The 72,089-nt window shown below is 36.4% G+C and overlaps 4 protein-coding genes, 1 long non-coding RNA gene, 1 other non-coding gene and 1 pseudogene across 6 annotated transcripts; 5 read left to right on the top strand and 2 right to left on the bottom strand.

The window, feature by feature from the left end:
• Positions 1-20,169: 20,169 nt before the first annotated feature.
• On the bottom strand, positions 20,170-21,423 carry LOC125476246. Its single transcript, XR_007257552.1, has 2 exons — positions 20,791-21,423; positions 20,170-20,408 (listed from the first exon to the last, which is right to left on the bottom strand). It is a non-coding gene; the product is annotated as an uncharacterized LOC125476246 (long non-coding RNA).
• Positions 21,424-23,143: 1,720 nt separating this feature from the next.
• Positions 23,144-27,050, top strand: LOC103967756 (probable 2-oxoglutarate-dependent dioxygenase AOP1). Its single transcript, XM_009381056.3, has 3 exons — positions 23,144-23,670; positions 24,602-24,923; positions 26,609-27,050. The coding sequence occupies exons 1-3, from the start codon at positions 23,159-23,161 to the stop codon at positions 26,849-26,851; spliced, it is 1,077 nt and encodes a 358-aa protein (XP_009379331.2). The 5' UTR covers positions 23,144-23,158; the 3' UTR covers positions 26,852-27,050.
• Positions 27,051-35,041: 7,991 nt separating this feature from the next.
• Positions 35,042-38,314, top strand: LOC103967757 (ruvB-like 2). Its single transcript, XM_009381057.3, has 2 exons — positions 35,042-35,805; positions 37,428-38,314. The coding sequence occupies exons 1-2, from the start codon at positions 35,057-35,059 to the stop codon at positions 38,068-38,070; spliced, it is 1,392 nt and encodes a 463-aa protein (XP_009379332.2). The 5' UTR covers positions 35,042-35,056; the 3' UTR covers positions 38,071-38,314.
• On the top strand, positions 36,411-36,505 carry LOC125476260. Its single transcript, XR_007257561.1, has one exon. It is a non-coding gene; the product is annotated as a small nucleolar RNA snoR109 (small nucleolar RNA).
• A 206-nt stretch (positions 38,315-38,520) lies between the features above and the next one.
• On the bottom strand, positions 38,521-43,027 carry LOC103967758 (calcium-transporting ATPase 2, plasma membrane-type). The gene is given in 8 exon segments (XM_009381058.3): positions 38,521-39,048; positions 39,134-39,432; positions 39,548-39,719; positions 39,838-39,996; positions 40,105-42,053; positions 42,150-42,204; positions 42,492-42,565; positions 42,568-43,027. Coding segments are annotated over 8 exon segments (3,045 nt in total). The 5' UTR covers positions 42,665-43,027; the 3' UTR covers positions 38,521-38,808.
• A 5,740-nt stretch (positions 43,028-48,767) lies between these two features.
• LOC103945751 (mitochondrial outer membrane protein porin 2-like) lies at positions 48,768-52,326 on the top strand. The gene is made up of 6 exons (XM_009356339.3): positions 48,768-48,928; positions 49,059-49,126; positions 50,901-51,011; positions 51,092-51,178; positions 51,271-51,479; positions 51,605-52,326. Exons 1-6 carry the CDS (start codon positions 48,880-48,882, stop codon positions 51,909-51,911), a joined length of 831 nt encoding a protein of 276 aa, XP_009354614.2. The 5' UTR covers positions 48,768-48,879; the 3' UTR covers positions 51,912-52,326.
• Positions 52,327-68,347: 16,021 nt separating this feature from the next.
• Positions 68,348-69,527, top strand: LOC125476234 (annotated as a pseudogene).
• The last annotated feature ends 2,562 nt before the right edge of the window (positions 69,528-72,089 follow it).

Below are 72,089 nucleotides of genomic sequence, written 5' to 3'. Positions count from 1 at the left end.
ACGACAATCCATGAAGATTATGCCACATGTATCAACCAGACCAAGCCATGATACATCAACAAAGTCAACACCAAGATATATTGCGTCTACATCGACATCAGCAAAGCATCAGGAGATTGAAGTCATGCAAGTGGATCCTAGACAACCTTGCCGACCTCTACACGATGTCACTACCGAAGTCTACCTTTCAGAAGCTTGTCCGAGGAATTGGTATGCTTAACTATTCATATGCAATGCTTGTAGTTCTCATTTTGGAAGTTATGTCAAACTCAGGGGGAGTATCGAGAAGTATACTCACTTGATCTTAATGTACTATTTTTCCCTACGATTAGGAGCATTTTTCCCACTTGGTTTTTGCTACCTAACTAGGTTTTAACGAGGCACCCATCATGGGCTGATCATACCCTTGTGAACTCTTCTACTTGTGTCCAAAAAACGTATAGTTTTTACTTAATGCAACTTCTCACTTTTCTCCTTAGTCTATGGATTTTTCTCCCACCCTGGGTTTTACCATAGTGAAGTTTTGTGAGTTTTTCGTTTTTATGCATTCTTCCGTTGATTTGAGATTCGCATTCGCTCATTGTGCTGACGACTTCATCAACTGTACTTGCTTCATCACTGAAGACTTGATGCGCCATTTACTTGAGTATTTACACACTCAAGGGAGAGTGTTGCAGTCCTATTAGATTAGAAATGTGATTGTGTAAATCCTAGTTTATCTTGGAATATCTCTTATATTCCTATTAGGAGTAGATTACCTATTAAATGTTGTAATCCTAAAGGGAAAGGTTTTACCTATCCTACTACTATAAATAAAGGCACAATGGGGTGGAATAGAACACACCCACAACTACACATCTCTCTCTCTACTATTGCCGCACCTTCTCTCTCTATGGCCTCCATAATTGTTCAGTAAATTATACCTATAACAAAAACAACTATTGTTTACACAGTTTATTTAATCAGTTTTTGAGTATAAACAGTGTTGTCCTTGATTAAATAATAATGTCAAACAAAATTAAGAGAAAAATATAACCGCCCAATAAGAATGACTTACCGAATTACATCACAATAACAAAAGGTAAAGAATAAATAAAAAGGCAAGTAAATGACATTATATAAATTGATTGAGCGCCTAATTTGACTAAATCCAAAATCTCAACTGTATACAAAGGGCAACAATGCAAAAAACAAAAATCATCATTTCCCCAAAATCAGAAGACAACCGAATTATCCAACTACACTTACGATCCAACCACATAAAAGAAATCTTCTAAATAGGAAAAAACTCTCCTTTTTCTTACACACACATATAATATATATATATATATATATATATCTCTTTCTCTCTCTCTCTCTCTCTCTCTCTCTCTCTCTCTCTCTCTCTCTCTCTACTAATTAATAAAACCCTCTTTGTTAACGAAAAGATGGTGAAAAGATAAATTAGTCTTCTATCACAAAAAAAAAAAAAAATGACGGGCAATAATGTAATTTCATAGGTTCAAATTTTACTGTTTTTTATTGAAACCTCACCTACATGTGATGTTAAAATACCTCTAATATTAAAAAAAAAAAACTAAAAACAAAAACCTTCCACTCCTCTCACGTTCTCTCTCTCTCCCTCTCTCCTTCTCATTTTCTAAAAAAATGTGTTCATACACACAAAGTGTGTAGGCAAATGCTAGTATATATTTATAAAATCATTCTCCTTTTAGCTTCTTCAGTAATATGCAAAGTTATGAACCTCAAGCTAACCTTCCAATCCACTATTTCATTATGCAAGTTTGACCCTAGTGTTTTAAAATTGCAAAAATTAGTCCAAATCACAACCCAAAACCCAAACAAAACTCCAACTCAACTTGAAAAAAAATTAGTCCAAATGAGCTGAGCCTATCCCTCTCTCACATTCTTCTTTCCTTCCTTTGTTTTTGTACCCCTAATTCCCCAAACTGCCATTTTCACCCACCCACCACATCTAGAACCCACGTCTCCACAGAAATCAAACCCTCCATTTTCACCCACCCACCACACCCAAACTCCCCAATGAACCCAAATCCAAGAAGACCGAGATCAGCAACGGCTCCACTAGCAGCACCTCCCTCCGCCGAGAACCCAGGTCCCCCTCCTTCGTCTCTATCCCACCTTCTGCGACTCCTCCCCTTACAAAATTCACTTCGCCAACAATAAGAAACGACACCGACCTCAACTTGTAAATAAATAACTTACAAAATTCACACAAATCCGCTTAGAAATTTGGACTTAACAATTTGATTATCTCATCTGATCGAAAACACAATTCAATGTTCTGGAAGGCAAAGATGTTTTCCTGTCTTTATATTTTTCTTGAACAAAATTATTGGCCTTTTTTTTTTTAATAATATTCAAAGTTTTCCATTTTTAATCTCTTATCCTTCGAATTTTTTTTTATTCCAAACTTGGTTTGTGAAATGATTAGGTTTTGATTACCCAGAAATATGAATTGCTAGGTCCGAATTAATAATTCTCTAGAGGCGAAAACAACAATTTCTTGTAAAGGACATATCAAAAGAGCAGAAAAATATTTCGAACCCAACCAAATAGAAGCAGAAATTAACAATTCTAACAGATAATCGAAGAACAGCAAAGCAAAAGCCTCAAGATTTTGAACAAAAAAAACCTACAAAGAAAGAGGGCAACAAATTTTAACACTTAAAATTGAATAAAACCAAATCCACAAATTTGGAAAAACAATTGGCAGATGCAAGAATCGAATAGCTTACCGGAAAATGATGAAGTTTCAAAACCACTGAGATCGACATAGAAGACAGCGAGAGAGAGCAAACGACGGCAAAGGTCGAGAACCAAAAAGAGTGAAAGAATAACTGGACTTGATCGTTTTCTGGAAGAAAGCAACACAGAGCGAGAAGTGGAGGTCGGAGAGCAAGGCAAACCAATTGGAGGCGGGAGGACGAAACTGAAAATTCAATGTTCAAAATAGAAAAAAAAAGCCTCAGAATCAGCAGCAGCGAAGGGCTTTTTTGCCATTTTACTGTCCATGAACAGTACGCCTGAGTTTGGGTTTTAGTATAAGAATAATATATTATGCTTAACTAATATTTCTTTGATTAGTGAGAAAGTTTATAACTTCTCAAATAAACGAGTTTTAAATTTTAAATTTTATTTTTAGGTTTCATTTTTTTTTTTTTAAAGAAGACCAGCTGGTAGCTTCGGCATGGCTAAGGATGAGCATAAAAACCGTGTAACCTAAAATCGAATCTAACTGCGACATAAATAGACCATAAAAAATGTTGACCTAAAAAAGTCAACTCAAATTCAATAACCTAACCGTTTAGACCAATTCCAGTCCAGGAATTCCTACATTGTAAAAATTGTATGAACTTTGCTGCACAAGAATTATAAATAATTAATTAAGTTTATTACTTTTATACATGTCATTTAATTGTTATTTAAAATCATTCAGTTTTCACCTAATGCAAATACACCCACGGCTCCACCATTCTAGGGGCTCGAAGACCCACAAAGGCATTTCAGCCTTATTAGCACCACAAAAGGAACTTAGGACATGTTGTGTCGAATACGGATCTGAATGGACATGAAATATGTAGAGTTTTACTTCGCATCTGTTTTTTAAAGAACTTTATCTTTGCAGGCATGGAGCAATGGTAGGCCGTCTTGTTTTCACCAAATGATCGTGAAACAGAACAAAAACAGATTATCCATGAGACTCTTCTCATTCCCTAATGGAAGTGTACAAGTACCGGAAGAGCTAATCGACGACAGACACCCCTTATCCTATAAGCCATTTGATCATTTCAGTTACTTTCATTTCACTGTAACACCAGAGGGAAAGCAATCCGAGTGTGCCATGGAAACCTACTGTGGAGTTTGACTTCTCTTTTGGTTTAGTGGAGTCAAATAGCTATCTTACTTTAAATTGCATAACAATTCTCTGAAACGACTGCGGGCTATCTAGTATGATCTTTAATAGTGTACCAAAGTGTTGGTTTCTTATAATTTTCTTGTGCATGTAATATGGCTCTTTTGAGGGTTGAGGGTGGTTTGATCTTAGTTTATTCTTGGCTGCCCCTTAATAATTAAAGTTTATGGTTTACTTTCTTTATAATGTGTGTGTGTGTGTGTGTTTTTTTTTTTGTCGAGTACTAGTTTCAGATTTGATACATTTTTTTTGCAATAATAATATGAAAGGGAAAGCTCAAAAAACAAAATGGTTCAAATCGTTAAAATACAATGTGGTGTAAGATCCTACAAAAATATCGATTAAATATACTTAATTGAGGAATCCCTCAAATGAAGCTGAGCTCTCAACAATGTGCGCAAGGCCTTTGATAATTTTTTTGGTAGAAGGCGGCAAGGCCTTTGATATTTCAAAAACTAAGAGCATCTCCAATTTGTCTCTAAATTTGTCCTTATCATAGTGGTGGAGTCAGGATTTCGGGTTAGAAGTGGCTTATTACAGATGTAAAGAAAACACTGCAACACCACCAACAACCCCTGCTCTGCAACAACGCTACAACTGATCGTAATGTACTGATGAAATGGAGTGAAAATGTTTAAACTCCAAGAGAAGTAGCACCATGTGAAAAGGTTTAAACTTAGGAGAACCAGCTCTCTCGCCTACTTCCTTTCTCTCCCTTTGGTTGGGCCCTAATCTCATGAAAAATCTACAAAAAGCAAAAGGATAACTCTAATTTCTTTTCCAATGAAAATAATGTTAAGGTAGACCCAGAACCATTCTAGTCCCTTCATAGCTCCGCCCCTGCCTTACTATCGTATAAAACTTATATATAAGGTCAAGCATTCTCTAATGGATAGGAAATGGAGTCTCTAAAATACCCAAACAAAACCCCAAATGTAGGGATGCATCGAGGCTCTCAATGGGGTGGGGTCCATGTTCCTCTTGTCTTGATTAATTAATAAGGAAAACTAATAAAAAGAGTTAGAAAACTTTGAGTTTTAACGATAAAGACAAAATAAAAGGTAATGTAAATAGTATCAGAATTGACTTTTTAGTGTAAAAATGTGGTTTTTCGTTAAAGTAAACAGTACCAAGAACTTTTCATTAAAATTCCCTAATTAATATTAATTATATTAGGGTATTAGTTTAGGCAAGCCCAAACCACACAATCATCAAGCCCAAGCGCTTGACCCTTATTTCAACAACCCAATCCTAAATTTACTAATCTAAAGGACAAATTCCTTATAAGCCCCATTGGAGAAGGGGATTTCGCAGACGTGGGACAAACCTTCACTCAAAACTCTAACATGCATAAGCTACTGGTTTGATTTTTCTGGTCACCCGTTTTTCGTTAGAACAAAATAAACTTTTAATTTCTTAATCTGCACATATATTAAAATAAATAATTAAATAGGTACACGTTTATTACCACCGGTAATACTCATTACTAATCATTTAAATTACCCATAACCGTAATAGTGAATTTGAAGTGAATGGGTAACCGTGGTTATTTATACTTGTAAATATTTTATCATTCCTAGTGACAAGGGAAATGGATCCACTCCGGATCCCTTCCACCTAATCCTCCTTGTCAAACAGTTTGGACTCTTGAAATTTGATCCAATGACTAAAATTATAACTTTTAGAGTAGGCTCCTGTTTATAACCATTGGATCAAATTTCAAAGGTCTAGATTGTTTGATGAGAATGATTAGATGGAAAGTATCCGGAGATGATCCCTTTCCAGTGACAAGCCTTACCACAGCTACATTGGCCAACATTCTTTCCATCCACTTTACGAATCCTTGGGAGTCGATCATGCGACAACTCCTGAAGGAGTAAAAAAATTCACAAATATGATGTGGATATTGGTTTAATGACTCGCTAATCTAAAAAATTTCTATAACTTTTTTCAGGAGAGAATTAGTATACTCACCATTTTTAGTACATATATATTATGCTTAACTTATATTTCTTTGATTCGTGAGGAAGTTTATAATTTCTCAAACCTGGTGGCTGAGTAGACTAAACCGGTGACAAAAATGGCATTTATGGGGTACAGTGTACGAATTTCACATGGCATCGACAATTTACGTGTTGAGATAGTTTGAGTATAGAGAACAAAAGGAGAATGAAACCAACGTAGGACTACCCCCTCACACACAGACAAGGCCTTCATATCCATTCTTCAACAAAAGGAGGTGAATGGTTTGGAAGCGAAAAGAAAGGATGGTCATTGGTTAGTGGTTTGTTGCTGAGCCTCACCCACATCATTTGTAATCATGGCATGCGACGCTTTCATGGTATGTAAATCGCTCACTTTTTTAATTTCAATTTGTTACTAAAAGGAAAAGGGTGCGTGATTAATTAATCATCGAGTTTTAATTTTTATATTTTATTTTTAGAGAACTTTATTCTAATCCTTAGTAAATATGATTCTTAGACTAAAACCATGAGTAAAATCAAAATATAATTTTAGTCCCTTAATACATTAATAACCTCATTTATTAATTACATTTGCATTTTTTAATTATTTCTCTTTTTCTTCATAATTTTAAGGAAAAATTACATAAAAAGTATACTTTTATTAGTTAATTTTATGTTGAGATAATATTTTTCAATGAGAGACAAAAGTTAATACGTCATATGTGACATCATTAGCTTTTCTTTTCTCTGCAATTTAAGTTACCAAAATACCCTTCATTCTATCTCTTCATTTGTTGCTTACCTTATCTTCTTTGTCTCGTAGCTGGCATCACCGGCCATATAGCTGTCGCCTCCTCCACAACTACCACGACTGTTTTGCCAGACTGTACCACAAACACAGCCCCTCCAAGAAGTCATAGCCCTTTCCCTATAAATTACTCGCCGATCGCCCCCAATTGCAAATCCTGATTACTTGTCCAAGCCTGATTCCTTGCTCAATGGCCCTGGCCCATCATCTATCTCAATTTCCTCACGGCTGCGCTTTCGAAGACTAAAGCCAGTTGAACCAACCATTGATTTCGGTTTACTGGTTAAACAGTATTTCTCGTACTGTCAATCGTTTAATATTGTTTTTTACGAAGCTTCTGCAGATAATTGTTTGATTGTCAAAGCAATGGTTGCAAAGACTTTGAATAAACACTATTGGGTATAGACATTATTGTTGGGACAACGATTGTCTGCTCTCTTATTTTCGATGCCCTTATGTACTTTTCTGTTTTGTGTGGTCACGATTAAGTTATATTAATATTTTATATTATTTTTTATAAAGATAATAAGATAAAAATAAATAGTAATATAAAATGTTAACGTTCATGATCATACAAACAGAAAGGCACAGAAAGACATCAAAAGTAGGAGGGCAGACAATCCATGTCCTTATTGGTGGATGCAGGTACAGTATGGTACAGGATTGTAGAGACTTTGTTCCAGAAAATCCTAAAAGAAAAGTTAGAATATGGGATGCATTATTTGTATTATGTTTACAATTAGAGAACCTGTTATAAAATATGGAAATACACTTGTGGCTCTCTCTATGGACACACATACACACATCCCTGCACGCCTTGACACATACATTTAATTGATTTCGTGTCTTTGGGATGGATTTTATGTATTTTTTTTTTGTTTTGTCGCTTCTTGAAATATTTAAAATAGTGGAGTTCTTTAAAATGTGATATATATTCTTGTTATCATTCATGTGGGTTTATAGTTACTTTTAAGAAAAATGACCCAATGTATCATAGATTTGATAGGATCACAATGTGAAGCAATGAACTAATTCTACTAACAACATATTTCCTCTTCAAATCATATCTGTATTATGTTGTTATAAACTAATTCTACTAAAAATATCCAAATTCATTATACTACAAAAGTATACAAAATTGATTCTACATGCATTTGAAACTGATCCTGCAAAAATAGTGGAAGATGGGTAGAACTGATTCTGAAAAAAATGGTCCAAGCCAGGTTAAATTGATTATGCAAAAATGGTCGAGGATAGGTTAAACTGATTCTAAAAAAATAGTTAATGACTGACTGAACTGATTAAAAAAAAAAAGGTCGAAGACGAGTTGAACTAATTCTGCAAAAATTGTTGAGGACGGGTTGAACTAATTCTGCAAAAATAGTTGATGACTGATTGAATTGATTGCAAAAAAGGTTGAAGACGGGTTGAACTGATTTTGCAAAAGTGGTCGAATAAGGGTTGCACTGATTCTTAAAAAATGGTCGAAGAATGGTTGAACAAATTTTGCAAAAATGATCGAATATGCGTGGAACTGATTCTGCAAAAAATGGTCGAAGATGGGTTGAAATGATTCTGCAAAATGGTCAAAGATGAGTGGAACTGATTCTGCAAAAATGGACAAAGACGGGTTGAACTGATTCTGAAAAAAATGATCGATGACTGATTGAACTGATCTTACAAAAAAGGTCGAAGATGGGTTGAACTGATTCTACAAAAATGGTTGAAGACGGGTTGAACTGATTCTGCAAAATGGTCGAGGAAGGGTTGAGCTGATTCTGCAGAAATATTTGAGAATGAGTTGAGCTTATTGTACACAAGGTTCTAAAAAACGTTAGGCGCTAGTCGGGCGGAGGGCTGGCGCCTAGCACTTAGGAGGGGTCTAGGTGGGCACCTAGGCGGATTTAAGTAAATTTCTTGTATATCTTGTAAATTAGTGCATATTGACACTTACAAAAAATTATATTTGCATGAAATTCATGGATAATATAATAAAAAAAATGATAAAATACAAAAAGAGTATCCAACAAGTCCAAAATTTAAAAACAAATTAAGTATATATGCCATATAACTTAAGACATTTTGAATTATTATATCTATTTTTTTTTAAAAATAAAAGTAAAAATGTGACGTAGTGGGTTGGGTGGTTCATAATGAAGAGAAAATTCTGATGTCAACATGGGTGGTTCATAATAATTTACAAAATATTTTTTAGAGATTATATTAATTTATGTTGAATTTAAAGAGAAATAAAGGTGTCAAATATGTGGATGTGGAAAGGGCATACTAGGAGGACGCATAAAGATGGGACTTTGCACCAATACTTAATGGTAATGACATTTTCAGCCTGACACCCTATCATTTTTTATGAGAAAAATCAACATGCTAGGACTGACATCCTATGACTTTTTACAAAAAGCAAGCAATTTGATGCTAGATGTCCAAATTTGATTGGAGAGAAACTAATAAAAAAATTAAATAAAAAAAGTATGTAAAGTGGTCACATGGTGTGAAAGAAAGAGAGAGAAAGTCATCGTCTTCGTCTTTTCCTATTTGCCAAACTGAGAACCAAAAACCCAAAAAGGCAAGAATGCAGTTGATCTGCATTCTTGAAAACATAACAAAACTAAAATTCCTGGACCGCCTAGGCTGCCCAAGGGCCGCCCAAGCCGTCTCGGCGGCCACCTAATCCCTGTCCCGATTTTGTTCTCGATTATGAGTTAATCCTTGCGGCCAGCCATCGCACAGCGCCTAGGCGGCCATCTAGGCCAATTTTTAGAACACTGATTGTACATATTAATTTTGTTGGAGTTATGAGGGCTAGATTTATTAACAACCCTAAAGCATTAGAGGTATGGTTGGTATTTTAAAACATTGTTTCCATATTTTCGGGCTAGGGTTTAGTTATTTTTATGTTTTTGTCTCTTTTTGACATGTTTAAAAACTAGTGGAGTTCTTCAAATATAGTGAAAGTTTTTGTCTCTATATATAAAGCTCCCTAATTTTAATGTATTAATTTTATTTCATTATAATTATAATTTTCTTTTCATTTATCGTAATATATTTTGTTGTAAACATTTAGATAAAAACAATATATTTTGATATACTTTGTCTTCTTCATTTAGGTATATTAAATTCATTATAATACATTTCGGTGCACATTTAGGTACACACATTTTGGTACGTACATTTCGATACAAACATTTAGGTACATTACTTCAATATAGTACATTTCGGTACTAGCATTTTGGTGCATACATTTCGGTACACATATTTAGGTACATTAATTTAATATAATACATTTCGGTGCATATATTTCAATACATACATTTCAGTACTAACATTTAAATACATTAGTTCAATATAATATATTTCGATACATACATTTAGGTATATTAATTGAATTTTTCAAATTTGAAGAATGTTAAATAAAATTAATAAATTAAAAAAAAAAACTTTTTTTTGTTCGAAAAAAAATTAAAATTTGTATATTAATAAATTTAAATATTTAATGAGAGACATTAAATAAAATGTACATTAATTATTTTAAATTAAGGACACATCAAGGGACCAGCTGGTGGCTTCGGCACGGCTAAGGATGGGCATAAAAACCATGGAATTGTGAAACCGAATCTAACCGCGACATAAATAAACCGTAAAAAATCATGTTAACCTAAAATACTCAACTCAAATTCAAGAACCGAACCGTTTAGACTAGTTTCAGTCCAGGTTCCTACATTGTAAAAATTGCATGAACCGAACCACACAAGAATTATAAATAATTAATTCAGTTTATTACTTTTATACATGTCATTTAATTGTTAGTTAAAATCACTCAGGTTTCAGCTAATGCAAATACACCCACGGTCCACCATTCTAGGGGCTTGTAGGGGCCGGAAAGACCCATAAAAGCATTTCAGCCTCATCAGCACCACAAAAAGAATTCAGGACGTGCTGCGTAGAATACGAATCTAGAATTCGATCATTTTACCACCCCGTGGTGGTTATTTTTGGGTTTGATTGAATGGACATGAAATATATAGAGTTTTAATTCGCATCTGTTTTTTAAAGAACTTTATCTTTGCAGGCACGGAACAATGGTAGGCCGTCTTGTTTTCACCAAATGATCGTGAAACAGAACAAAAACAGATTATCCATGAGATTCTTCTCATTCCCTAATGGAACTGTACAAGTACCGGAAGAGCTAATCGACGAAAGACACCCCTTATCCTATAAGCCATTTGATTATTTCAGTTACTTTCATTTCACTGTAACACCAGAGGGAAAGCAATCCGAGTGTGCTATCGAAACCTACTGTGGAGTTTGACTTCTCTTTTGGTTTAGTGGAGGCAAATGGCTATCTTACTTTAAATTGCATAATAATTCTCTGAAACGACTGCGGGCTAGCTAGTATGATCTTTAATAGTGTACCAAAGTGTAGGTTTCTTATAATTTTCTTGTGCACGTAATATGGCTCTTTTGAGGGTTAAGGGTGGTTTGATCTTAGTTTATTCTTGGCTCCCACTGAATAAGTAACGTTTATGGTTTACTTTCTTTATAATGTGTTTTTTTATTTATTGTCCAGTACTAGTTTTAGTTATGATACATTTTTTGCAATGGAAAGCCCAAAAAAACAAAATGGTTCAAAACGTTAAAATACAATGTGGTGTATGACCCAACAAAAATGTCGATTAAATATACTTAATTGAGGAATCCCTCAAATGAAGCTGAGCTCTCAACAATGTGTGCAAGGCCTTTGATAATTCTTTTGGTAGAAGGCGGCAAGGCCTTTGATATTTCAAAAACTAAGAGCGTCTCCAAGTTGTCTCTAAACTTGTCCTTATCATAGTGGTGGAACCAGTATTTTGGGTTAGGAGGGGCTTCTTACATATGTAAAGAAAACGCTGCAACACCACCAACAACCCCTGCTCTGCAACAATGGTACAACTGATTGTAACGTACTTATAAATTGGAGTGAAAATGTTTAAACTTAGAAGAACTAGCTCTCTCGCCTACTTCCTCTCTCTCCCGTTGGTTGGGGCCCTAATCTCATGAAAAATCTATGGAAAGCAGAAGGATAACTCTAAGTTCTTTTCTAATGAAAAAAAATGTTAAGGTAGGCCCTGAACCATTCTCGTCCCTTCATGGTTCCACTCCTACCTTGTCATCGTATAAACCTTATATATGGGGTCAAGCATTCTCTAATGGACTGGAAATGGAGTCCCTAGATACCCAAACAAAACCCCAAATGTAGGGATGCATAGGGACTGTCAATTGGGGTGGGGTCCATGTTCTTTTTGGGAGTTCGGTGATGTGAGCGACGTCCACACCACAAGAGGGAAGTGTGAAGCTGATGTTCAACCACCTTTAGACCATCTTCAACCCTTAAGTTAAAACTTAAAATTTTTATTCCAAAAAATTTAGGTTTTAATCCAGAAATAACTTTTTTACTCTAACTCTTCTAGGTTAAAATATTAGCTCCAAATTATTAAAGAATGAATTTAGGCTAATTTTTTTTTCTTAAAGTAACTTTTTAAAAGAAAAAAAATTCTGTAGATTATGCTAATTTAATTTTATGAACATTTTAACCTAAAAATATTTAGATTCCGACAATATTGAAAAATCACTAACCGAGATCATGAAACATGTAAAACACTATGAAAGAATATGAAACACATAAAAGATGGGAGAAGAATTGAAGCACTGAAGCAGATGAGCCACTATGTGTCAGTGCCGCCGCCAACAAAACCCAAAAGCAGACCATTGGCATTCTCTCTTTCGAGGTTGCCAATGTCGTGTCCAAGACCATCCACCTCCACAAGTCCCTCACCGACTTTGAGATCTCGAAGCTCTAAAATGAGATCTTGAAGTTTAGGAAGAAGATTGCAGGAAATGGAGGGGGCGACGACAGCAAGGAGTCTGGAGGAAAGGAACACAAGGTTAGAGAACATGTGTTGGCGGATTTGGAATTTCCTGTGGGTTTGGTGGAATGTGAGGGTATTGATGTGGGATTAAGCTTCTTTAATTGATATTCTTGGTGGAATTAGAGGTGGATTTTGGTTTGGTCCTTGGAAGAAGACGGATTGAGTTTATGGAGAAAAGGAAAATTTCTTTTTTCTTATTATTATTATTTTTTATTTTTTTATTTTTTAATATTCACGTGGGCTCATATTGACACGTGGCGTCCAATCATTGTCCACGTGGATGCCACTTCATCAATTAACGGAGGTTCTAACGGAAAACTTAATAGATATATGAAAGTGTCCCATAATTATAACTTTAGGTACCAAATTGGGATGAAAAAAACTTCATGTACCAAATGTTGAAAACCAAGAAACTTTAAGGTTGTAAATTGAGATGAACCATTTTTTTAATTACTTTAGCCGTTGGATTTAAATTTGAACTGTTAGATATTTTTTTTTTTTACCGCTGGATTTCATCAAATTAGATTTTAATCGTTGGATTCAATGAATTTATAAATATAAAACTAAAAAAATTATACAAATATGGTGGGCTAGCCCCACCAACACAGGGAATCTTGGGCTAAATTTGGCACAGAAATGAGTTTTGAGTTTTAACTCATATTTGCCCAAGAGTTGGAGCAAGTTGGGGTAAGTTTAGAAGCTAAAATTTGAGTTTTACTTCAAGGGTTGAAGTAGGTTTTAACACAGCCAACACGAGCGAATTATTGGTACTCGCCTGACGCGATGTAAGATGCGGGGCATGCTTCATTTTTTCTTCTTATTTATTGATGAGAAATCAACGAATGTGATAACTTTTGCTATTTGTTTTTGTTTTTTACTATTTAGATCAACGGCTAAGAAGTTAACAATAATTTTTAATCTTTTAGCCTCTAAATTTAAGGATTATACTATAAGCACACACCCAATAAAGCTAATATTCTTTAGGAACATGTATATTCCTTTTGAGTCCCTAGAGAAGTCTTCAAAAGTGGTAGTGTGAGTTTTTAGGGATTCTCATTGGAGATGCTCCAAGAAACTAAGTAATGAGACATCAACATATAAGTGAAAAAAAAATGCAAGCAACATGTTTATTCAAGAGGAACAATCTCACAGCTAAACAAGCATGGCCGTCTCTGATATTTCGGGGTCCTGTGCGAAATTTATGAAGAGGCCCTCCTTAAGATAGTCTACTAAAAAAATGAAGATGTATTAGAAAGCAATTTTCAATTTGAACAATTGATTATAAGTTTTCAATGAGATAAAATATACCTAAACTTGCCAATTCCAACTTAATATATTTTAACATGTAAATACCTTACTTGTTTAACTCCCTTGTAGAGACATGGTATCACAATCCTTTTCCTCTCGTCTTTCTTGCCTGTTTAACTCCCTTGCAAAGGTTGTCGACCACTAGCTATGTGTCATGCGTGTAAAAAGACGGATGGTAGTAACAACGTCATGCTAATGTCAGCTTGTCTGCTGGCGTAAGGCTTAGCTTCAGATGCTCGGGCATTTAGGCGGGCTTTAGACCATTTCCAAATGAGATGTTAAATCCTAAGTAGAATGTCATGTAATCAAATTTGTAGGTAGGAGCAAACTCCAACCCCTATGTCAATCATATGTGTTGACATATGAGAAAATGTGATGTCAAATAATTTTTAATTAATTTATTGTGTGGGTCCCATTAATGCACCAATTATAGATCTTGAAAATTTATTTTAATTGAATTCTTTTTAAAATGGGTCCCATAAATATCATTTATAAACATAGCGGTTGGAAAAAGAAAAAAAATTTGACATTGTCACGTCAGCCATTTGAAGATGCTCTTGAAAAAAAAATTTACATTTGACATTTATCTTTTGAAAACTCATTTAAAAATGCTCTTACTTGACCAACCACTTGCCCTTGCGTCCTTGGACCGGTGGAGAAGGGATGCTATTTGATTTGCATGGCATTATAATCTTCCTTTTCTTTTGGTTATGTTTTATGAACAAAGTTCATTTTATTAACCATTAATTATTCGTGTTTCGTTGACCATTAATCAACTCTGTGATATAAACGTAAGCATTCTAGGAATAAGTCTTCCAACAGTCGTGAGAAAAGAAAGAGAGAACCGCAGACTGATGACTGAAGTCCAAGTGATAGTGGCGAGTACTTGTGGTTTATGGAAAGCGCAAAACGGCCCTATCACACAAATTGAAGATATAACTAACAACGCATGTCCAAAGGAGTGAAAAGCACCATTTCTCTCACATATATCGCTAAGAAAATGTGGTTGTGGACAATTTTACTAATATGGACTTGTCTTCTCCATTTTTAGTATGACATGATTCTCCTCCGTTGGCGGTTCGAGCTGCTTTGTTTTTAGATTATGTTGGCTTTCCTAGCTCTTGCTTCTCAAATTAATGTGCATCTTGGCTTATATGTTTGTCTCATTTTCCTGTTTTTCTTTTCTTAACCTTGTGATGTTGCTTGTTCTGTTTTGCAGGTTTAAACCTTTAGGTTTTCCTTTAGAGGGGTTATATTTCATGTCCTCCCTCTTTTTCTTGTATCTTTGTTTTTGTTTCTAAAGGAGTAAGGTTTATTTTCCCTTCTTTTCCATGTATTTTTAATCATTTTTTCTTGTATTATGAGGGGTTAGGTTTATATCTCCCTGACTAGTTGTGCCTTTTTTTTTTTTTTTTTTTTCCCTTCTCTCCTTTCCCTCCTTGCTCTCCCATCTCATTGGGCACTCTCCCCCTTTTCTCTCCCGCAACTCTCTTTTTTCCCCTCTCTCCTGCTGCCATCTGGCAGATTCTATTTTTTATTTTTTATTTTTTTACAACTAAAACATCTATAATTTCTTCGTTTCAACTCCGATTTTCGCCTACGTGTTCGTATCGACACGTACTATCTAGATATGCAAAGAAATCTGAAAAATTATGAAAATATCAAGTATGTCCATAAAGAATCTCGTTTAACACAATAGGGGCAATTTCATCCTTTTACTTATCAAATAAAATTTTATACGCCATAAATATAAACAAGTCGAAACTACGAATATGAATACGAAATACAAGATATGTATTTTTAAATAGTGAAATCCAGGGACGGGATTTCACATCCTTCCCCTCTTATAAAAATTTCGTCCTTGAAATTTCCATTGTCATCTCCACTTACTCAACATTGCAATAATTCAACTAATAGCGATACATTGAATGGAGTCCACATTTCATTTATTTTCATATTAAGCTAACCTCAAGTTCGATAGTTTCGAACTTCAATTCACCACACAAAACCATCACAAACATTGCCATGTCATCAATAACAACACTAATTCCATCATACAATTTTTAACATCCACAAGTAAAGGTACTTAGACCTAATACCTAAGCTCTGGTACCATTAAAAGTTGTCACGCCCCGATCCTAACATATGTCTAGGATTGACATGCGACATCACCAATTACATGTATATCTAACATACCCTGCCTCCAAGATATGTGCAAAGCACAACTCACGATCTAACTGCGTAGTAATTTTTCGTACACTTTATGGCTGCATCTAATGTCGTTGTTAGACTGCCTACGTACCCTACATAGGGATCTAGCCATTCGTAACTTCCCATGGATTTCTAATCCGTAACTTTCTAAGGGTCTCATTCATCTTCTAGAACAACATTCTAAAATTTCGGAATGATCCTACAGTCGAATCTCCGCCAATTGCAAGAATTAAGTAACGGTCAACATTTCATTTTACAAACTTAGAAATCCAATTTGGGAAGATCCATACGTCGGATCCCCATTCTATAAGCTCCTAAGGTCCTCAAATATTATGCAAAATAACATACCAAAGTTTGGTGACTATCCAACGGTCGGATCATCGATTCATATAATGTCCAAGTGGCGATCTATATCAAAACTTTAGTTATACAATGAGATTCCATCAATCGAACATCACATATGGAATCAAGGTATCCAAATTAGTCTAGGAAGGGCAGGTGGGGTCTTGGCCCATGCGCCGCCACACGCGGCGGCCAGCTATCCCGACTTGCCGGAAAATTCAACTAGTTCCAAAAATTACCAAATGTTATAGCCAAGTAGATCTCAGTGAGGGGATAAATTTTCATACCTAGGCCAGAGTCCAATTTGGCCGAGAAACTCCTGGAATCACCCACAAACCGCCGGAACCCTAAAATTGGGTGTGCTTCGATTTGACCTCCATACTCGCTCTGACGCCTCCACCACTGCTTGGGCTTTGTTCCTGAGGTTAGGGGGAGCCTATTAGTGGTGGTAATTGGCCAAGTTGGCTTCCCGATTTGCGGATCGCCGCCGTACACCCACATGCACCACCTTTCGTTTCCCCCCAAAACTACCACCAAATTCCTTCTAGTTTTGGGTGGAAATAGAAAATAGAAGGCTAGGGAGTTGTTTCCAAGTGGCGATTTGCCTCGATTAGCCGTGAATGGCGTCAGGTTTGCTTGTCGTCGAGTCAGGTCAGGAAGAATACCCGTTTCCTTTTTTTTTTTTTTTTCCTTTCTTTCTGTCCTTTCCCTCCTTGCTCTCCCCTCTCATTGGGCACTCTCCCCCTTTCTTTTTTCCCCTCTCATTGAGCAACTCTCTATTTTCCCCTCTCTCCTGCTGCCATTGGGCAACTTCTAATTTTTTATTTTTTATTTAATTTTTTTTTTACAACTAAAACGTCTATAATTTCTTCGTTTCAACTCCGATTCACGAACGGTTTTTGCCTACACGTTCGTATCGACACGTTTTATCTAGATATGCAAAGAAATCTGAAAAATTATGAAAATATCAAACATCCAAAAATACGTTGAAACTACAAATATGAATACAAAATACGAGATACGTATTTTTAAACAGTGCAATCCGGGGATGGGATTTCACAATAGAGATGCATTCACTAGCTGTCCAAGGAATGCTTTTGGTGTAGACTGTAGTAGCTGATTACACTTGAAAAACAATTGTTTTGGGATGTGGTAGAGACCTCCACTACTCTTTCCTCTCATGAGAATTATCTTTGTTATTAATTCCTGCACCCAAAATCCAAATTCATCAAGAATGACATAACAATTATTGTCTTTGCATAAAGTATAAACCAATATAAGGCTTGCAGCTAAATCAGGTACATGTAATACTATATATAGGTTTAAAGGTTTAGAGAGAGCGTTGATAGAAGATGAACCAGTGTTCTTGACAGGAAGACATTATCCACTGCCAACAGTGATATTTTGATCTCTCTCAAATGGTGTAATCATGTTTAACTCCCCAACATCACCAGTCATGTGATGTGTTGCCCCAGTTTCTATAATCCAAGATTGATTATGATTGAAGTCATCAAAGGACTTAGCAATCATGGCATTAAGTGATGAAGGTGGTTGTGCACCTTGAAAGGCATAGTTAGCCTTATGGAAACAATTAAAAGTTGTATGGCCTCTCTTGTCACAAATCTGGCATTCTGGGATGACATGGTTAGAAGGAGTTGACTGCTTATTTTTGTAATAGCAATTAGGCATAGTATGGCCTCGCTTTCTGCAAATTTGGCACTCAGGGATTATATTTGACTTCTGGCCACTATTTCCATTCCAAGTTCCCTAGTTTGATCATCCTTTATTGTTGCCAGAATAGCTTCCATTGTTTCTGTTGTTATAACCACCAGAATGACCTTCATTATACCTTGGTCGATTGTTAAACCGAGGACCATTATAGCCATTGTTATGCCTCTGAGATTGAAATTGTTAAGGTAGATTCCCCTGAGAAAAATGACCACCAATGGGACCATTGCCATTAGACCGCTGAATTTGACTAACAAAACTTGTGCCCCTAGTAAAATTCTGACCATTAGAACCACCAAATGAATTATCCACTTGATAATATTGTTGACCAACTGTTGTTCCAGATGATTCTCCGTGAGAAAACATTCATGTCATAGGAAACTGCATAGTAGACTGATACTCTGCTGCAATCCCTTCTGCACTCAAAAGCTGTGCACGGAATGCCTTCAAAGTGATAGATGTCTCTCTGGCTACAATAACAGTTCGTATCATATTATACTCAGATGGCAACCCAGCCAATGCAGCAACAATGAAATCATTGTCTAAGATGGTTTCTCATGCAGCAACTAGTTTGTCCTTCAAGTGTTTAAGTCGTAGTAAGTTCTTCTCAATGGAATCAGTTTCTTTATTAATAGTATGGAGTTCAATCTTTATATGATTGATCCTTGCTCGAGACACTATTGCATAATGATTAGTAAGTTGAGTCCATGCCTCATGTGCAGTTTTGCTGCCAACAACATATCAATAGCTTCATCTCCAAGAGTACCAATGAGAAGACTAAGTAAAGCCTGTCTGCCTTGATCCATTCACAATAAGCTGCTGTAATCTCTTTAGTAACACCATTCTCCAAGGAAACAACATACTTCGGCGACACGCATTTGTACCATCAAAGAAGTCAAACAAATCATAGCCTTCCAAAACATATTGAAATTGGAAAGACCATTTGGCATAGTTATCATCCAACAATCAAATTGTAAGCATCCCTAGCAACCTATCAATCTTGAGTGGTGTAGATCCCATTTTCGCAAAAAATACCCAATGTAATACTAAGAAATTCACAAAACAACACAACAAGAAAGCTTAGTGCTTGTAATTGTCACAACCTGTGGAATCAATGAGCTTTGTGCCCTAATTTCACCAAAATATAGGCTTCGTGGCACAAATCTTGTTTGTAAAACTCAATACACGGAGCAGAGCTTCGTGCTCAAACAATCTTTCACAGAATCAGAGGAATCGCAACAAAATTTTGTCAAAGAAACAGATATGGCTTCGTGCCTTCAAAAATTTTCCAAGATTTATCTTTATTCATCTATCAATAGTTTACATATGGCATCCTGCCTCAACAAATTTCAAGAAATTGCAAGTAAAAGCCCTCAATTTAGAACAACACCTGATTCATTCGATCGCCATAGTTAGATCTGACATTTTCAACCCAACCCGTTAAAATTAGTATTCGGATGAGTGATAAACGGCATTACTACAAAATTACCTATAACTGGCGGTCCAAAAACCAACAAAAACATAATTTTTGTCAGATATTTGATAAAAATTCAACATAAACTCATGCAATGTCGAATAACAGAACCAACAACATTGCTAGCGTCACAAAAAGGTTTTGATGTCAGTTAATCCCTTTAATCCTCCACAAAGAAGGAAAGCAATATAAAATAAAATAAAAGATAGTAACGTCGGTTAAAAGTGACATCGAGGCTCACGTTGGATACAGGCGACATTAACTACTAACAATGATTGTCGGATGGACTAGACTGGTGTCGGTCCTAGCCGACACCACCTAATAATTTGAAAAATAAAATAACCACTATAATGTCACCCATAAGCGACACCACAAACAATTAATAATAAACAAGTTTGTCTCAATCAATCCCTTTACCTAATAGTACTATGCAATGCACTTCTATTATAAAGGTAAGAAGTCATTCAGATTTAAGCATAAGATCTCCCAAGTTAAATGCTTTTCAACTTTTATAAAGTTAATGTATACACAAAATAATCAAACTGCTAAAAAAAAAAAAAAACTCTTGTAAGCAGATATTGGACTGAGGACTGAAAAAAATTAACTTCCTTCCATTTCCATCTCAAGTACAAAAATTAACATCCTTCCATTTCCATCTCAAGGACACTGATCCAGCCACTGGCTTTCATCCCTATACCCCAGTATCCATTCCCTGTGAGCAAACAATAGTTAAGAACCTCAAAATTAAACCATATGAGTTATCTCAGCTCAGCTCATAATTATAAGAGTAAAAAAGTAAACCCAAGTTCTGAACTATTACACTTGGAATTTAATACAAACTAAACTCAAGTTTTGAACTTTAATTAAAACCCAACAAATATCGGTAAAAAAAAATTTAAATAAAAAATAAATAAAAAGAGGTTCACTTTACAGAATCTAATGCAGCAATTTTGCCTAATACTACTTTACACAACGAAAAAGACTCGAAATTTCGCTTTCTTTTCCTACATTTTCTCAGTAACCAATCAGGCCAAAAACCCCAAAAAATCACAATGAAAAACCAGTAACAAGCTAAAAAATTCAAGAAAACTAACTCAATCTGCAAAAGAATTTTCTAGTAATCTGGATGGAGATCCGCCCACTTGGTACAATAACTCGCCGGAGTCTTGTCATTAGCAAACAAATACAGTTGATGTTGCTACTGCTGCTGCTGAAATTGCAGCTGTTGAAACAGCTGCTGCTGCTGGTGGAATTGCAGCTGTTGAAACAGCGACATCTGCTGATGCTACGGTGGTTGTTGGGAGAAGAAGGAGCTGCTTTGTTTAAAGGGTTGTGAGGCTGTTGAATTTGAAACGGCAATTGTTGCTGCTACTACTATTGTGGCTGTGGCGTAGAGAATAACGATGTGAACGCCATTGTTGTGGTTACTGTGGACTGGTCGAGTGGTGTGAAACAATTTGGATTTCTCTTCCCTTATATTTAGAGTTTTGTGCGGAAGTCTGCTCCAGTGGTGTGAAAATTTCAAATTTCAAAATGTTTGAAATTTTGCAAAAGTTTAGTGACTCACCTATTAAATTTTTTTTTTTAAACTTAAGTATATATGAATTTATCACACATTATGTCCATAGTAGATAATAAAACAACGCGGGATTTTAAAATATTTAAAAACAATTATTAGTGTCGGCTACAACTGACATCGGATTTTAAAATATTTAAAAATAATTATTAGTGTCTGGTAGAAGTGACACGATTCTTTTTTAAACCAACACTAACTTTATATCGGTTGAAAGTGACACATTTTTCTTTTTGTACGACACCACCATTTAAAAAAATTAAAAGTTATGTCGGTTATAAGTGACATAGACACTTTATGTCGGTTATATAAAATCGACATCAACTACCAACACAATAAGCCACTTTTGTAGTAATACGGGTCGAGTGGTTAACAGGTCAGCCCATTAATCACGTGTCAAATAACGGATCATTTTGGATAGACCAACGAAACTCGTTAACCACCGTTATTGTAATTTTAATAGTCCTAATAGAAACTCTCATGCCCCTCACGATTTACAGGCTCTCTCTCTCCTCTTTGTGGGGGGATTGTACAGCAGGATGGGGTCTCTCTCTCTCCTCACGGACGGAGAGACAGATCTTCGTATTATTCAATTGAATTCAAAACCCCCAATAGTGTTCTCCTTCTCCTTCTCTCTCTCTCTCTCTCTCTCTCTCTCTCTCTCTCAAAGGTGATTATGTTGGACTGTTTTGGTGGCGAGGATCTATAACTGGATAAGTTTAAAAATAAATAAAAATTAAAACTTGAAAATGGTAAGAAATAAGGAGAAGAGGATTGTACTGGGATTTCCGAAGAAAATTTTCAGGCAATGATCCTCTCTTCCGGGTTGTTATTGATTTGATGAAATGTAAAAATAAAAAATAAAAATAAAGTTAACGGGTGAAATGGGTAATCCGTTAGTTTAACGGATTGTATTTGGATGACCTGTTAGCTTAATGGGTTAGGTTTAGGATACAAAGCTCCAAAACTTCCGCAAAAACGGCCATAAAAAACTTCAGTCGCCTTCAAGAAACCCCAATTAGTGCTCCGACCGCCTTCGAGAAACCCCAATTAGCGCTCCGATTAGCACCAACAAGAGCACAAAATCGTCAACCGCCTTCAAGTAACACTGATTAGCGCTCCGATAAGCACCGCACCCAGAAAAAACCTAGGCTTGATACCATCATAACAGTTTGACAATGGAAGCTAGAAAGATTAAGATTGGAAACGTAGAGAGAGAAAGTGAAAGCTTTAGAGCATCACCGAAGGAGATGTCAAAATGTCCAAATTAACAATAATGATAACAAAAGACAACATTAATGTTTTCCAACTGAAAAGTCGAATCTGATGTGGCATGACATGGATTGACATCTCTCCCCCTTGCTGCCAGATTTGACAGCACTTTCAGATTTTTTTAATTAATTATTAAATGTTTTTTATTAATTTTTTATTGGTTTAAACCATTATCCTTTTGTTTCTTTTCATTTCCAATGCAAAGAAAATACATATGAATTATTATTTTATATTTAAAATTTGAGATATCGGTTAGAGATCAAAAGTTTAAAAAAATATCAAAGTGCCACATAAACCTTATAATTTAAATTTTAGGTTTAAAATTTGACATCTCCTTTAAAGATGGTCTTATTATTGTAGAGAGTAAACATTCATTAAAAACAATATATCTCAACTGACTATCTATACAACTTCAAGATTTAACAACTGAGTAGACTAGCAACCTCCCAACAACCGAGAGAACAAGATCATGACACATGTCACCACAGAGATCATGACACTTGGCATTTACATATTGATTAATAAAGTTCACATCAGGTTACGCAAGTGTTTGATTAAATTAGATTATTATTTAAGTATTAATTTAATATGTGTATTTTTCTTAACTTTTTAATACAATGTCGAATGGCGACGATGACATAACTAAATTTACCATAAATATCAGGGCAGCAATTCCCGAAACTCGGAAAGATAGTTACTTTAATTTCCAAGAACTAGCTAAGACACACAGGATCAATAGAGAGAGATTTATCATGGGTTCAGAAGGTCAGGCAAAGCTTCCTGTTGTAGATTTAACCAACGCTGAAAATTTGAAGCCTGGAACTGAGGCATGGAGGTCGACATGCAATCAAGTCCAGCAAGCACTTGAAGATTGTGGCTGCTTTGAAGCCACTTACGATGGAGTTCCTTTGGACCTTCACAACGCCATGTTTTCTATGAGTAATGGCCTATTTGATCTTCCAGTTGAAACCAAATGCCAGAAGACCAGTGACAAGCCTTACCACAGCTACATCGGCCAAATTTCTTCCCTTCCACTTTACGAATCCTTGGGAGTCGATTATGCGACAACTCCTGAAGGAGTTGAAAAATTCACAAATATGATGTGGCCTGCAGGAAGTGACGAATTTCGGTATGTTTTTATTGGTTTAATGGCTACTAATCTAAATTTCTGTAACTTTTTCAGGATAGAATTAATATACTCACCATTTTTGGTACATATATATTATGCCTAACTAATTTCTTCTCTCTTCGTGAGAGTTCTTCTCTTCTCTGTGTGAGAGTTTCCAGATCCCGTCCCTCTTGTAGCTGCCGACCGACCCTAGCTATGGCCAGGGTCGGTGGCAGTCCCCTTCTCCTTCTCCTTTTCTGTTCCGTTTCTTTTTCTTTCCTTGCTTTTCAGGTAGTTTTTTTCTTTGTTTTTTGGCCTGCTAGCCCCTTTCCTTCAGCATCTCTGTCGTCCTTTCCCCTTCTTTTTTCTCCTTTTCCCCTGTCATCCCTTTTCCTATTTCCTGTCTATTTTCTCTCTTTCCCACTCTGTCATCCATCCCCTTTCCCGTTTCTCCTTGAAGCCACTTACTAGATTTGCAACAACTGATCTTTCTGGCGAATTTTCGCGATTCTCTCGGAAGGTGAGTAGAGCTCTGGCTTGGGTGTTCCCTCCACCTCTTTCCACTTGTGTGTGTGCCCTCGTTGGCACTGTTGCTTGCAGGTTGCTTATTCCCACAACTTTGTTCCTTCGATTGGTGCCTGCAACTTCTGGGGTGCTCTTTGGAGGATCGCGTCTTCTGTTCCTTCACTCTTGGGACGGCTTTTCTTGGCTGGATTTCAACGGTTGTTGCGGTCTTGGTTTGAGGCGTTCCGGTTGCAGTTGTCTTTGATGTGTTTTTCTGCTCTTTTTGCATTGGGCTCACTCAAAACTTACTTTGCTCATGGGTTACTTTGGAGGTCTATTTTTGTTTTTGTGTGTTTGGATTCGGATCTCTTCTACTGTAATATGTTGTGTCTGTAACAAAGTAACCTTTTACCACAAAAACTAATATTGTGTTTATTTCTTTGACTAGTGAGAAAGTTCATACCTTCTCAAATCTGGTAGCCGAGTTAACTAAATTGGTGACGAAAATGGTGTTTCACAATTATGGGGTACAAAGGCTTTACGAATCTCACATGGCGTCGACAATTTACCTGCTGAGATGGTCTCAGTATAGAGAACAAAAAGAGAATGAAACCAACGTGGGACTACCCCCTCACACAGACAAGGCCTTCATATCCATTCTTCACCAAAAGGAGGTGAACGGTTTGGAGGTGAAAACAAAGGATGGTCAGTGGTTTGTTGCTGAGCCTTCACCCACATCATTTGTAGTCATGGCAGGCGACGCTTTCATGGTACATAAATTCTCCACTTTCTTAATTTCAACTTGTTAGTAAAAGGATAATAGTGCATGATTAATTAATCATCAAGTTTTAATTTTCATATTTTACTTTTGGGTTTCATTTTTATTTTAAAGGGACTAGCTGGTGGCTTAGCCACTGTTAAGGGTGAGCATAAAAACTATGGAACCACGACCAAAACAAACCAAGACAAAATAAACCGTAAAAAAACTGTGTTGACCTAAAACAGTCAACTCAAGTTCAAGAACCAAGCTGAACCGTTTAGACTAGTTCCAGTCCCAATTCCTACATTGTAAAAACTGCATGAACAAAACCGCACCAGAATTCTAAAAATTAATTCTTTTATACATGTCATTTAATTATGGCTTTTTAGCCAAAATGGTCCCTAAAATTTGCATAACACATTAGATTGGTCCCTGAGATTGAAATCAATAGAAATAGTACATGAGATTGTCCACCATCCATTATTTTGGTCCTTCTGTTAAAAACTCTGTTAAGTGTCCCGGAGCTCTTGGCTGGAAGTTTGGACAATTTTAAAGCTTCGTAACTCAATCGTTTCTTAACCAAATTCGACCCATAATTCATCAAAATGAAGATAGGAAAGTGTAGAATAAGATTTTACCTATTTGGAAGCCCAATGGTTGCCGGAGATGGCCGGAAAATAGCCTGAAAGGTCACTAGTTGCGGGAAAACTGGAAAACTCGCAAGGAAACTAGGTAAATTTTAAACGTTCATAACTTCTTCAATACTCAACAAAATCAAGTGATTCAAAAATGAAAGTAATACTTCTCAATGAGACGAATAGAATGGTACCTTTCTCAACAGTTAATTATCCGTGGTTTGGCCGGAAAACGGCTCTAAAGTGGCTAACTTGAGACCAAGACAGCTACTTTCGAGCCATTTTCCAGAAAAAATGAGGTGAGTTAGCTGTTGATAAAGGTATCATTCTCTTCATCTCGTCGAGAAGTATGATTTTTGTTTTTGAATCACTCGATTTTGTTGAGTATTGAAGAAGTTATGAACGCTTAAAGTTTACCCAGTTTCCGGCAAGTTTTCAGTTTTCCCGCGGACCAGTCACCTTTCAGGCTATTTTTCGGCCATCTTTGGCAACCACTGGGCTTCTAAATGGGTATAATCTTGTTCTACACTTTCCTATCTTTATTTTGATATATTATGGGTCAAATTTGGTTAAAAAACGATTGAATTACGAAGCTTTGAAAATTGCTCAAACTTTATGCCAAGAGCTCCTGAACATTTAACGGAGTTTTTAACGGAATGACCAAAATAATGGATGTTGGACAATCTCAGGAACCATTTCTATTGATTTCCAATCTCAGAGACCAAAGTGATGTATTATGCAAATCTTATGGACCATTTTGGCTAAAAAGCCTTCATTTATTGGTTAAAATCATTCAGGTTTCACCTAGTGCAAATACACCTATGGCAATCCATTATTATTGGAGTCAGGAAGATTTACAAAGGTATTTTCAGACTTCCCTTGGCCACCATTGTATGATTCTTCAGTGCCAAAAATCAACTCAAGACTTTGCTGTGTAGGATACGGACCTGAAATTCATTCTTTACCACCCCGTGGTGGTTATTTTTGGGTTTGAATGAATGGACATGAAATATATAGAGTTTTAATTTGGTTCTTTTTTTAATTAACTTTATCTTTGCAGGCATGGAGCAATGGTAGAGTGCCGTCTTGTTTTCACCAAGTGATCATGAAACAGAACAAAACCAGATTATCAATTGGACTCTTCTCATGGCTTAATGGAACTGTACAAGTACCGGAAGAGCTAATCGACGACAAACACCCCTTATCCTATAAGCCATTTGATCATTTCAGTTACCTTCACTTCTCTGTAACACCAGAGGGAAAGCAATCCAAGTGTGCTATCAAAACCTACTGTGGAGTTTAACATCTCTTTTGGTTTATCTTACTTTAAATTGCAAAATAATTCTCTGAAGCGCCGGCGGGCTAGCTAGTATAATCTTTAATATGTTCCAAAGTGTAGGTTTCTTATAATTTTCTTTTGCATGTAATATGGCTCTTTTGAGTGTTGTTGATCTTAGTTTATTCTTGGCTTCCACTGAATAAATAAAGTTTATGGTTTACTTCCTTTATAATGTGTTTTTCTTTATTATGAATGCATGAGTTTCATCAAGTACTAGTTTCGGATTTGAATGGATTTTTTGCAACAATAATATCTAGAGGAAGCCCTATAAACAAAATGGTTCAAAATATTGAAATACAATGCAGTGTTGATCCTACAAAAATGTCGTTTAAGTATACTTAATTGAGGAATCCCTCAATTGAAGCGGAGCTCTCAACAATATGTGTGTAAGGTCTTTGATATTTTCTTGGTAGAAGGCCTTTGACAATTCAAAGAGTAAGAAACTAAGTAATGAGACATCAACGTATAAGAGAGAAAAAAATGCAAGTGACATGTTTATTGAAGAGGAAACAAAAGAAGCAAATAAGTTCTCACTTCTCACAACTAAACAAGCAGTGTCATCTTTGACATTCCGGGACCATGTGCGAAACTTATAAGAGACCTCCTTATGAGAGTCTTTCAGAAAAAAAAAATTAAGATGAATTGATGCTAGAAAACAATAACTTTAATTGGAACAACTGATTATAAGTTTACAATGAGATTAAGAAAACCTAAACATACCAATTCCAACTTAATAAAAATGTAATTTACCTTAATTATTTTGTTTTGTGAATGTTTATACCAGACTTGAAATTCATAGGTTTTGTAGATAGCCAATTTCTTGTCTAAAGGTGTAACTAGTTCTATAGCTTTTATATGGCTCAATGTCATTCACATATGAATTTACAAATCCTTACGAAAATGTAATGCAGATTTCAATATGATGGGTCACATATATTGTTGATAAGATTAAATGTGTAATTGTTGAATGGGCCCAAACAAATGTTGTCCAAAAGCTTTGACATGAAAAATTTGGGTGAAGTTTATTATGTTTTAGGTATGGAGATTATGAGAAATAGAATGAAGAGAACACTAGGGTTATCTCAATAGAATTACATTGATAGAATTCTTATAGGATTCAACATGGAGAATTGTAGTGGTGGTGATGTTACTATTGCTAAAAGGGATAAATTTTCTCTTTCACAATGTCCAATGACTTATCACAAGATTGAAGTCATGACAGACAAGCTATATGCCTCTAGTTGGTACTCATCACATGGCTGCGAATCAATTGACAAGGACATTACATGTAACAACATTTCAAAGACGTTTGCCAAATATGGGATTGCAGGCAATCATGGATCATATTTGAACGTGGGAATAAGGCAATTTTCCACTGTCTTACGTATACGTTTTGATCAGAAAATGTGTTTGTAATGTTCACAAGTTGTTTTACATGACGATGTAATTCATTTGTAAAAACTCAAGTCTAATCAAATACATGTTTGTGTTTTTCAATTCTTGTAGAAATATGGGCTAACGAGTGACATATGCAGTCTCATTATTATATCAAGCAATGTGGGAGTCATGCTTAAGTTCAAAGAGTTTCTCATCTGAGCTTGCTCTGAACGTATCTCTTAGGTTTGATTAGTTTATGATTATGTTGTCTAAAGTTCGACTGATGAATCTTTGAGTACAGATAAGGATCTTTTTGTTTATCATATTTCAACGATCACCTACTTGTTGCATACAAGACTGAATAGTTATGATCACTCTCATGTGGGAGAATGTGAGAACTTTCATGTGAAAGTTCATCAAAACCATTTAATTGATATATCAAAGAACAAGCTTAAGGGAATTATGACTATATTAGACCTTATTACGTATTGAATACACATTAATTATAAGAGGGAAAACTATATAATTTGTACAAATATGAAATGGAGACAATATATAAACTGGAAAGAAACCGACGGCAACTGCTTCCATGATATGTGGAGCAGTTGCAGCTTATAAGACAATTTTGATCCGCTTTCTCGAGTAAGGATGTAGGGGATTTGTAGACGTGAGTCAACCCCGACAAGTTAGGAGAATAATTATTTATTAGGAATATAATTGTGTTTCCTAATTTAGTTAGAAGTCCTTTATTATTCCTTTTATCACAAGATACATTTCATATATAATGCCTCCTAGAGGGAGAAGAATAAGATAACGGTTAAACATTTTATCTTATAGTTTTATATTGGTATCAGAGTAGGTTTCGACCTATCTCTTTTTCCTACCTTTTACCCTAGCTGCCGATCTCTGTAAACCCAGAAAAATCCTACCGTGGTCTTGAAGCAAGAGAACCACCTACTAAAAGAAGAAAAGAAAAAAAAAAGCCTAGAAACCTAAATCACAAACCCCATCGTGGTCTCAAAGCAAGAGAACCACCCATTGAAAAAAGGAAAAAACCTACAAACCTAGATCACAAAACCACTTACCATTGTTTCAACAAAATCCAAAAAAAATCCTCAGCTAAACCGTAGAAACAGACAATCAAAACCATGAGTCCCATCGTGGGTTCAATGACCTGCAGTGGAGCGTCTTGTAGGCCTTGTAGCAGTGAATTCTAGCGGGCTGGGCTTGCCATGCTTGAAGCCCAATGTCCAATGGGGCAAAAAGCAGTCATGTACAGCAGCAGCCATGTGGGCATGGGACCGCTTGGCCCATCAGCAGCCACCAAACCAGAATTGAACTCGGACCGAGAGTTGTTGGGCCCACAGCTCACATTTTTAAATTTGATTACTTCCCAAGAGCAATCCGATGATCTATGTAACACAAGCAAAACCTTAGACTAGCTTAGACTAGACTAAACTGGACTAACTTAATGGAGTGTTTGGTGCAGTATTGGACTAAGAAGCTGGATAATAACAAATTCTAATATTATATTATTTAATATAAAAATTATTAATATTTTATTATGATCTTATTTTTTTCTTCATCTTTTCGTACCATTTCCGTCCCACTCTTTTCCTCTTCTCTCATCGTCCCACCCTCTCCCTCTTTTTTTCCTTTTAGACCTCTCAATTCATGTCTCTTTCTCATTCCTGGTCAAACTCCTTATTGATTTTAGTGTCTATTTCTCTGTCCTCCCTCCCTCTCTAGCTATGTGTTGTTCGAATGGAACCTCACGGCTCCAATTTTGCCGACGAGTTGCAGGTTTCCCGATGTGTTTTCCGGCCAACCCTTGTTAAATTGGATGAAGTTAACACCACCAAAAAATTCATCACCATCCCTAGACCGAGATCTTAGCTTTGAATGCTCGAATCTGTCATGGATTTGAAGAAGCCCAAACAGGCCGAGACTTCCAAGCCATTTTCCGGCCACATTCGACCACATTTTGGCCTCTATTCAGGTAAAATCGTAATCTTATCATTCCCAGCTTCAATTTGGTATATTTTATATGAAAGTTGGTTGTGAAATGGATTTGAAAGGGAGTCGGAAAGTTAATGATTGATCTAGATGACCGGAGATGACAAGGAGTTTGTCGGGAGTGGTCGTTGAGCATGACGAGGACGAGAAAGAGAGGATAGTCTTAGCTAGTCCCATGGTTATTGGGGGGTTTCGCTAAGACCTCTTTGTGAAGGGTTTTGTCCATGCTAGTCCCCTTTAGTCTCATTAATGTTAGTCCCAGTATGGAACAAACACAGTATTGGACTAATAGCTAGTACAGTCCAGTCCAGTCCAACTTAGTGAGGGCAAACAAACGCCCCCTAATTGCATTAATTGATCTTGATAGAGGTTGGATTATTGACTCCGGAGCCACTAATCATATGACTTTTGATCGTACTTTACTTAATTCTACAACACCACCACCACGAGATAGTATTGTCATTGCTAATGGAGGTGTTGCCTCGGTTACAGGGATGAGTTTAGTAGCACTCACTCCTACTCTCTCATTACATAACTGCTTACTTGTTCCCATACTCTTTAGCCATTTGTTATCAGTGGAACAAGTCACCGAGCAATTAGACTATGTTATGCTAATGTTTCCGTCTTTCTGTTTACTTTAAGATATATGAACTCAGGTAATTATTGGGTGTCGTACTAAGAGAAGGGGATTGTACTATGTTGACAATGTTGCGCAAGGTTGGGTTCACAAGTTCGAAGTTGTGATAATGGAAATGTGAAGACTGTTCAATTGTGGCACCATCGCCTAGGTCATGCCTCCTTTGGCTATTTGCAAAAATTACTTCCATCATTATTTAACAATATTCCATATTCTTCTTTAAAGTGCAATGTATGCACATTAGCTAAAAGTCATCGAGCTTCGTATCCTCCAAGTTTTAATAAAACAACAGTTCATTTTGAATTGGTTCACTCTGATGTATAAGGGCCATCTCCAGTTCCTACTCAGCATAGTGTGCATTGGTTTATAACATTTCTTGATGACTGCACCAAAATGACTTGGTTATATCTCATGAAACATTAGAGTGATGTGGGTGAAATTGTCAAAAGGTTTTATCATATGGTCTACACACAATATTAGCTTTCGAATAAGGTACTTCGGTTTGATAATGGTGGTGAATACATTAATCAAGACCTTTCTCAGTTTTTCTAGGACAAGGGCCTTCTCCATGAGACTACTTGTCCTCAGACCCCACAACAGAATGGAGTAGCCGAACGGAAAAATTAACAAATACTTGAGATTACTTGAGCCCTTCTCATTGGTGCTTGCACACCAAAGACTTATTGGGCTGATGCAATGATCTGTGTCATATATTTAATGAACCAAATTCCATCACATGTTCTTTTTTTTTTCGCACTCCGTTGGCCGTGCTTGGTGACCATGTTTCCATTTCCTCCATTCTTCATCTTAAACCACAAGTTTTTGGTAGTGTGGCACACATCCATCTTCACAAAAACCAACGAAGCAAACTTGATCCGTGTGCAGTCCAGTGTGTTTTCATTGGCTTTAGTCCCTAACAAAAAGGTTACCCATGTTATCATCCACCTACCCAACATGTATACGTCCCCATGGACCTCAGGGGTAGACAACTTTAGACGAAGACTATGGCTGGTTTGATGTACATGCCGACTACCCAAATAATAAGTGTGTTTAAGACCGTGAACTTGGGCATATGCGTGCGGAGACAAATGGGACAAATGATGGAATTACTGATAAGGCTGATGATAAGCTGACAAATAGGACAAATGGGCCACCAGCATATGGGCTACATGATGATGGCCGGACAAAGACAACATCATATATTGATAAGCATGATGATGGGCTGCTGATAGAAATAACGGCATCTAGGCCGCATAATGGTACTTGCCCACATGAGCTTGGGCTCTTTCCTATTACTGAAGGCTCTGCCGCTGCTGACGCCAGCCTAGGTGGACTTCTCGCTGCTGAGACCTACCTAAATGGGCCTTCTGCCACGTGCCCGAGTATCATCTCAAGAAACAACCCTCCTCACACTCCTCCAAAATGGGTCTATGATCCAACAGATATCCTCGAGGTAATACTCACTATGAAATTATTCAACCACTTTATGTGTTACCTCCTAGACAGAATCGAGGAAAGCTGCCAGAAAGGTACTTTCCAGAAGGGGAGGTATGATACCCTATTGTGAATTGTGTCTTCATATATCGACTCCCGCCGAAATACTATGCACTTGTTAACAGATGAACACCATCAAAATACCTACCAGAATGGAAGAAGCCTTGAAAAATCCAAAATGGACAGAGGCAATGCAAATTGAGATGGAGGCATTACATAAGAGTAATACGTGAAGTGTGGTTACACTTCCTAAGGGGAAAAAAAAATTGTACGGTCTCAAGCAGTCGCCTAAAGCATGATTTGGAAAATTCACTCAGGCCATGAAAAAGTATGTATACAAATAGGAGAAACTCAGATCATACTTTATTCATCAAATGCAAGGATGGTAAATTTACTTTACTCATTATATATGTTGATGATATGATTATCATAGGGGATGATACGAAGGAAATTGAACTGGCTACATAGGTACTTGGCTTTAGAGTTTGAAATGAAAGATCTAGGGGGACTCAAGTACTTCCTAGGTACTGAGGTTGCTAGATCTTGAGAAGGGATATAATTGTCACAATGTAAGTATGTGTTAGACTTGTTGTCTGAAACAGGTATGCTGGCATGTAAACCTGGCAGATACTCCAATTGTGCAAAATCATGACCTTGCGATATATCAAGATCAAGTTCCAACAAATAAGGAGAGATCTCAAAGGTTAGTGAGAAGATTGGTTTACTTGTCCCTTACTAGGCCAGACATTGCTTATGCGGTAAGTGTGGTGAGTCAGTTTATGCATGCACCGAGTGAAGATCACATGGCAGCAGTAATGCGAATCCTAATCTATTTAAATGGAGCTCTAGGAAAGGGTCTAATGTACAAAAAGCAGGGACACATGGAGGTGAAAGGCTATACTAACGCAGATTGGACTGGGAATATTACTAATAGACGATCTACATCAAGTTATTTTACATTCATAGCCTGTAATCTTGTGATTTGGGGAAGTAAAAAACATAATGTAGTGGTGAGGTCGTTGGCAGAAACTGAATACAGGGGAATGACACATGGTATTTGTGAACTTTTGTAGATTCAGATTCTTCTTACTGAGATTGGCTTTAAACCCAAGGGGTCTATGTTGTTGTACTGTGATAATCAAGCAGCTTGGGAGATAGCTAACAATCTGATGCAACATGATAGGACCAAACATGTGGAAGTGGATGGACACTTCATAAAGGAGAAACTTGACGTTAAGTTGGTTGACATTCCATTTGTGAAGACAGAAGAACGGTTGGTAGATGTTCTAACACATGCAGTTTCTGCTACCAGGTTTCAAAACTCACTCGACAAGTTGGGCTTAGAAGATATCTATGCACCAACTTGAGGGGGAGTGTGGACATGAGTCAACCCCGACAAGTTAGGAGAATAATTATTTATTAGGAATATAATTGTGTTTCCTAATTTAGTTAGGAGTCCTTTATTATTCCTTGTATCACAAGATATATTTCATATATAATGCCTCCTAGAGGGAGAAGAATAATATAACGATTAAACCTTTTATCTTATAGTTTTATCTACTCTTGTTGATATGAAGATCATCTCTCCAAAAATTCATTTAAACCGAAGGTAGTTTAGTCAATCATTGGTAGCAAACAGATAAACGTTTTGTGATGATTTTATCAGTTCAGGCCATATATTTTTACATAGGTCAATGTCTAAACTTATGTAACAACTCCTACATATTAATTAATTAATTAATAAAGTGCAGACTAAGTCATTCATGAGTTTTGGTTTTATATTACAGAAATAATAAACTATGAATGAGTACATATGATTTAAGGTATGGAAACAATGTCCTAAACAAGGTTAGGGTAGGGAGGCTTGTATTCCATAGTTACTTAGTCCTTAAACAAAGTTCCTAACTGTTTAGGAAGTTAACTAGACATTGACTATCTGGAAGGACCGGTCTATATCGCAATAAGGTTAACATGGTTTCATATCACAATAAGGTTAGCATGGTTTTGTGCTAGGCGTGATGGACACGTAATGGATGTACAAGTGTTTGTCTATTGAAAAAGTTCACTAAACACTGACCGTACCAAGAAGCTTAAACATATGGATGCCAATGGCAAGGTGGCACTGACACCACCACCGCTACCTACCATCATCACCAATGTCCCGCTGCCACCACCCACGATCGTCATCACTGCAATCATCTCCACCTCCACCACCACACTATCATCACCACCATCTCAGCCTCCAGCCACATACCAGCATCATCGTTGCTACTGCAAACCACTGCCCAAAATCATCACCGGCGTCACCACCACCCACCATCACATAACAGATTGGATTACCATTTTAATTAGCTATAATCCGTCTCATCCAGCCCACGAAACGGTTCTTACTCCTTAAAGAACTGAAAAGCAAGTTAGGCTCATTTATTAAATAAATTAAATCCTTGTTCGGCCTATATATCGAACCTGGGCTCAGCCCTTTATTCGGACACAAACAGTCAAAAGTGCAGATTTTGGAACAAAACCCCTTCTTGCTCTTTCACGCCGCTGCCATTGAATTTGAACAAATCTCCTGAAGCCGCCCCGCTCCGCTCCACTCCTCCACTCGGCTCCACTCCACTCCACTCCACCATCACATTTCAGCCATGGCGGAGCTCAAGCTCTCAGAGAGTCGAGACCTGACCCGAATAGAGCGCATAGGCGCACACTCCCACATCCGCGGCCTCGGCCTCGATTCTGCCCTAGAAGCCCGCGACGTCTCCCAAGGCATGGTGGGCCAGACTTCCGCCCGAAAGGCCGCTGGCGTCATTCTCCAGATGATCAAGGAAGGAAAAATCGCGGGTCGGGCTGTTCTTCTGGCGGGTCAGCCGGGAACCGGCAAGACCGCCATCGCCATGGGCATGGCGAAGTCGCTCGGCCTCGAAACCCCGTTCGCGATGTTGGCCGGAAGCGAGCTCTTTTCTCTGGAGATGTCGAAGACCGAAGCCCTAATGCAAGCTTTTAGGAAAGCCATTGGGGTTAGAATCAAGGAAGAGACTGAGATCATCGAGGGCGAGGTCGTGGAGGTTCAAATTGACCGGCCTGCGGTGGCCGGAGCAGCTTCGAAGACGGGGAAATTGACGCTGAAGACAACGGAGATGGAGACTGTGTACGACTTGGGGGCCAAGATGATTGAGGCTTTGGGGAAGGAGAAGGTGCAGAGTGGGGATGTGATTGCCATCGATAAAGCTTCTGGGAAGATTACCAAGCTTGGTAGGTCATTTTCGAGGTCAAGGGACTACGATGCCATGGGACCGCAGGTTAAATTTATGCAGTGCCCGGACGGGGAGTTGCAGAAGCGCAAGGAGGTTGTGCATTGCGTCACACTTCATGAGATTGATGTCATCAACAGCAGGTACTTCAAAATCTCAGCTTGTATTTTTTCCTAGTCTTAATTTACAGAGCATGCTGCTGTAAATTACAAGTTAATGAGTTTATGCAATCATATATTCTTGGGAAAGTTGTAATATTTTTGGGCTAATGGGAAATTAGTAATTAGCTTGTTAATGTGTTATACATTAATGAATGTATGTATTCCGTACTTAGAAGTTACCTTTTAGAAACAAGCTCTATGGGTTTTTTTTTTGTTCGTTCATTACCCCAATAATTAGTCAATGGTACCTTTTACTCCCTTGTTAGTCCACTGTTGAGGATGATGGTCTATCGATGAATTCTATGACGTAGTTATCGGTGGTGTAGGGCACTAAGAATCCTTTTGTGTCTGAGTTGGATGTTTTGTAGCTCAGCTGTGGTTAATTTGGAATTTACTTGAGTAGTTGGTTTGAATCATTTAGAAGTTAGAAAGTAGAACTTTCTCTCCTCTTCTATGTGCATCAAACAAAGAAAACAGTTTATATCGTTTTTCTGTTTTGAAAAAGTATATGTAGGATTTTAAAGCTACATGTACCAAGGGAAGGGTTTGAAAAACAACATAGTACCCTTAATCATGAATTGCCAAAGCCACTGTAGCCAAATAGAATCGTTGAGAAGTTTACGGGCCGGCTGTTGTGAGATTTCTCTCTGTTGACTATCTGCTTACCAAACTTCTCACATTTCTTTAATTTTTGTTTTTCGTTTTTCGTTTATTTTAAGGTAATCATGTAAGAAGGGGAGAAGAGGGGAATAGCATAGGATTTAGCTTTCCCAAGAGGCTCTAACATCAACATATTCATCAGGTCACCTTCCAGGCAAACTTGCTTTGAATACCCAGTTGTTTGCATCTATTGGTGCCTACATGTCTTGGATGGGTTTATTTTGTTACAGAACCCCTAGGAAAACCTTCATTCAGTCACCTTCCGACCAAAATTAGAAAGTTTAACCTTAAGAACTTAAAGGCAGCTTGATCAAAATCTGTCTTTTCTGAACCTTGAACCCAAACTTATTGCCAGGTTTGGGCGAAAGAGTGAACTTTTTTCTGTTGCTACAAAGTGGTTCCAGTTTTTATCTCATTACTCAGATGTACTTTTTTTGGTCACTTAAATTTGCAGGTTAAATCTGAATATAACAGAACTCTGTATCTATTTTCCATCTTAGAATTCGCAAGAGAGAAGTGCATATGTGTTACATGCTTAGATGTTATAGAATATCATCACTTTTAATTTTTTGGGTTATTAAGGTTTGATGTAATAAGTGGCTTCTTTCATAGGCATACACATGAACATAAATCTCTACACGATGTTTTAGGAATTTATCAATCTTTAAGATTGTGTAACTTTGTTTGGTGTTATAATTGTGATCAAGATAACTGTGGCTGCTTTGTTGCTTTATGTTTCTAATGAATTCTGTATACAATGGATACATTGCAACTGGCACCTATATTAAAGTCTGCTCAAATTTAATAAATGAATCTTGGCTTGTAAGTTGAGGAGGTCTTGTTTTTTTAGTGGTGGAGGTGGGGGTTGTTCTACTTTAGACTCAGTACCGGCTGAGGATTAACATGACATTCTGTTATCTGATTTGATTATCTCTCTCATCCAGGACACAGGGATTTCTGGCTCTCTTTACCGGTGATACTGGTGAAATCCGCTCAGAAGTGAGAGAACAAATTGACACAAAGGTAGCAGAGTGGAGGGAGGAAGGGAAGGCAGAAATTGTACCAGGTGTTCTCTTTATTGATGAGGTGCACATGCTTGACATTGAGTGCTTTTCATTTTTGAATCGTGCATTGGAGAATGAGATGGCTCCCATATTAGTTGTTGCTACCAACAGAGGAATCACTACAATCAGAGGCACAAATTATAAATCCCCTCATGGAATTCCTATTGATCTCCTTGATCGACTGCTTATTATCACCACCCAGCCTTACACAGAGGATGAAATTAGTAAGATTCTGAACATCAGATGCCAAGAAGAAGAAGTCGAGATGTCCGAAGAAGCAAAGCATTTGTTGACCAAGATTGGTGTTGATGCATCCTTGAGATATGCTATACATCTCATAACAGCTTCTGCGTTGGCATGCCAAAAGCGAAAGGGAAATATTGTGGAGATGGAGGATATTAACCGAGTTTACCATCTGTTTTTGGATGTGAAGAGATCAACACAATACTTGATGGAGTATCAGAGTCAGTACATGTTCAGCGAGGAAGGTGACGACGATGATACCAATGCCATGCAATCTTGAGAGATTTCTTCAGCCTAGAAACAACTGTTTATTTTTGTATCTTACTTTCGTGTAGGCAGCACTGAACTTATTCATGTGAAAATTGCATTACTACCTTGGTATGTAATGTTTAACTGTTAGATTTTCGGTGTGAATCTGTAAGCTGAAAGCCGCAGCAGCAGCGTTTAAGGAGTTCTGAGAGGACAAAGTTGAACCGATGCTGTTTTTAATCCGTCGAAGATTTATTGAGCTTTGCTTTTTACAACTCTTGGAACGGTTAGATTCGAAATGAACGTGATGGAAGGTGTGTATTTGTTTTGCAGGTACAATTTTGTCAAAATTGAAAATAGGCGGAAATTTGCTATCACATTATACTTTTGAAGTTATGTTAATGATAATATGATTCACAACTAGGTAATGCACAGAAGGGGGAACCGCGTGAAAAGTTAAACAAATCGTTGCCCGAACGGAAAACTAGTTAAATAGTTACATAAACGATAAGTCGATAAGAAAATACAGTGGACGAATTACAGGACCGGCAACCAACCATGTGTTTCACCATGTCAAACTTGAAGGATTCCTAATTTTCAGTTAAACATAAGACATTGGCTTAATTAGCTAATATCTGCTAATTCTGTTCATCATCTCATGCATCTTTGCAGGATGTGGAATTTTCGGAGAAATGTTTCCCAATATAGGCTTCTAAGCTCCCTAACTTTGTTCTTTTGTTGTCTTACTATTCTCTAAATCTTCTGTTGATCAAACAGGAAACATCTTTAATCCGGCAGCAATCGGCATCCCTAAAAACCCAATGAATACAGTGACGAACCATTGTGCCAAGGAGAGGGGTGCTGTGCTTGCAAATTTTCCCAGGAACTCGATAATAATGATTTGGAACACAACTGTGAAACTGAGGACTGCGACGAAGACATAGTTATCCAGTATGCCCTTGAAGACATCTATTTCCTCCATCTCTCGCGAGCTTATTTCGTTGAAAACCTGCATAAACAGAATCAGGTCACCCTTCGTAGCAGTAAAAATCGTCAGCATTAGTCCTTGTATGAGTAATTTTAGAAAAGATTACCTGGCAGAACACAAATGTGTTGAAAATCAATGTGTTGAGGATCACATGAGAATCCGGTCCGTATAGACCAAACATTGCTTCTCCTTTTGCCTGAAGGAACCAAATCATCGTAAACTGATAGAAAGACTGCCCCAGAATGTTCCTCCACATTACATTGGTGATAAAGTTCTGTCTCTTTCCAACTGGCGGACGCTTCATTAGGTCATTATTCGGAGGCTCAGTTGCAAGAGCAAGGGCGCCTAATGTGTCCATGATCATGTTAACCCACAATAGCTGCACAGCTGTGAGAGGAGCGCTCCCTGAAGCACGATTTTTGAAACGCAGAAGTGAGAAATGGTTTCTACGAGGGATAGGAAAGTATGGCCAATTTTGTTACACAAGTGGACAACATATTGAAAATGTGAGCCGGCTAACCTGTCAAGCAAGCAGAGGAGAAATTCACGATCAATGCAACTATATTAACCGTCAGCTGGAATTGCACAAATTTTTGAATGTTGATGTAAACCGAACGTCCCCATTTCGCCACTGTTACGATGGTGGAGAAATTATCATCCAGAATTATAACATCAGCGCTCTCTTTGGCCACCTGAAAGCATGGGAAATATGATTAGTTAAGGGCCTATTCTGTAACGCTTGCTTCGTAAGGGACAACAATGAATGTGAAGATATCTGGCAATATAGAGGACTATATAATATATACTCACCTCAGTTCCAGCAATCCCCATGGCTAGTCCAATATCTGCCTCGTGCAGCGCTGGGGCATCGTTTGTTCCATCACCGGTGACAGCAACAACTTCATCAAATGTGGTCCGCAAGTGCTGCACCAATGTATGCTTGTCAAGAGGTGAAGATCGAGCCATCACCTACACGAGAACTCAAGTTTCAGCATCACGGATTCATAAACCATACTTGTTAGTCAGTAAGAAACAAATCCGAGCGATTATATTCCTCAAAGGAAAGGGAGCTAGTACCTGAATTTTAGGAATCAGAGAAAGCAATTCTTCCTGATTCTTCTCTCTGAACTCCGGACCTTCAATGGCTATGCCATCATCGGTGAGAATCCCACATTCTCTTGCAATAGCCTTTGCAGTATTTATATTGTCTCCAGTAACCATTCTTACTGTAATGCCAGCTGAACGGCAAATTGCAACAGACTCCTTGACACCGGGACGAACAGGATCCTTAATTCCCACAATTCCTATACAAGTAAAACCAGAAACAGGAATGGGATTCTCTGGAGAGAAACCAGTTTCTAGTTCTGTATACGCAAGACATAGAGTTCGAAGAGCCTCGCAAGCAAATTGCTCAATAGTAACTTTGAGATGGTTGAGGGATGCTTCATCAAGGGGAACAACATCGCCATTTGAGGTAATCACCTTGTCGCAGCTGGCCAAAACTATTTCTGAGGCACCTTTGGTGTGCGCTCTCAGACCTCCTTCAGGAAGCTCCAAGATTACCCCCATCCGTTTCTTCGTTGAGTTGAATGGCTCGACTTTAACAAGCTTAGAAGCTTGTCCCGCTGCTTGGAAATTTCCACCTACTGACAAGCCAAGTTCCAACAAAGCTGTATCTGTAGGTGTTCCCAACAGCTCATACTTTCCAGCTTTGTTAACCACAACTTCTCCGCCAGTGTTGTTAAAGATTGATTCTAGCAAAAGTTTCTTAGCAGTTTCCGGAAGATCAGAGAATAAGCTAGAGGCCTCATTGGGATTGCTCAACTCCTTGACATTCATGCAAATGCATGATTTTACAATGGTCATGCGGTTGGTTGTTAGCGTCCCAGTTTTGTCACTGCAAATATTTGTGGCTGATCCCATAGTCTCGCAAGCTGCCAGATGGCGAACGAGTGCTTTATCATTCATCATCTTCTTCATGGCAAAGGCAAGGCTCAATGTCACAGCCAGCGGCAGCCCCTCAGGGACAGCAACAACAACAATTGTAACTGCAACAGCAAAGAATTCCAGCATCTGCATTGCATCATCTCCATTCCAGCTCCAGTGTGTCCCCTCAGCCAGTTTACGACTAAACAATCCTTGCACCATAACTGCAAAAGTCACAACGGCGAATAAAAGGCCTATCTTTCCAATAATGGTTGCCACTCCATTCAGCTTCACCTGCAGTGGGGTTTCATCATCTCCACCTTCGCTTAGAGTCGCCATCAATTTACCCCACTGGGTTCTCATCCCAACCGTTGTAACCATCATCTTGCATGACCCGTCTTGGACCTTAGTCCCCGAAAGAAGAAAAGGGTTTTCAGGAGTTACCATTATTGGCTCACTCTCACCAGTTAAGCTTGATTCGTCAATCAACACGGAAAATCCTGATACGAATAGCCCATCTGCTGGCACTTGGTCTCCAATAGAAAGATGCACAATATCGCCAGGCAGTAAATCATAGATTGACATTTTCTGCCTATATCCATTTCTTGTTACTTGCATCGCAATCTTCTTTTTCTCCTTGTCCAAGTCCTTAAACTGCAACGATTGGCGGTAATCACTCGTTGCTGTTACAAGAACAACCAACAGGATACTCGCAACGATTCCAAGTCCATCATGTGCTCCAACTGGCCACCCTTCCATTGCTATCCCAACTACCAAAGACACGAATGCACACACTCCGAGGATGATAAGAGTCATATCCTGAAGGGCTTCCCAAACAAATATCAAGAAACCCCGTTGCTCACTCTCGGTAAATTTATTGATTCCATAAATCTCCTGTCTTCGAGTGTGCAAGTCTGATTCGGTGTTGAGCCCATCTTTTACTGATGTGGAGATCTTTTCTGCGATGCCACTTACTCCGCCATGAAATTTTAGCTTCTTTACATCGTGGCCTTCAACAATGGATCCCAGTTCATCAGCGCAAATGTGAAAACCTGCGTCCGTAACTTCCTTGGGTACGACGTAGTCGCTTGGCTGCACACCTGCAGACATTAGAAATTTAGAACAACCATAAAACCACCTCGTCTTGTTATATGATGAACTGATGATGTTTCATCTTTAATGCCAAATAGACTCACCTTGAATAAATTGAAATGCAGCTTTAGAAACCAAAACAGCAATCCTCAGTTTCTCCTGCAATTTTCAAACCAGAAATTTATCAAAGGATTAGTAAGAAAACTACAATTTGAAACGTCTTGGTCGTCTCTGTGTTTGTTAAACAGAGCATGAATGCTCTAGTACGCATGCTATATGATTAATCATGGGAATCATATTGTTTTATGGTCTGTAACCTTCGTATTAATTTATTAAATAATTAGCACTTGAGCGTTAAATCAATACATAACATCCATCGACTGACAGACGAGGTATTTCTAACAAGAAAAAGAAGAAGAGCGAGAGAGGTGAGATGAAATAAAGACCTGATTGGTACGGCGCATAGCAGCAGCCTCGAAACGTTTGGAAAGATTGGCAGTGAAGCGAAACCGCCGTTTGGGTTCTTGACAACGCTGCAAAGGTTCCTCCATTTCTGCAACGTTTCTTCAGACGAACCCTTCGGCTTCACTTCCCCGAACTCTTGCAAATAGCTCTCCATCGACCAACTAATTTAACTACCTTTCTTTCACTTTCTTATCCAAGCAATTAATTATATTTTATTCTTTTTATCACAACCTCCTCCTACAGATTAAACACACAGGCATATATATGTAGAGCGAAACGCGTAGGAAAAGCGCTTTTGAGAAAAGGAAGTTTCAGTAACATTTCTCGGAAAGAGGAGAGACAGTGAGGAGGGGACCTGAGAAAATAAGAAAATGGGATTTGTTTTCTTCTTCTCTGTGCATTTGTGTACGGAAAATACGAAAAAACGGAGAGGAGGAAGAACGACTGAGGATCCGAAATTTTGGTGGGAATTGCGTGGCTTGAGAGCTAATAGCGCTTCTTCGTCTTCTTCCTCTTATTTGTTGCCCTATCTCTCCTAATATTTGCGCGGTCAACGTTCAACACTAAAAACTGCAAAGTTTTGGATGTTAAATAGAGTTTACTTCGAAACAATTGATGCTTAACAAAAAAAGAAAGACCAGGTTAAATAATTCTAAACAATTTTAGTGGAACAATGTTTGAAAATCAGGAAGAAATAATCAATCAAATATCAGTTAAGACAGTTAATTTTGCATCCAAGTTCAATTTCTCTCTATATTAGAGCAGTTTAAAACTACGCGAAATTAATAATTATATAAGAATTAAGGAGTAGGGCTAGACTTAGCCTCACAATGAGTTAGTAATAATGTAGTTTAAATTCCCCATTGGCAAGAATCAAGCCTAAGACTACTTACAAGTGAAGAGAAATACTACTAGATTGTAGTACTAAGTAACGGATTTAAGTTTAAGTTAAATGTTAGACATTGTATATTTTTACAACGATGATATTGGAATTTCAAAATCATGATCCTTTTTACATTATCTTCAGGTGGCCTCATGTCTCTACTTTAGCTAATGGAGTCCTTCAAGGAAAAAGAAAAGTTAATGGAGTCACTATCGTTGTAACGCTGACAAAACTATTAATCTATATGAAAATCATCGAGAAATCCACAATCACCAACGGTTGTGCTCGCGTCTCACACATCACAACCATTTTTGTCTACATATATTGTGAATTTAGTATTGTAAGTCACATGAAGTACTGATAAAAGAATGTGAAGAATACTACTGAAATTTAAAAGAATAAGATAACGCGGTTTGGGTACTGAAATTTAAAAGAATAAGGTAACTATACCGCGTTGCGTACGCGTATGGCAGAAGAGGGGACCAAGACTTAGAGACAACTCGTACCCTGTAATGCGACAAGAATAAAAGGAAAGACCAAAAGCTTGTCCAAAAGTCTACCGCTGACGTTTCATGGCAACCACCTTCCTCTTCTTTTAAGTCTATAGTGTTTCATTAGGGCATGTTTGATAGTGTTTGGAGAAAGCATCATTCACAAATCAGCAGAGAACGTATGCTTTGAGTTTTTTTTTTTTTTTAATGGGTACAGACATTTAACATAACTAAATTGGGTTTGTGAGGATAATTTATGTAGTAAATTTGGATTTAAAAAGATATTGATAGTTTAATTAAACCTAATTTTGGTATAGTAAGTAAGCTGGTATAGAAAAAAGTTATATGTGTTCAAATAAAATTTCTTAATGTCAATTCTTATATAACATGATATGAAAAGACATGTAGCATGACATAGAATGATAAGAGGATGGATATTAAATTTGACAACAACTTCAAATATTTTTTTTAATTAATTATTACATGCTTTTTATTTGTTTAAACATTTATTGTTTCAGTTCTCAAAAACATTTATTGTTTCACATTTCTCTAAGGAGAGTGATGGGAAAGTTCCGGGAGCACGTGTATTCGGGGCGGTGCCAAAAGACCGAGGAGACGTGAGCGCTAGGTTGTCTATGTCACATCTTCGGTGATAGGCAGTTGACTACCGCGCTGATTAATCTTTAGGCGTTTAAAAATAAAAAAATAGTATCTAGAGCTCTTTAGGCATCCACCCAGCTTGCATAAGCACTCGCTTAGCCCACTTAGGTACCCGCTTATTTTGTGACTCTCACTTTAACAGAAAATTAATAACTCTTTCATTTTCGATTTTATTTTTGTTTAATAAATTGTAAGAAACTTGTTAAAGACTTGTATAAACACTCATTATATGCTTGTTTCCTATATTTTCAATATGTTAAAATACTTTAATCTATATGACATTTTATTTTGTAATTTTTTTTAGCCTAATACAATATGTATTTTTATAAATATAAATAGACATTTATTTATACGATATATAATATATTTACTTAAGTTGAGTGCCACAATTCGCAGCTCCATTGTGATGCCCGAATTAGCCAGGTTACAGGACGGAGAGGCCGCTATGATGATCTCCTCCAAAACAGCCATGATCTCGTCACCCCCAAAACTAAATGAGTACATATAAGGTCAAGTCATCTGCAGAATTCGAGTGGAGGTTTCTGTTGCAGGTTGGAATTTGGTGGTCTTAAAAATGTTGTTCAGTTTTAATGTCTGTTTGAATAAGAGTCCGTGTATTTTTGGTGTTGTGGAAGAAGTTAACTTTCACATGTTAAATCTACAAGTTTTCTACTTCTCGTACACAAAAAAAAAAAAGTAATAAAATATAGTTTAATTTGACATATTGGAGAGCAAACTTTAAATATGTCAAAGAGCTACATAAACTGACAAATTTAAATTTAATGATTAAAATTTTGCATCTCATTTGAAGATGGTCTAATTATGAGAAAATTAGACTATGGGTCTTTGAATTTTAACTCAATTGAAACTTTAATCTCTGAAATACAAATTTGTGAGTTTTGATCTCTAAACTTATCATAATATAAAAGTAATTACTTTTTTAGTAACATCATTAGAACTTCTATCCAAAATATAAGATTTAAAGAGGAAAATAACAAACCAAGGTTCTAACGCCCAAAATCCCATTATTCCACATTATGATAAATTGGATGATAAGGGTGTATTCAATTGGGATTTTGAGAGATTTAATTCATTTTATAAATTTAGGAATATTCAATGATGATTTTAAGTGATTCTTTGAAAGTCTAGGTATATTCAATCAGAATTCTAAAGGAGTTTATAACATTATAGGTGTATTCAATTAGAAATTGGTTTTAAAAGATTTTAAAAAGTTGAGGAATTTGAGAGATTTTATAGTGTATTTTAAGCAGTCTCAAAGCTCACCTCTCCCCCAGAAAAATTGAGGGAATTCAAATCCATTAAAATCCCCCAAAGTTCCAATTGATTACACCGCCTGATCCTCATAGATTTTCGTTAATTTATTATTCAATGTAAGTGCTACAAACTGGGCTATAAGATATGTAGCAACATGAGCAAAAACCTGATCCAACCAAGAAACACTTGAGGCCCAAAAAGCGTTAACGCGTTGACTACTAGAATTTAAGATTTTTTACAAGATCATGAATAAGGAAGAAGTGCGTACTTTTCTTTTTTTTAATAAACGACATTATTTATATTAAAGAGATGGGAGAGTGGGTTTACTTTCACAGTGGGTTAGCAATAATGTGATTCAAATTTGCCTTTCATGAGAACCGAACATAAAACCTCACTTACAAATGAAAATGATAATCAACATTTAGACCATAGTACTAAATGGCAACCCAATTATGTACTTATTCAAAGATAATCAACATTTCATGCTAGAATTCAAGCAAGGTTTGGAGAGAAAAAAAAAACATTTCCCACTGTAATTTGGGTTGAAGAAGCCCCTAGCAATAATGTGATTCAAATTTGCCTTTCATGAGAACCGAACATAAAACCTCACTTACAAATGAAAATGATAATCAACATTTAGACCATAGTACTAAATGGCAACCCAATTATGTACTTATTCAAAGATAATCAACATTTCATGCTAGAATTCAAGCAAGGTTTGGAGAGAAAAAAAAAACATTTCCCACTGTAATTTGGGTTGAAGAAGCCCCTAGCGGTGCGACCATGCAAGAAGTCCTTATTTGGCGACGGAAATGAGATTTTCAAACTTCTATCTAGAAAGGGATTCACTCGAATTCCTTACGACGTTTCATGTCCCCTCTATTAAAATGTCTAGTGTTGGACAGATTGGGGATGATTCAAAAGTGATGCTAAGTGGGATTCTCTACTAGAATTTGATCTATAGCCACGTACAAACCCATGGCTATTGATGTTAATGGGCACTAACGACTAGTGGCCGTTGAGGGTGGCCTGGAAATACTTCTTATATTTGTCGCAAAGTCAATGGTGTAGCTCATCTCCTTGCCTGTTATTCTCTTGTAAGAGAATAAATTGATTTCGAATTCGTCATCTACAAGATTCGAACCTAAGATCTCTCACTACCAGAGAAGAAGTGACACACCCTGACTCGGAATGTTCACCTGGACTCCGAATCAAGTTATGTTAGGCAACACCAGGAGGGTGACGAAGCCATGAAATGTAGTGATGTGGAAAATGTGAGTAAATTTAAACCTAAAAGTGCTTAAATGTAAGAGTGCGCTAGTGAGCGGAAATGAACCCATTTCACACGTGATGTCAGAATTAAGTAAAGTACAATAAAAGTAGAATGAGAGTTATACCATTGACAGTAATCTCCAATACCAAGATTGGCCAAGATCTTCGTCGATACGAAATCTCAACTACTAAAACCTGGAGGGGCGAAAAATAAGGTGAGTGGACCTAAAAATAAAGTTTTGTAAAAATCTTTTTGAAAACATAATAATCCCTCGCTGTAAAACAAGTATATTTTTTAAACATAACATATTGGTGTAGTATGAAAATACTTACCGTAAACAGTAAAATCGTCGAGGATGCAATACTCACATAACACTCGGTAACCCCAATATCTTGAATAAATAAACATATACTAACATGTGCTCATCGACATATGTTGACACACAAGTTCATGCAGTGGTATTCTAACATGAACATGACTGGGTGTAATAATGATTTACACTCTAGTACTACAATCACGTAAAAACTGGCGCTATGTGCGTCACATACGAGTCTTAATTGTCTATAACAATCTAGGAAAGAACTTGCACAGCTTTGGGTCGCCATTATGGGGATGTAAAGTATATTGAGAGTAATACATCGTTGTTTTGGGAAGCCTAAGTTAGGAGAAGTGGGATAGGATTAGTTTGCAAAAGTCCCGGAGTGTAGAACTATATTGGAATTGCCACAGTAGGGTCCTAGTGTTAAATCGTCTAGTTGAACTTCAGTGGCTTAAAGTTGATGTTATACAAATATGGTTATGCAAGCCTCCGTAATTTTTTTTTTTTTTTTTTTGAGTACTTTATCTCTGTAAGGAAAGAATTATTTTTTTATGAGAACGTTTTAGAATTTTAGTCAAAATAGAATGTAAGAGAAAGACTGCATAATGATAAGGATTTGATTATTGAGAGTGAGTTTATTGATAAATTTTAGTTTTATTGTTAATCTTATTTTGTACTTTATGGTAATTATGCAATTGGGTAGAAAAGACACTTCATATTTAAAATTTAAGTTGGGTGTAAAAAGAGGTTATATGAGTTCAAATAAAATTTTTCATTGACATCTCAACTAGAAAACGTCGTCTTTTTTTACTATTATTGTTGACACTTTATGACATCTCCAAAGTCTTAAATATGAGATTTGAAATTAATAAAAATGGTTTATGAGTTTATTCTCTATCAATTATTTTGGTTATTCTAAAAAAAATCTCTATTAAAGAAAGCTAAAATGATAAAAATACTCTTAATTTTTATCAAATCATTTGGGCCATTGTTTATTAAATTAAGGGTATTTTTGTCATTTTCATTTTTATTTAATATAATTTTTTCATGAAATGACTAAAATGATTGATGATGGACAATTTTAATAATACATTTTATTGATTTGAAATCTCATTAACCAAAATGACGAGTTATAAAAATCTATGGATGATTTTAACTAAAAAACCTTACGCTTCAAAACGAATTTTCAAATAATTTGACAGTGAATCGTCAAATCAAAGCATTGATTTTTCTTCCTTAACCATAAATAACTATTAATTCCACAAATCAAAAGAAGAGAAATAAGAAAAAGAGAATTTGAGTATTGAAATCGACGGTTGGCAAGCGACGATTCAGCACAAGACCGCGACAGCCGTCGATCACACACCACAAACTTGCCACCACGAAAATAAACAACCCTCTTCCTCTTTCACTTCGCTTCTTCCGCTCTCTCTCCCCAATTTTCCCAGACTCTCTCTCCGCCGTAAAGATGAGCAAGGGACCTGGACTTTTCACCGACATCGGCAAGAAAGCCAAAGGTAACGAACCGTTGTCTCTCACTTTCTCTCTCTCTCTCTCGCTCTTCGTCTCTGTGATATTTCTATTGTTTGTCGCTCTCTCGATCGCGTAATTTGCAACTGAAACGGTGTGTTTTGGCTTCTGTTGCAGATCTTCTGACCAAGGACTACAGCTCCGATCAGAAATTCACCGTCTCCACCTACAGCGATGCCGGCGTGGTACGCACTCGAAGCTCTTATTAAAGAAAATGTAATTGATTAGTGGAGAAAATATTTTTTCGGATCGGTGTTGTTTTGCTAGTGTGGCTTCTTTGAGCTCGATTATAGTGCAAATTTCATGCTATTTTCCGTGTTGGTTTCGAAATTGACGCTGTTGCATTTGAGAATTGAGTCATTTTTGTAGTTTGTAGCTTTCCTCTGCCCGAAATCAGTTTGTACGCTTGTTTTTTTATAAACTAGATCATATTTTTCGTTTTCAATTGATAACCATCTCGTTTTTAGTTTTTAGCTTTCAGTTTTTGCGCTAGAGATAGAGTGAAAGCGTATGTGTTTTATAAACCAGATTATGTATTTTGCGTTTTAGTTTGCTGTGTAGTCTTTTATTCAGGACTTGTGTTGATAACCATTTTGTTTTTAGCTTTTAGTTTTCGGTTTTTGTGCTAAAGATCGAGGGAAAGCGTATGGGACAAATGAAAATGGAAAAAGAAAGTGAGGGGTGATGGGAGGGAGGGGGGAGAAATGTGAAAGCAAGAACTTGAAAGTGAAAACAACTTAAAGTTGTTTTAGGTTTTGGTTTTGGTTTTTAGTTTCCATTTTGTGTCACATTTCTTTCATCATCCTTCCGTCACTGTTTTCCATTCCTCCTTTCTCCCACATACTTTCTTCTATCTGTAGCAGGAAAAAAAAAAAAAATGAAAACCAGAGAGAAAATGATTATCAAACGGGACCCTTAGTTGTTTTGGTATTCGAATACTAAATTTTTGTTAGAATTCTGTCTCTTAGGCAATAGAAGAGTTAAGTATTTCCTTGTCTTTGTTTTTTCTTGGAAACTGGGAGATTGTGGGGTTGTCTAATTTTCATTATTTTCGTGATTGAAGTACTTATCTGTTGGGATTTTTGTGGAAAAAAAATATAATTTACTATCATGACAGTTTCATTTGTTGTTACTCTGTATCTTATCCCTCCCTGTGCAGCTCTTTTCTTTGTGTTATGTTATTATAGATTTGGGCATATATGTGCATGCATCTTTTAATGACATAGGAAAATTCGCTTAGTAACACTTTAAATACATATTTTCATAAATAATAAAAGTGAGCTCTAACATACATGAAGGGAATATCTTGACTTATTAAAGGACATTGCTTCTGAAGTTTCATCTCTTATGTTTCTTCTTTACTAAGCTGGAGTGAATATTGTATTTTTCTCCTTTGAATTGTGTGTGTGTCAATTGACTCAATTCCAATCATTATGGTTACAGTTAATATTTGAAATGATATTTAAGTTTACTAAGATTCATCGTGATTCAATTTCAAGTAATATTGTATTGAAGCTTCAAAACTTGAGCTGAGAATGTTGGTGTAGAATTGGAACAGTTGGCTGTGGAGTATTATTAGGTCGATTAATGGATGAAAGTACAACAATTTTAAGAGTAACCTTGAGATTTTGCATACTTTTGTGCACAGAACGGTGTCTTGATTTTTTTTTTTTTTTTTTGAAAGCAAAAAGATGGGGAGACACCTGAAATGTCATCTAGTACCCATCGTTTTTAATTATCAGTACTGCAGTTGTTATTTGAATTGATATTTATAGCTCAGAAGTTCCATTTCCTACTATGCTTTAAGATCCATGCCATCATAAATTTTGAATTCTTACGATCAACCATAGACTATGGTAGTGTTCGTTTCTTGGAAGAAATTGTGCGAGTTATTGAGTTTATTCCTTGTCTGAGAAATTTTTGTTTTTGTTCCAATACTTTCCTTTCTGGATCCTTTAGGCCCTCACCTCAACAGCAGTGAAGAAGGGAGGACTTTCCACTGGGGACATCTTGACACAATACAAGTACAAGAACACGGTGGTTGATGTCAAAGTTGACACAGAATCAAATGTGGGTTGCGTTGTTTGTTGAATATTACAAACAATTCTCTTGTTCTTTTAAGCATGCCACTTTTCTCTTTGATTTGGCAGATCTCGACGACCTTCACGATCAATGAGATTGTCCCATCCACAAAAACTATAGCTTCATTCAAAGTGCCTGATTTCAACTCTGGCAAGGTATAAAATCTGGGATCTTTAGGCTAGGTGATATTTACATCTGTTTTTGTGATTAACTATATGATGAGTCATTTTTTAAATTTATTGTTCAGTTGGAGGTTCAGTACTTCCATGACCATGCAACCATCACTACAGCCGTTGCCTTGAATCAATCCCCAGCTATTGATTTTTCAGCCACCATTGGAACCCCAACCATTGCATTTGGTGCAGAAGGGGGTTATGACACTACGTCTGGAAACTTTACGAAGTACACTGCTGGAATCAGCATCACAAAGCCAGATCAGTCTGCTTCAATAATTCTGTAAGCATTTGTACCCTAACCTTTTATCATGTACAATAGTTTAAATTCGGTTGTTCTAGTATTAACGGTTATATATTCTGATATCAGTTCTCTCTCTCTCTCTCTCTCTCTCTCTAATCTCTCAGGGGTGACAAGGGAGACAGTATAAGAGCATCATATGTGCATTATATGGATCTGTTGAAGAGGAGTGCTGCTGTGGGAGAGATCACTAGAAAGTTCTCCACGAACGAGAACACTTTCACCGTGGGGGGGCAATATGCTGTTGATATCTACACTGTAGTGAAAGCTAAGCTCAACAATCACGGAAAGCTAGGAGCCCTCCTGCAGCATGAAGTCATACCAAAGTCGGTGCTGACAATATCTGGTGAGGTAGACACCAAGGCCTTGGACAAAAATCCCAGGTTTGGCGTGGCCATTGCCATCAAGCCTTGATTCTTTGGTGTTAGTGAATTCAATACCTGGCTCAATTTTTTGACTGGCTCTTGAGAGGAGCGCTTAATAATTAGTTCCACAGAAACATTTGTCCTAGTCCGTGATGACTGGATGGATCGTTTGGCGCTTGTGCCTCTATTGCGTGGTCGCGGTCTCTTCTTTTCCTCTATATTCTTTTGGTTTGTAACCGTAGGTTGATGAGGCGTTGCACGTTCAGGTCTCCTTGTATGGAGAACCCTAGAATTTTGATTGATAGAAGATATGCTTGCATATATTGTTGGGGCAAGTGATATGCGATTGTTAACTACAATCGAGTTTATAACTTCAACATTGATATTACTGACCGATGTGTTGCCGCAAGTTATGGTCAGTTTTTCTTCTTTTAGCTTATCTAAAAAATGACTTTAACCTTCAATTTTAGTGGGTATTAGCGTTGTGCTTGTTTGGGTCGACGTAGTGATCGAATTTCAACGAATTCTATGTATGGGTTTCGTATTTTTTGTTCAGTTCCCTTGTATTTTAATAAAAAAAAAAAAGTAGGCAAATCAAACCAATAGGGAACACAAAGTTCGAATCATAACCTTATTCTCAATTCCTCCCCTTCATTTCTTTCAAAAATTAGATTGATATTGTAAAGTAGCAGCTAGAATTTGGAGTTGAAATTAGATTGACATTGACGAAGTAGATGTGCGGTGGGAGGAGAAAGATCAGATGGAACAAATACATAGATTCGCAGCTTTAGCCATCATCACGGCGTAATACAGCTAGCTAGCTAGCTAGGGTTTTGACTTTTGAATGGCAAAGCAAATATGCTGCTTAATACGGTTATCTTGCATAGTTATAGACAGAAGAGGGAAAGATGGGATACAAGGAAAGAAGAATAGGCTAGGCTAGGCTAGGCTTTCTCAAGGGATACGACTTCTAGACTTTTTAACACTCAAGTTAGGCTTATGTCTGCTTATTTTGTGTTCACTCGGAATTGAAACAATAAGAACCGAACAACGATATTTAAGTTGTTTATCCCTAAAAGCTGAACTACGTCTACTGTAGTGCTCAGAGTAATCTACAATCAGCACTAATGGCCACCATGGGTCTGTGGGCCTTTATTTTTCTTTCTTTCTTTGGGTCTTTATGGGCTTCTTCCAGGTTTATACTATTTTAAGGGTCGAAAAGGATTCTTTGCTAACATTTTGAACTTAAGCAAACACGTGACTTGAAATTGGGCTTAGAAACGAATACCCTTCCATCCTAAATTAATTAATTAATAATATTTTATTCGATTCATTTCGGTTTCTGAACCTACGAAACTGAAACCGAACGAATAACTTTCGGTTGTATTTGGTTTCTTCAATTTGGTTCGATGAACAGTTTTGGTATTTTATGGTGAATGTTTCGGTTTTTTTAATTTTCTGAACCCAATTTACTGAGGGCACGTTTACTAATCCATAATCAGATTTAGAGGAATTGAATTGAGGAGGAATTGGATTGAGGAGGAATTGGAATGAGATGGAAGTAGAATCAGATTTATGTTGAAGTTGTTTACTAAAACTGTCTGGAATCGGAATTAAAACTAGCTTGATTACTAAATTGCCCTTATATAAACAAATTATTTTTATACTAATTAATCAAACTAATTAATTGTTCAAAAAAAAAAAATAATCAAACCAATTTTATATACCAAAATTTATCTATATAAAAAATAATTAAAGAGGTTTCTTTTTGTTAGAATATGGTTATTTCCATTTGCCCCCCACCACCAAAAACCCCCGTGTCTGTCTTCCCCACACCACCCCATTCATCCTGAAGACTTTATTTTCCTAGCCACAACAATCCTCCCCCATCCTCACCTTTCCTTGCCCTCCATCCCACTTACCCCTATAGCCACCGCCCCTAGCCTCAATTTTTGAAACCCTCCATCTCTCTCCTCTATGCCCTCCCTCTCCGCTTTCTCGGTTAATCCCACCATGGTTCGCAACACTGTTCAATCCAACGTGTTTGTGAAAGCCGATGAGTGGGTCGAAGTTCAGAGATCTCATATATGCTTCCTGAGTGGATTGCCTACTACCGATGGTAGTGGGTATGATGTTTGGCTAATGGGTTCTCTTTTTTTTTTTTTTTCATTTTCTCTAAATTTGTGGCTGTTATATTTGCGGTGGTTGTAGGAGGGGTTGTGATAGGCGTGGTCGGTACGGTTGTTATTGTGTCCGTTCATGGTGGTAGATTTGGGAAAGACAGAAGATTGAGAGGTGGTCTTGGGTTGCAAAGGAGTTGGAAGGTAAAACTGTGAGTGTTTCAGAATTAGAAAAAAACTATGGGGGTAATATTGGTACAAAAAGTGGATTCCTGATAGGCTTCATTTCGGGGAATTCAATTATCACCTCAATGTCGAGAATTGAATTCCGAGAGTTTGGGGAGTCTGATTCCCTATATTAAGTGGGTCCCACACACTTTTTTCATTTCCAAGTGTTAGTAAATGGAAGAATGATCAGGAATGTGGAATGACTCTCATTCCGCCATCCATTCCTTATATGTAAACACTCCCTAAATGTATTTTGCCATCGGGTCATGGCATTGATAATATATATTTTTATATGTTCTTTTGTTGAAGATTGTTAGAAATTCAATTAGTGTAGTCATGGACCTTTTGGTTTTCTACTTCAAATTTTATTTTTAGGAAGGATTTGTTTATAATTGCATGAAGGCAAAACAAATAAAAAGGTAAGTGATCATGATACTTTACTGTAGCTAATCCATCCATTGACAAATTCATGACGGTGTCTTTGGGCCAAATGCGCTTTGATTCCGTATAGCTTTATTTTTAGAAAAACTAATAGCAATGGTTTGAAAATTTTAAGTTTTAACAATAAGAATAAACTAAAAGGTAAAGTGAATAGTATCATGATTGATTTTTTAGCGTAAAAATATGAATTTTTGTTAAAGTGAACAATAGCGAAAATTTTTTGTTAAAGTTCTTTTTATTTTTTAGGCACTTGGCTAAAGGCAGATTTTGTCAATTTTAAGATGAGATGTAACATATGAGATGGCCTCGGTGCATTTCACATCTAATATCAGACCGAACTTCCCCTTTGATCGAATATGTGTTATCTCTCCCTACACAGTTCCCACGTCCAACCGTCCTCTGTCAAAAGCCCAACCTCAATCAAATCTCCACATAACATCTTTCGAAAAGATTTTTCAGTGTGTTCGAAACACACACACATACATCATACGGTGTATATATGTAAACAGACACTTAAAAGAAAAATTTTCATCTTCTTGTATAATAATATATGACGTATCACCCAATATTAAGGGCACATTGAAAAATCTCTTCATCTCTTGAATTATAAACAAGTCACCTTTTGTTAGAAATAAAACGTAGAGAAAGACAATGAGCAAGAGAGGCGAGCGAATGTGGAGGAGAAATCAAATGTGTCCTTCCTTCTTATTAAAGTGCCTATTTATAGGCTTATAATTTACATAGAAAATGTCTCAACTATTTACATGTTACATATTGATTCAGAATGTGGACAACCCTATAATAAATCTTATTTATAACACTTTTCCTTGGATATTCACCAATCGATGATCATTGTCTCGATAAAACCTTGCTTGGAAAACCCAGTGGGAAGGAAAAAAATTGGGCACCACGATTATGAAATATTGATACGATGTTAGACGATCATAATGTTTTGCCTCGCTAAAACCTTGACTGAAAAAAACCCAGTGGGATAAAAACCTGGTCGAAATGAAGGAGCACAATGCGGTTGTATGTTCATTACAGCATGTTGTCAAAGACTCCCCCCAATGAATAACTCCGAATAATTGACTCCCCCAGTTGATTGTAAGCCTTGATTCAACTAGTCATCACTGTCAAGTTTGAAGTAATGTGCTTCAGTATTAGCTTGAGTAGGGCTTGACTTGGGGAAGCACGGAAGTTCATTGGGGGTTGACAACAGCCTTTTGTGTTTCTACAAAGAACAAATATAAAATAAAATATAGGATAGAATAAACTAAGAGTAGTATAAAAACTCCATCGTAAATATAAACTGTAACACCCCGCCCCTGAAATATTTATTTTCGGGTATTAATTTTGTTGATAGGCCCAAATTAAATTTTTTTTCTTTTAACTATCTACAATTACAAATCTCTACTCAAGTTTCATGATTCCACACAACTATTTATGCCCAAAAATTTACTCACCAAAACTTAAGGGTAAACTCTTATTTTTCTGTATTCCTTACTTAGATCAATCTCTCAAACAAGGATTTTGTCTCGATTATTCAATCTCACTTATTTTATGGAAGATCAAATTAAAATATTTATCTAATTCACAACCATTCACCACTAATCCTTATATAGAAGCCTTGATTCCACATATGCTCAATAATCATCATTGACTTAACAACACATGCCATCACACTTTCAATTGATTTCCATTTCTTCTCTTCCATATACCTGCCATTTCCTTGTCTCATAATAAATTCCCAACAAGAGGTCTAAACCCGATTGTTTGACTACTATAAATTTTGATTCATTATTTACAAACCTTAGTTCCACCCATGATCCATAATTATAATTCCTTACCAAATGTACGATATTATTTTTTTATATTTTATCACCATTTCCTTTTATGGACCAATTTCCATTTTGTAACCTAAATTCTCAAATTTATTTAACCTCACATATTTTATGGCTGCATCTAACGTCTTGTTAGACTGCCTACGTACCCTAAATAAGGATCAAGCCATTCATAGTTCACATTTCCAAAATTCAAACCAAATCCGAATATATTCATTTAATCCAACATATACCACAAACGTATTAATATTCAAACCACAAAAATTAGATCTCAAAAGCATAATTAGAATAACGAAATTCTCATAAAAGCACAATGTCGGCTCCCTGGCCGTGTGCCGCCGCGGGTGGCAGTCAGCCGCCCCAACTCGTCGGAAAATTCAACTATTTCTAAAAATTCTCAAAAATTACAAAAATGAAGATCTCAAAGAGCAGATCAAACTTTATACCTACGGCCAAGTCCAATTTAGCCTGGAAAGGTTCCAATTTGCCTCGAACCTGCCGGAAACCCTATAAATGGGTGGCCTCGAATCGTCACCTCCGGTGCTCTGCTGCCCCTACAGCTGTTTGGGCTTTGTTCTAGCCCTCAAGGGAAGTCTAGTCATAGTGGTAATTGGAGGAAAACATTTCACAATTGATGGATTTCGGCCAAGGATACCCGCGGCATCCATGGTGGGTTTTCCACCAAACTTCAACTAAACTTTTCCTAATTTTGGGTGAAAAGGGTAGAGGAGAGGTTAGGTAGGTATTTCCAAGTGAGGGATGGTGGAAATTCCGCCGTGGAACGCTGCAATTTGACGCCGGATTGTTGTCACGGGTCGGGTTAAGAAGAACTCATGTTCCCCCCTCCCCTTTTTTTTTTTTTTTTTCTTTTTCTTTTCTCTCATTTTCCACCTTGCTTTTCCCCCTCTTCCCTCCAATTCCTCTGCTATCTCTCCTTTTTCTCCTTTGTTTCCCATCACAGCCATACACATGGCTTCATCACAGCCATCCCTGCTCTAGAAAAATTGGAGCCTTTTAGAATTGAAAGCCAAAATTACAAAAATGTCTCTGACTTCAAACGTTAATAACTTCTTCGTTATAACTCTGTTTCACGAACGGATATGTCCTCTTATATTTCAATTTAACCAACTAGGGCATTTTCGTCATTTCACTTATCGACAAGGAAAACCAACGTAAATTATAAAAATTCCTAGAAATAAAACTTTAAACGTTCTCAATTCAATTTTTCATAATCATAAATCGATTTATTTTCGATTTTCTCCACATATTCATAATTATGAATATCTAATTCATATATTTAAATTTTCAGGGTATTACATAAACCATGTATACAAATAGCCTTGTAGGCTCTTCAAGAGTCATACTAAAAACTCTTAACTCTTTTAAGAGTATGTTACAACAATATAACTTAGTTCGAACTAATAAAAAGTACTCGTTGAGGCAATTTATACTAAATTTATTTAGAATAGGTATTGAGTACATATTTTGAATTATACTCCTCATTTGAAATCTTTGATAAAGAATTTCATGCATTCAATATTTATTATAAAATTGCTTCGATGGAGAGACCAAAACTTAAAAATCTCAAGTACTATGAAATCTCCACATGCTATGAGTCTCACGTTAAAATAACATTGTACTTGTAGAAATGTGGTTGCATATATGATGACAAAAAAAATACTCATGTCTCTACTATGAAGCACCATGTCATATAGTGATTTTATTTCATTATAAAAAACGTTTGGGGTATAAATTATAGGTTCCCTTATTTCACGTTTTTCAATGGCTCTCAAAGTGGAATTTGCCTCTTTCCATTTTGGCCAACCCTTTTACAATTTGTCAACATTTAATGAAAAAACGTAACTTACTAGTCCTTGATGATCATCAATTTGAGATCCAACAATTCTCATTCGCATGTGCGTACTTAAATTTATAAGTATTTCATTGCTTGGGTACAATGCCTCTTTCGGGCTTCTATTATCATATCTAGAACAAACATCTTAAGATGAGTTACTTAGAGATTTGGATCATAACCTCCTACGTAGAGTTACTTTCAATTAGGGTTGAACTTTATTAATCTCCAATTGTGGAGAGTTCAAAGCTTAGAACCTACATATATATATATATATATATGTATCATGCTTTAGGTATACAACATATTAATCTAAGTCACTAATGACTTGTATATAGTTTGGATGAGACGAAAGCAGATGTATCAACGCTGATTCTCGATGATTCTTTGAAAACTGTCATTTCTCCCCCTAACGTCAGGACCAAAGTGACAATCGGAAAAACTACAGTAACTATGAGCACAACTTAAAATAAATTGACTTGAATCCTAATGTTAATGGATGAAAAATGTCATTGTGTACATAATTACATAGTGGTTAGAAAATATACCTCAACCAAATTGATCATGATGATGCAGTGATCAAGATGCATCTCCCAAACAAAATTTTGCAATGCATAAAATGCTTAAACCTTGTGGTAAGCCATGAAAAAGATTGTGTGCTCAAAAGTAATCCCAAGTGGCATGAAATAGCCTACAAAATTTGAGAAATTGCGCTTGTAAAAACAAGCAAATAATATTACGACCATCTTGTAGATACATCTAGGTCAAATAGTCCACAATTAGACGTTGATTAAGCTCACAATATGCTTTTAAATTCTTGAGAACAAAATGGGGATCCAAGGTCAATGGTGACTTAGATGGTTTGAGGATTAATTTTTCATGTGAGCAATCCTTGTAAGGACGTGCACAATGCATTACGTTGAGGCCTCAAAAATGTATGTAGGGATTTATAATAATTCGTCACATCATTGCAGATCAGGAATGGTCATGATAAGCTTTGCATCGAATTAAACCACATGCTCCACCGCTTATGCGGGCCCCTGTCAATTCCTTTGAGTTTTATTCTTGCGAACGTACTCCCCATGGCGGGATACTTAACGTGTTAGCTACAGCACTGCATGGGTCGATATGCATTCCTTGCTCAAATCATTTGTACTGTATGCGTATCGTATATATCACACACAAGTCTTGTGATAAGAAAAAAATTTCCTCTCAAATGCATTTGTGAAAGAAAAGAGTAGAATGAGATACGTAATTATCTTGAATATATTAACTATTTATGATCTCTAGTGGACCTCTCAGTACCCAGATGAAGCTCTAACCATCTGTCAAAGAAAAAAGAACGAATGGATCTTGTAGGATTCCCAAAAAAATTCTTCAATTTCTTCCGGAATCATATGCTTATTCATCTGCTTCTCACGTTCTGTGAATAGTCTAGGCATCTGATTCTATCTCTGTTCGTTTCGTTTGAAGAAAAGAAGGATCCCAAAGAATCAATCTTTCATTTAGTTGTTGAATCTGATTGATCAATGTGTGATATTCTGAATCCTCGATACTAATGGAATTGAAATAATCTCTGGATTGATTAAATAATCCTTTCAATTGGCTAGAATCCGTTACTTGAACAAAACTAGATCTTGTGGAATCATATTGAATATTTGACGATGCATTCCGTAGAAGTAGAAGTTTCTTTCGAAAAGTGGAATGAATGGAATTAAATACTATTTAATATAAAAGTAAATTCAATTAACGATTTCATAATAACATAAGAAAATTGAAATAAATAGAACCGAAATGAATATAATAAAATAAAATGAAAAGTCAAGCTATTGGGAGATATCTCTACCGTTAATTGCTTAAGCTCAATGTAGGAGATAAAACTCAACCACTAATAATGGAATAAAATGATTTTTCCATGTGTATGGAGAGCAAATCTTATATCTGAGAGCTGGTTATATCCACAGAGGTCAAATTCATTGCATAATCATAAAGTTGTCTCAACCATTTTTCCTTTGTTTTGAATCAAGACTTGGCAAAAATACACCAAATATTGTGGCATATAGCAGAGTCGTGATCGATGCCTAATTTCAATAGCATAAGTACCACCAAAATAATTTGTCGAATGTGGTTAGGCAATTAAAGTCGAGGAACTTTAGGTCCTCAATTGTGTTGAATCAACGAACACCAGGTTCTGATTCAATCGAATAACTTTGTCACTAGGATGTGCTATTTCATTCCTAGGAAAAAAAAAAAAAAAAAAAAGACAAAATAATATTTCATCAATGTCGAGAAAAAAATATTCAAGGTGACCATACATCGAGTTGAACATAGTCATATCCCATTTGGTTATATGCACAATGAGCTATAGACTTCCAATTGCTTGAATACGAACGTTAAATTCATATTATATGGGTTTGTAAGCTTCCCACGCATCGTTGGATGAGAATAAAAACAACGGATTGGAGTTTGGTTCTTCTTATAGGATGAGAGTTAGAGGGACTGCAAGTTCTGATCTCTTACATGAAACTCATCATCACAGAAGTAAACCAACGAACTTTTAGTTCTGGTATGTTTATTAATTAAGGGTAATGCTAGGGAGACCAAAATTTTAAACTAAATGTGCAAATCAAATGATGTGTCATCAATATAAATTAAGTTCATTAATCAACGCTTAAGTAATAATCCAATCATCAACAACCACTTCATTTGATTTGCAAATTTGGTTAAAATTTAACTGACACACCCCGACCGAGGTCAGGGCATGCTGGCCGTCACGTGGAAGTGACGTAGCCATGTGCACAGTGCGGAAGCTAAAGGAAATAATATAAAAGTACGAATAATTTAAAAACTAGCAAACATAAAGTGATAAGATAAGTGCTAGCGTAGGTGAGTCGCTGAATTCAGAGCTTAAAGACTACAGCAGTCCAAAAAAAAGATACAACAATAGTGCACCCGAAGGTGACCCTACATCGGTGAGTGTCTGTCAGAAATGCCGGGACGTCCTCTGGGAAAACCACCGAACCCGCTAAGCTACTAGAACCTGGAGGGGCGCAAAACAAAATCGTGAGTGGGCAAAAACAAAATTCTTTGAAAACCATTTCATAAAATACATTTTAACCCCTCGCCGTAAAACCTGTATACTTCCCAGAAAATAAACATATATACGTAGGTATAAATATGCCAAATATGCTCAAGGGTATGCCGTCATGCTCAAAGCCTCAAAATAATATGCAAGTGCTCAGGTATAAACCGTGTCAATAACTTATCACTGGCAGCCAGAGTCACTTAAAGTGACCTGTACGGCTGAATCTAGAGCTCAAATCTCAATCTCAACAACTAAACCTGCCCACGAGTCGGAACCACCTATAGTGGTCTGTACGACAAGCCTGGGTGTAATACATATAAACGCTCTAGTGCTACGATCACGTGAAGGCTGTGTGAATAATCGCGGGTCACCTACGAGTCGGAACCACCTATAGTGGTCTGTACGACAAGACTGTGCACCTAACTTGGATCCAAGCTGAGCGTGTGGTGCGGGAGGTGAACAACACGTGAAGGACTGTGCCCTACTCTGGGCGGGAGCACTAACACCAGGAGTGCAGGTTATGAGCTCTCTAAACATCTCTAATCACCATTGAATGCATATATGAAGTAACGCTTACCTGGCACTTACCTGTGCCTCCACAGCACCATTATATATATACATACACGTAATTGAATTTATAAATAAACGTAGATGCAACTAATCATGCATAACCACCAATTATATAAAAGAAACGGCGTATAACGAATAAGCATTTATATTAATTTCTGGGAATTATATGTATATAGGTATATACGGAAAACCAAAAGCCCACTCACTGGTATGTGGAAGGGTCGTAGCCCCCCTGCCTCGAGTGTGCAAACTCGTCCTCGAGATACGTGTCACCTATATGCGAATTAACTATAAAAACGTTAACTTTAAAGCACATAACCTTCCGTTCAAAATAACTTCTCATACATTGCTCAAAATGGACAAATGAATATACCAACGTGCTCTACACAACCTCAGGATCACAACCATATTTTTAAAATAATTTTTGGACCTCTCACGCGCCCCCACGAGCCAAAATAGGCACGGACCTACGCGCGGCCACGTGCCATGCACACTGACGGTGTCAATTGACGCCGTCAGGAATATTCCGTTAAAACCCCGGAATATTCCGTTATACTTAACCGGATACCGTTACTGCCGTTAGGAATATTCCATTATAAATTAACGGAATATTCCTGTTTCTTCTCCGGCCTACCCTCGCCGGACTCCGATCACCGGAAAACTGAGAAAACTTTAAACTCACTATTCTTCTTCGTTTTTCAACCAATTTTTATGATTCTTGAACCAAAATGAAGCTTAGACATAGGAGAATCACGATAGACCACTTTTAAAGGCTAAAAACCACGCGATCATACCTGTCTTCAAACTCAAAAACCGGCCAACTTCGAACCAAGCTTTCCCGACGTCCAAATTTGTCCAACAAAGCACTCCCAAGCTCCTGGGAACCTCACAAACACAACTACAAGCTTCAAAATCCCAAAAACTAGCTAGGTTAAATTTGCATGAACAGTACTCAAATCGGAGCTTAAGAAATCGACGTGAAAACGACTGGTTTCTCACCTGGAAATGGTACAGCTGTACTCCCACGAGCTTCACGAGCTCGAATATGGCCTTAGTTTCTTCGATCTGTGATGATTTGGTTTAGTTTTGTGTGTGTCCATACGTTGCAGGAAGAAGAAGAAGAATAGAGGACTCGGGGGGGAGAGAGAGAGAGACAGGGAAAGTGACAGAGGAAGAGGGAGAGTGAGACAGTGTGTGTGCAGGTGTGGGTGTGGTCTAACACATGCCACAACACACAAAACAACCAATTACGTCAAAAAAACGAACTAGGGGCAAAGTTGACAATTCACATGTACGTTTTAATATTTCCGGGACGGGATGTCACATTAACACTACCCATTAATTAAATTGAAGGACATGAAATATCACTCATCAAGTGCTCATAACTATAATGGTGCAATGACATTTATATTTACTATGTGCAATCAATTTAGTATATTATAGACAGAGAGAGAGATGTGCATGTTCATGTGGCTAGCTTATTCAATCCAAACTCGAGCAAGTTCTCGTCAAATAGAGAGAGGGAGGAAGAGAGATTAGGGTTTGCAGATGAGAGATTGTAGCAAAATGGCCTAAACTTCTTGGGTTTATTAAAAGACACTTATTTTTATCTTTTTTTTTTATCTAAATATTATTATTAAGGGGAGGAGGATGATTCGAAACTATTACAATATTTTGGAGAGGGGAAGTTTCGAACTTAGGACACATTAATAGAGACCCAACACGCTATTCAATAGGATATGGACCACGTACACTCTTGTTTTTATATTAGACATACATTGTGTTTTTTTTTTTTCCATAAAAAATGGGGACAATGGGTGGCAACTATGGTTATCCACTCTTCCTAGGCCCAAAGAGGCTATGAGGAATTTCATCTTGTCCGTGGCCATAACATGCATTGTGTTTGATTTAGGATTATTTTAAATTTAGTAGGATGTCCAAAGAAAGTTAGAAAATTTAGAAGGGTGTCTAAAGAAATGGATGTCCATAGACGACAATCAGGTATAAACAGAATTTTCCTTCAAGAGATTTTAAGTGAAAAAGCCCAAACAAGAAAAAAAAGAAAAAAAAAAGAAAAGAAAAGGTTCTTTAGATATAAATCCATGCAACACTTACTTCTTTATCAAAAACTCATCTCATTTTAAACATCCAAATAAAACTCAAATTTGAAGTAGACTGCCATGTAAACAAATAAAATACCTATTATTTTCAAACTATTTACAATTGTACCACAACACTCTAATTATGTTAATGACTTTAATTATCCACCATAATTGTGGGAAATAAGTGCCTTATTATTATAAAATTATCTACTTTATACTTCTCTTACCATCATATGTTTCATTTTTTTTATTTGTTTGACAATCATTGTAGGTAAATTATTTTGCATGTATGTATTAGGCACACTTTGTTAAAATTATATATATGCGTGCAAATAATTTATCTATATTTTTATGTAAAATAATGTGTAATTAATTAATTTTGGATCAATTGGCTAAAAACATTTATTTTTTTTTTGTAGGTAAATTATTTTTCATGTGATATTACATATATACTAGCCATATTTTGTTATTATTATATAGAGTGTGCAATCAATCTACATTCTTTTATTTTGTAGGTAAATTATTTTGCATGTAGGTAAATTGTTTTATATATATATATATATATTTTATTTTTTTGCAAAATATTGGTATTAGGTAAACTATTTTGCATGTATCATTACATAATTTACTAGGAACTTATATTGTTAGTATATATATGTTGTGCAAAATAATTTACCTATGTTATATTTAAAATATTTATAATTTTGAATAAAATAATTTTTTTATATTTGTAGGATATACTAATTTACTTGTTAGCATCATGTGAAAACAATTATAGAACATTGGTATCATGTAAATTTTTGTTATTAAATGCATAGGAATCATGACATTTAAATTTTTTTCCAAATCCCCATAAGGTATTTGAAGACATTTAATTGAATGAAATAATGTAAAATAAATGTAGATAATAAGTGAGAGACCCAAAGTAAGTATTATTAGGGGTAATTTAGACATCCAAAAATACAAATTTTGCCAAGCCAAACTTAATGATGAATATTGCTTAGTTGGAGCCTAGTCATTGGGTTTTTGTTAGAGAAATTTGCCATGATTGGTTTTAGTTACACTATGTTTGGATGAAGAAGTTTAAGATTACTGAGGAATTTTAAAATGAAGGGATTTTATTTTTTAGAATTTGTGAATTTTCTTGTTTGGTTAACCTAAAAAAACAATGAAATTCAATACGGAATTTGTTATTTTTAAAATCTCAATTATAGAAATTGAGAAATGACACCTATTTACATGGAATTTAAAATTGGTAATTGAAGGTCCCAAATTCCAAGTTTTTTTTCCACACGGAAATTCTAAATTTCTATGTTTATGAATCCGAACAAGAGAATTGGTGTATGTCAATTTATAAATTCCGATTTTTACCTAAATTCAAAGTTTAATTCCCTCATCCAAACATAGTGTTAAAGAAAACTAAATTTCAAGGGGTGTACTCATGTTTTCAGAAAAATAAATCTTCCTCGTCCATGCTGTCTACCTAGGGGTGCAACTTGAATAGGATTTATATCCCTATTCAGATCGATTTCAAGCCAAAAAAATTTGAAATTGAAATTCAGAATTTCAAAAAGAATTGGATAGAAATGAAAATGTGACATCCCACATCGCCCAGGGAAGTGATCCTTAAATGTATATTCCCATCCCTACCTAGCACGAGGCCTTTTGGGAGCTCACTGGCTTTGGGTTCCGTAGGAACTCCAAAGTTAAGCGAGTAGCGCACGAGAGCACTCCCAGGATGGGTGACCCATCGGGAAGTTCTCGTGTGAGTTCCCAGAAACAAAACCGTGAGGGCGTAGTCGGGGCCCAAAGCGGACAATATCGTGCTACGGTGGTGGATCGGGCCCGGGCCGGGATGTGACAGAAAAAGTATTCGAATCCGATTCGAAAAAATTTCGGTTTTGCCTAACTCTATTTCATAAACTTAATTATATACTTATTGATTTCGGCTATGTTTCATTTGTCATTTGTTATACAAATAATTTTTAAATTTATTATTATTAAGGGGGGAGGATTCAAAATTATTACAATAATTTAAGAGAATACATGACACATGTATGAAAACCCAACAACCCAGACCGCATGCAATTATACAATATAATAAAATTATGATTCTATTAACATAGTACATACAAAAAAAAAAATGAGAACTATGAAATTGTATATTATGTAGAGAGAGCCAAGATGGGATACTGATGATCTTGGTATAGATGAAGTCATATAACTTCCATAAATTTGAAATTCCAAAATTAATCCGATTCTAAATTTGAATTGTTTATAAAATTCCTGAATTGGAATTGATATTCATATTCAAAGCTTTTTGACTTGGAATTGGAAACATATGTTTTATATCTGGATAATACTTGAATACTCACTAGTGAACACTCATATTTGATTTTGTCCAATGATATTTTAATACATATTTTATTATTAAAAAAAATAAACGGACATGTTATTAATTCTTCTTGAACTTTAAAAAATAAGAAACACATGTCATTTTTTAATTAAGTCAAATAATAAAATGAGTACATCGAATGCTCCCCCATAAAGTACTCTGATACAGCCGAAAGAAGGCATGTATATAATTTCACCAATTTTAAATCTTCTCCACCTGCAAGTGGCTCTTGACCACAATGGTGGAAAGTTGTTAAGCCTTTGCATGACGGTTCAAATTCCGTTAGTGACTAATTTAATATCTAATCTAACAAAATATATCATTTCACAGAAAACAAGAAATCAAAAAAAACAAAAAAACAAAAAAACAAAAAAACAAAAAAACAAAACAATCTTCTCCACCTATTTTGTGTGTGGCTTGATTGACACGTGTTAAGTTTATGGACAACATGTTAAGGATGGTTAAGTTTATAAACAAGTGTCAATTAATGATAGATGCCCCAAAAAGACCATCAACAAAATAGGTTCATAAAATTGGAACTCAATTCCAGCGTATGTTGTAACTTTTTGGCAAACACATGCATGTTGTCTAAATAATGCGTACGTTTGCCTTATTGAGTTAATGTATAAGAGCATCTCCACCAGTGGGTGGAGGGTGAGGGCAATAAAATTGCCTTTACTTTTTATTTTAAACAATAATTGACTTTATGCAAGTCCACAAGTGTGGAATGAGGAAGGCTAATGGCAAAGGCGATTACTATTTATAAATATATTCTTTTAATTTTTTAATGAATGTGTGCATTAATTTATAACAAACATAATTAAAGTCTAATTCCAATAAATAATTTCAAATACAATGAAAAATCATCGCATTACAACAAACATAATATATACTAATTAATAAAACACTCATTATCAACCAAAATCCTATGAAATTACCAGTTTGACCCTTTAATTAAAACAGAACATGAATAAGAAATATAGGGGAGAAATATAATTTTACATAACCAAATTTTGCTGTTTTTTTTTTTCAAAGCCTCACCTACATGTAATCCTAACAGATCTCTAATTTTTTTTGAAAAAACCTTCCCACTCCTACATTCTCTATCACTCTCTTCCTCTCTCCTTCTATTTCAAAAACAAAAATAAAAAAATTTCTCACACACTTTGTGTGTGCCCATATGCTAGTTATATTTAAACTAGGGAATAAAATCATTGTAGTAAAAAAATATTGGGTTGTGGTGTGAAGAATGAAGAATATAGTTGGGCATTTATAGAAAAAATAATAATTTTTTAGAAATTTTTTAGTAATTTTTTGAAATTTTCACCATTATAGTAATCTTAGCCGTTGATTTTCAAAATTATAACCTTTGAAGGGTCAAGATTCTACCACGTGGCAACTGACCACAAAAGAACAATTTTTTTCCGTTGAAAAACCAACCGTCCAAATTAAAGAACAGTTAGAAATCCAATGGTTCCATTTCATCATGAAGGAGCCATTTGGCTCATTTGGTCATCACGTGGGAGGGGCAATTGGCAGGGCTGCTGCCATGCTACCTGCCCTTGCATCAATTGCCCTTCATCCTTGCAACTGCTGGAGCAGATATTGATGGGTTGGAAGGCAACTTTCTCCAATTGCAAGGGCAACTCCACACCGGTGGAGATGCTCTAAGCTACTCACCAAACACCAATCAATCAATACAAAAGAGAAGTCAAACAAGAAATTAAAAAGGAAGGGAAAGGAAAAACTCTTTTATGTCCACACATCTCCCAGTTCATCCTTATTTCTTAGAGCCCTCAAAACGTTTTAGCTATTGAGAAGAAAATGTTGAGTTGCTTGAGTACCCCTACAATGACCAAACTTCCAGTGGTAGATTTCTCCAAAGCGGATTGCTGGAAGCCAAAGACAAGTTCTTGGCTCACGGTCCGCAAAGATGTTTGTCTGGGACTCAAAAAGCACGGTTGTTTCGTAACAACGATGCCCGACAAAGTTTCTTTGGAGCTTCACAATACCATCTTTGAAACATTGAAGGACTTGTTGGATTTCCCTGTCGAAGTTAAGGCCAAAAACCGATACGAAGGAAATGTGTATTTTGGCCATTCCAGTTATACTCCCGTCCAGGAATGCTTGGGAATTATGAATGTTCCAAACACAGAAGCAATCCAGAAATTCACGCATCTTTTTTGGCCTAACGGAAACGAGAAGTTTAGGTATATATAATTTTATCTGCCTTTAACTAATTCTCGTAATCTTAATCATATGCTTATCGTCACACACACATACGTTCACTTTCAAACTAATAATATTTTGTTATTTGTTTGCCAGTGAGAGTGCATATTCGTATGCAAAAGTGTTTATGAACTGGATCATGTGGTGACAAAAATGGTATTTGAAAATTACGGTGTGCAGAAGTACCATGACGATCATATTCAGTCGACTTTTCCAATTTTCCAATTTGCACAATACAAAGAACCCAAGAAAGTTGGAAGCAATGTGGGTCTAGAAAGTCACACAGACAGGAATTTTAACACCATTCTATATCAAAATCATGTCTGCGGTCTGGAGATAAACATAAAGGACGACGAGTGGATAATGTTTGATCCACCTTTGCCTTCATGGTTCCTGTTCGTAGCTGGTGATTTGTTTAAGGTACACCACAACTTTTGAATTAACACACGAAAACTATTAATCTTTCTTCATATGAGTATATATATTTAATACAGAATACCACTCCATATGCATGTCAAACAAAGGAAACCTTGCATGCTTTGATTATCTTTGGTTGGCTTAGGTCTGGAGTAATGGCAGAATAAAATCTTGCAGACATCGAGTCAGCATGAGGGGAAATGATGAGGTGAGATACTCGTTTGGATTATTCTCTTTAAAATTAGGAGTAACACACACACTCGAGGAGTTTGTGGATGAAGACCATCCTACACGTTACAGGCCAGTTGATCAGTTAGAGTATATCAATTCATTTAACGACAACAAGGAAGGTTTATGGAACATCGAGGAATATTGTGGAGTTTGATTATTTTACTATTTTTCATATTCGTTTTCTTAAATTTCTGATGGATTTCTTTCTTTTGAGACTAACTACAGTAGTAACAATTATTTAGCACTATGTCATATGATGACCAAATATGCTCTTTTAATATCATTAAGCATATCTAACAATCATATTGATGATAATACTAAGTACTTCGTAGTATTGTAGCCAAATCTCTCTTTTTTATTTCTTTTGGAATAAACATGTAGTGTATGTTTTCTTTTCTTCCGCTTATGTTACTGTTTTATTATTTTGTTTGTGTCCTTAAAATATCAAAGGCCATCGGTGCCCAGATGTACACAATTATGTTAGTGTGGTGGTTGTTATGTCATATCCTCAATGCCCTTTCGATAGTAGAATAAAGTACCAAGATAGTTTTATTCAAAGCAAAGTACTAAGAGCTGGTTTGGTATTGCTGTGCTTTGAAAAAAAACTACTTCTGTTGTGCTGTGAGAATAAGCAGCTGTGAAATAAAGCAGCAGAGTATTTGGTAAACTTTTTTGTAAAAGTGCTTTTGAAAAAAAAAACAGTATTATAGTGTTTGGTAAACTTTTATGTAAAACAGATATGAAAAAAAGCCAGTTTTTCAAAGCTGGGTTTTGCAGCTTCTTGTTTTTGGCTTTTTTTCACCCAAAACTATGAAAAAAAGCTGAAGCTGAATGTTTACCAAACACAAAAACAGCTTCCAACTTTTTTTGATACCAGCTTTTTTCAGAATCACCTCAATACCAAATCAGGCCTAAGATTAGTTCTACTATCTACGATTCAATGATGTTTTAGTGCATCCTCAAAGAAAATATAAAAAATAGGGTTAATTACAAAAAACTACCTCAAGTATGGGTCAAATGACACTTTCATACCTCATCTTTTAAAATTGACAATGTCATACCTCATCTTACGAATTTGTGTCAATGTTATACCTTCCGTTAGTTTGGCCGTTTATTCTCAGTTAAATGCTGACGTGGCTTGATCTGGGACCCATTTTTATTAAAAAATTAATAAAAAAAATTATTAAAAACAAAAAAAATCATTTAATATTATTTAAATATTAAAATAATAAAAAAAATTATTTAAAAAAAAAAAAAAAAAAAAAAAACCAACGTCAATCTCCCTTCCCCCCCCCTCTCTCCCTTCTCCCCATCTTCATCTTCTTCCCCTTTCTGCAACTACAACCCAGAAAAACAAAAGAGAAAAAAAAAAAAAAAAACCAATTTGTTTTCCTTGCTCCTCACCCCCTCTTCTCCCCACACCCACGCACCCAACCTCCCCACCTTCGCACCCCAACCTCGCACCCACTATCTACAACCCCTAAAAAAAAAAAAACCCAGAAAAAAAAAACCCATTCTCCTGGGCGAGGAGAAAATGGGCGGCGGGGGTCCGGGGGGGGGGGGGAGGGGGGGAGAGAGGGGGTGGGGGAATGGGTGTGGAGAGGAGAGGGTGGGTGTGAGGGGGGCGAACTGGGTTGCTGCTGTTTGTTTTTTTTTTTTTTTTTTTTTTTTTTTCTTCTTCTTCTTCTGCACGGGATGAACTGGGGACTTTTTTTTTTTTTTTTTTTTTTTTTTTCTTCTTCTTCTTCTTCTGCACGGGATGAACTGGGGACTTTTTTTTTTTTTTTTCCTTCTCTCTTCTTCTTCTTCCCTCTTCTTCTTCTTCTGCAGGGGGACGAACTGGGCTTTTTTTTTTTTTTTTTTTTTTTTCTTCTCTCTTCTTCTGCTTCCTTCTTCTTCTTCTTCTTCTTCTTCTTCTTCTTCTTCTTCTTCAGGGGGACGAACTGGGCTTTTTTTTTTTTTTTTTTTTTTTTTCCTTCTCTCTTCTTCTGCTTCCTTCTTCTTCTTCTTCTTCTTCTTCTGCGGGTTAGGTTGGGGGGGGGTGGGGTTGGGTGGGAGTGGACGGGTTTGCTGCTGTTTTTTTTTTTTTTTTTTTTTTTTTTCTCTTCTTCTTCTTCTTCTTTCTCCTTCTTCTTTTCTGGGTTGCTGGGTTGCAGGAAGATGATGGGGAAGAGAGAGGGGGAGATACACGAAAGGAGAGGGAAGATAATGGCTGTTTGTTTTTTATTTTTTTATGTACTTTTTTTTTATTATTTTAATATTTAAATAATATTAAATGATTTTTTTTGTTTTTAATAATTTTTTTATTAATTTTTTAATAAAAATGGGTCCCAGATCAAGCCACGTCAGCATTTAACTGAGAAATAAACGGCCAAGCTAACGGAAGGTATAACATTGACACAAATTCGTAAGATGAGGTATGACATTGTCAATTTTAAAAGATGAGGTATGAAAGTGTCATTTGACCCATACTTGAGGTAGTTTTTTGTACTTAACCCTAAAAAATACCAATGAACAAAAATAGATATTTTTAATAGAAAAAATGGCTCCATCTGATGAGTCAAATGCGTACTTGGATTGAAGGAGGCGCTTCCAACTGTAAGAATGACAAGGAAAAGAGGTTGCTACCAAATTATTTTTAATTTGATTAATGGTAGAGCCCATAACAAATACAACCTACTTTGTTTCTTTTAACTTGTTACTTTCCACGAGTGCA

The sequence above is a fragment of a genome, unplaced genomic scaffold, assembly GCF_019419815.1.
Source record: "Pyrus x bretschneideri cultivar Hongxiangsu unplaced genomic scaffold, Pyrus_bretschneideri_v1 Contig18, whole genome shotgun sequence".
NCBI lineage: Eukaryota > Viridiplantae > Streptophyta > Magnoliopsida > Rosales > Rosaceae > Pyrus > Pyrus x bretschneideri.
Note: the sequence above shows the minus strand (reverse complement) of the source record. Positions and strands in the feature narration are given on the sequence as shown.

Bases quoted from the DNA above. Each gene is read 5' to 3' on its own strand.
- LOC103967756 (XM_009381056.3), top strand. From the start codon at position 23,159: ATGTCGAATGGCGACGATGACATAACTAAATTTACCATAAATATCAGG. The intron at 23,671-24,601 runs GTATGTTTTTAT...TTCTTTGACTAG, and splicing joins GCAGGAAGTGACGAATTTCG to TGAGAAAGTTCATACCTTCT. The intron at 24,924-26,608 runs GTACATAAATTC...TTATCTTTGCAG, and splicing joins TGGCAGGCGACGCTTTCATG to GCATGGAGCAATGGTAGAGT.
- LOC103945751 (XM_009356339.3), top strand. From the start codon at position 48,880: ATGAGCAAGGGACCTGGACTTTTCACCGACATCGGCAAGAAAGCCAAA. The intron at 51,012-51,091 runs GTGGGTTGCGTT...TTGATTTGGCAG, and splicing joins AAGTTGACACAGAATCAAAT to ATCTCGACGACCTTCACGAT. The intron at 51,179-51,270 runs GTATAAAATCTG...TTTATTGTTCAG, and splicing joins CTGATTTCAACTCTGGCAAG to TTGGAGGTTCAGTACTTCCA.
- LOC103967757 (XM_009381057.3), top strand. From the start codon at position 35,057: ATGGCGGAGCTCAAGCTCTCAGAGAGTCGAGACCTGACCCGAATAGAG. The intron at 35,806-37,427 runs GTACTTCAAAAT...TCTCTCATCCAG, and splicing joins ATTGATGTCATCAACAGCAG to GACACAGGGATTTCTGGCTC.